This window comes from Natrix helvetica (assembly GCF_964273705.1).
Source record: "Natrix helvetica genome assembly, chromosome: W".
Lineage (NCBI taxonomy): Eukaryota > Metazoa > Chordata > Lepidosauria > Squamata > Natricidae > Natrix > Natrix helvetica.
Genome location: NC_138555.1, coordinates 42,375,499 through 42,447,361, shown reverse-complemented (window position 1 = coordinate 42,447,361; position 71,863 = coordinate 42,375,499). Strand labels below are relative to the sequence as shown.

The window sequence follows — 71,863 nt, the reverse complement described above, 5'->3', positions numbered from 1 at the left end:
CTAGGGGAGAGGAGGTTTTCCCTCAAGCGCCAAGCGGTCAACTGGAGCCACTGAGGGTCTGGGTGCTCCAGCGACCCCTGGCTGAGGGAGATCCTCTCCTGGGGGATCTTCCAGGGCCTGTCCACCGAGAGAGATTGGAGATCGGCAAACCACGGCCTCCGGGCCAGTGTGGGGTAATTAGCACCACCTCTGCCCCCCCCAGAGGATTTTTGTATGACCTTGGGAATCAGGGGCAAGGAAGGATAGGCCTGGAGTAGTCCTTGTGCCCATGGGCATCGGAGGGCGTCCACCCCCTCCACCCCCCGTGTCTGGTACCTGGAGTAGAACCTCGGGAACTGGGTGTTGGGAGGAGTGGCAAATAAGTTGACCTCCAGGCGTCTGAAGTGCGTCGCCACCTCGTCAAAGATTGCTGGCTGCAGTCCCCACTCCAAGTTGTCCGCATCGGCCCGGCTTACCCAGTCGGCTCTGATATTGTCCACCCCCACTATATGTTCCGCAGTCAACGAAAGAGGTTCCTTTCGGCCCCCTGTCCCAGTCTTTTGGCCTCCCGCCTGAGGGGCTCCAATTTGGACACCCCCCCCCCCCGTCTGCTTATGTGAGCCTTGGTGGTGATGTTGTCCGTGAGAACTAAAATATGATTGCCCCTGACCAAGCGGTGAAATTGTAACAGAGGCCAGGCAGACTGCCTTGAGCTTCAACCAGCTTATGTTGGGAGTCAGTTCCGCCTGGCTCTATTGTCCTTGCGCCCTCTGAGCCCACAGATGGGCGCCCCACCTGAACAGACTGGCATCTGTTGTTATTGTCACCTGGTCTGGCGTTCTGAAGACTTCACCCTTGGTTATTGCCGGGGATGTCCACCAGAGCAGTGAGTGGGGGACTTCTGCTGGAAGAAGGACTTTGGTCTGGGAGCAGCTCATGCGCCTTCACTGGAAAGGCAAAAGGAACCATTGGATGTCCCTGGAGAGGAAGCGAGCCTGAGGAACAATGCCAATGGTGGACACCCTGGTGTCTAGCAGTTTGGTCAGAGTGACTAGAGACACCCCACGCACCCTGACTACCTGGGAGGCTAGCTGTCTGAGAGAGAGCTGTCTTTCTGATGACAGAGAAACCGAGCTTGCTTCTGAATCTACCATTTTGTTAAGGTCCTGGTGTCTCTGACGTCTGCTGCAGGGAGTTGCTGTAATCCTGAAAGCAGATCAGACAAGAAAGATTAAAAGGGAGAGGAGCGGCCATAGCCGTTCTTAATGCCCAGGCCACTGCCTGAAACTCGTTATAGTGATGTCTGCTTCTTGACCTCAGGCTGTAGAGCCTCCTCAAGTGCCCCGGCCTATTATCAGAGGTGTGCAAGGCAGACCCCAGAGCCTCAGCGCTAGGTGGCAGAAACCCTGGACTATATCCTTGTCCTGCCACTAGAGGTGGGCACTGGGCCTGAAGTCGAAGATGCCCACTATCTATTAATCAGGTCAGGAAGGAGCTTTGGTGGGGGCCCTGCCTCTGCCTCCATGGCAAATATAAGTAAGTATGATCTTTATTGTCATTGTACTCAAATACAAAGAGCTACCCTTTCTGCTGCTATCACTGGCAGTTGCACAGTCATCTCCGAGACATGTTGCCAATTTGGCTGAGGCCTTAGCTTTGAATAAGAGGTTTTTGAATAGCAAAGGCTGGAGGAGACCAGAAAGGCTGGAAGTGGCAGATGGCATACCGTCCCCCTCAGAGGTGGTTTCCTCCCTCATTAGGCTTCCTTCAAATCCGAGGCCTGAGCATCCTGTGACTGGACAGGGAAGACAGGGGAATCCTCTGCCTGGGTGTCAACTACCTCTGGCCTACCCTGCCGCAGAGCCTTGGCCCTAATATCTGAAATTGGGTGTACACAAGGGAAAACCTAGGTCAGAAGGGGATGGTATCACCATGCCGGCAAGTCGAGGCTAGGGCTGGTCGCCATATGTGGGCTGTGCAGGGAAAGCTGCCACCCTTGGCCAGAGCCCCAAGCCCTGAAGCGGCAAAGGAGGTTCTCAGGTGGAGCTATTGGTCCAACAGTCAATTTAGGCCAATTAGTCTCCGCTGCACTCGGCGCTCTTCAAAAGGGATGGCGCAGGTGCTCACGGCTGCTTTAACAGTCCCTGTCATTACCCAATTCTTTGAGGAGCTGCGGAGTGCTCCTGTGCTAGGGGAAGCCACGATAGACCACTAGTGGCATGGAGCATAAGTGTTTGAAATAGGTCCCACTGACAAGGCCCTGTCAAATGAGAGTTAGGCTTTTAAGGCCTGAGTGGGACAGTATGCCACTTCTGAGGGGCTGAGGCAAGGCTGCCACCACCCCTGGTGGGGAATTAACAATCCAGTTCAATACTACTCACAATCCAACTTTCAGTCAATTAGAGATGTGTATATATATATATGTTGTGTACCGAGCCGGTCCACCAGTAGGTAGCGCTGCGTAGACCTTCTTTCATTGGCCCATACATCCGGAGGGAGAATCCTGGTTACCTTATTGGTTCCCCGACTGACGGCGTTTGTATAAATTGCTGTCAGCCGGGGATTGTGTATCTCGGTTTTAGTCAGTTACTGTTGCTTTTAAATAAAGATTAACGTCCAGCAGCCTTCTTGTACTTCTTTGCCTTGGAACACAAAACTGGCGACGAAGGTGAGCGAACCTGAACCTCAAACCACAAGAGCCATGGCTAATACAGTTTTCTTCGCTTCATTCCGCATTGAGGCCGAATCCTGGGAGGCGTTCATAGAATGGTTTGAATGTTTTCTTCAAGCCCATGACCTGCTGAATCTCTCGCTTGAACGTAAGAGGGGTATTTTCTTGAATTACTGTGGCCCAGAAATGTTTGCCACGGCAAGGGCACTATCTGCCCCCACCCGTTCATACCATGCCATGGGAGCTCCTCATGGCAAAACTTAAAACGCACTATGAGCCAGCGCCCTCACGTTTCGCCAGGCTACGGTGCCTTCTACCTACCGGCCAGCCCTGCTGCCTCTCCCTGCCAGGTGCCAAAATTTTCTCTCCCTGGGTGACATCGACGACTCCTGTCCGGAATGGGTCGTCGACGCTTCCTCCTCCTCCCAGTGAGAACGTGGTAAGATCCATCTCTCGCTTCAGATCGAAGGCAGTCCGTGCTCCATGGAGCTGGACACCGGATCTGCCCGTTCTATCATGTCCTGGAGCACCTTCTCTTCTCTTCTGCCCAACTTCCGAATACGTGACCTAACTCCTGCCTGCTGCCGTCTTCGAGACTACCAGGGCAACCCAATTCCGCTGCTGGGTTGTGCGACGCCTACTGTTACCTATGGTTCTTTCAATGGGTGTCTGCCACTACTAATTGTAAAAAAAAACCTGGCTTCTCTACTAGGGATGGACTGGTTCCATGCTCTGGGTCTATTTGTTTCGGGGATCCACTCCACCCGGTGTTCTTCTTCCCCTGGGGATGACCTTTCTTTCCTTCTTTCTGAATTTTCTGATGTTTTCTCTCCTTCTCTGGGCTGCTATACGGGATCTCCTATCTCCCTCAACCTTGATCCTACTGTTGCTCCTATCCGTCTCAAAGCCCGACGTCTGCCCTTTGCCTTAAGGGCAAAGGTAGACGCTGAAATTGATAAGCTTCTCGCCCAGGGAGTGCTTCAACCTGTGGACTTCTCCTCTTGGGAGACTCCTATAGTAGTTCCCTTGAAGTCCGACGGATCCGTAAGGATCTGCACGGACTTTAAGTCGACTGTCAACAAGGCCCTTCAAGCCCATCCCTATCCTGTTCCAGTTGTGCAACATGTCCTGCACACACTCGGCCAAGGCAATATTTTTGCTAAATTGGACCTTGTGCAAGCGTATCAGCAGCTCCCTGTTGGCGACGCCACGGCGCTTGCGCAAACAATCGTGACCCACCGCGGCGCTTTTAAATGCAAAAGGCTCCAGTTTGGTATTAGTGTCGCCCCTGGTATATTTCAAAGTCTCATGGAGCGATTGCTCCATGGCATCCCAGGCGTCACTCCCTACTTTGACGATGTCCTGATCGCTGCCCAGGATCGATCGAGGGAAGCCCTGAACATTGCCCCAGGGAAGCCTTTTATCAGAACTGGAGCAGGGCTTTTTGCAGCCTTATTGCAAAATAGCTTTTGTCGTTTGAATCTATCTCTGGGCTCCTAGGGTTTCCTTTGGTTTTTTTTTTTTTTTTTAGGGGAAGCGTCTGGCAAGGGGCCAGCTGCAGCTGTGGGGGCCTCTTTAGCCTCCTTCTGCCCCCTCAGAGGTGAGAGGGACTGGCTCCTTCCCCTGCCTGTGCTGCTGCTCGTGCCCCTCCCCCATGGCTTGAAATCTCCTCAGGAGGGCGATTTGCACCAGAAAGGAGCTGGCTCTGCCCCTTCCCCTGAGGTCCAAACAAACGGCTTGGGCTGCTCAGAACTCTGCCGCATTTTGTACTCTTGTGAACCCTGGGCGGGGGGGGGAATGTGCTTGGCTTTGCTTTAGCCTTTAGCTGCCTCCCCCCCCCCCCGGAAAAGGCCCCCGGAGGGGTTTCAAACCTGTTTGGAGATTCTCTTGTAGGGCTGCTGGTCATAGCTGCAGGGGCCAGATTCTGGCTTGTGTCCTCGGAGGACATGGTCCCCAAGGCGATTCGCGCCGAAATTCAAAGGGGCTTCAATCCGGGCCTGAAAGGCGGGCTTATGCTCAAAGAGCCCCCGCGCCCCTTGCTGCGGGTGGAATTAGCCTTCTGGAAGCGTTGTCTCATAAATGAGCTCTGCTCCAGGCTCCTGCTGTGCTCTGGTGAGGCTTGCAGAGGCTCAGCGCTGCAGAGGGGCTGGCGGTCCTTGCTGAGTGACCCAGGTCGCCCTAGGCTGTGTGCCGCCCCTGGGGGGCTAATGGCAACCGCTCCTAGCCCCACCAGGCTTTCTGTGAGTCTCTTTGGCAGGCTTGTGCCCTCTGCTCCTTGCTTGCCCGGCAGAATTCCTTTTCTGAGTGATACTTGTCTCACTCAGATCCCTGGGCTGCTTGCCGCCCCCAAGGGGGCTTTTGGCAAAAATTTTCCTCCGCTCAGGGAGCTCAGATACTCACTCAGGCCGTTTTGTGCTTCTTTTAAAAGGTCTCTAGTATTTTTCCTTAGGATTCTCAGGAGTTCCTGGATGGCACAAGGAGTCGGATAGAGTTCTTCGCCGATAACTGGGGTGGTACCTGGTGACCAGGTCGTGGCTTTAAGAGCTCATCTGACTCAGCCCAATCAAGAGAGGACAAGGTCAACCCATCCTGGATACTCCTCCCCCTCACTATGGAGAACAACCGCAACGATAGCATCCTCATCAGGACCACGTTCAGTGGAAAGCATGCTTGGAGGTGAGAAATCAGGCTCCACTATAAATCTACAGAACATGCAATCAACCCTAACATCAATTCAGGAGACAATGATGAAGATGCAGGAGGTAATGACAAAAAGTTTTGAAGAACTTAAGAGTGATATGGGGGAGGTGAAAGGAGAGATATGCAAACTAGATGATAAAATTGGTACAATGCAGGAAAAGATAATACAAAATGAGCAAAAAATAAAAATAGTGGAAACTAGAATGGAACAAACAGAAAAGAAACTAGATAAAACACAAAGTAAAATGATGGCGGTAAACAAAGAAACGGAAGAGGCCATTATAAATTTAGAGATGGAGAGATCAATGTTTTATCTTAGATTCCAAAATATAGTGGAAACTAAGGAGGAAGATCTTTCAAAGTTAATGGCCAAACTCCTGGCTGAACTTCTGCAAAAAAGCAAGCAGGAAGTGGAAAATGACTTGGATGATGTGTATAGGGTCCACACAAACTATGCACGCAGACATAAACTTCCAAGAGAGATACATGTAAGATTTACAAGAAAAAAGACAAGAGATGAAGTCTACAGAAAAACAAGAGAAGACTCTTTGGTTTATAAGGGAAAAGAAATCATAACATTAAAACAGATACCAAAACGGAGAAGGGAACGGAGAAGAAACTACCATTTCCTATCGACCCAACTGCTCAAATACAGAGTGATGTTTAGATGGCTTATCCCTGAGGGGATGCTAATAACCTGGCAGGAAAACAAATTCCGTATTGACTCGCTGGAAAAGGCACAGGAATTTTATGATCACTATATGATAGAAGATGAACAAGATCGTAGCGAGGAAGCAGAAAATAAGAGTCAGGAAGAACAGACATCAGAGGAAAAACTTATGGAGCAGGATATAAGGGACCGAAGGGAAACAGAACGACAGGAGAGAGAAGGAGCCAAAAAAAGAACACAAATCGAGAGAAAAACAAGGAAAGGACGAAAACCAACATACAAATAAGATGGAAGATGAAATAAAGATGATATCCTTGAACATCAATGGTATCAATTCACCGGCCAAGGGAAAACAAACATTAACAAGACTCAAAAGACAGAATATGGATATTGTCTGCCTACAGGAGGTCCATATCAAAGAAAAATATGGTAATATTCTAGAATGCCACAAATTAGGAAAGATGCATCTGGCGTTAGCACAAAATAAGAAAAGAGGAATTGTGGTATACATAAAAGTTTGGTTAAATTCGAGGAAAATATTTAGTGATAGAGAAGGCAGATTTTTAATGACAGAAATAACAACAAATCAAAAAAGAATTCTGTTGGTGACAATTTATGCTCCAAATATAAACCAAAAAGAATTCTATAATAAATTACATAAGAAAATAATTGAATCAGATTGGGAAAATGTCTGTATAATAGGCAATTTCAATGCGGTGGCAGACAACAAAATAGATTATAGGAATACAAAGAAGAAGAAAAAAGAAAAGACAACAACTACCGAGTACCTCCTTTGAAATGGTGCAAGAATTAAATTTAAGGGATGCATGGAGACAGATAAATCCCAAAAAAAGACAGTACACTTTCTTTTCCCATCCGCACAATTCATGGTCCCGAATCAATATGGCATGGATAGACCCAGAATTGATCAATAACATAGACGATATGGAGATTTCGCCAAATACATGGGCAGACCACAATCCACTAATGGTAAAATGGAAAGGTCAGAGGAAAAAATTCAGATGGATGCTAAATCAGAGAATTGTAAAAGAAAAATCATATATACAAATGATGGATAAGGAATTAGATATTTTCTTTAAGAAAAACAAGAAAGATCAAAAAACACTACAAAACCTATGGGATACCACAAAAGCCTATGTGCGGGGTATAATAATAGCATATACGGCAAGGAGAAATAAGTAAAAAAGGAAACAGCAAACACTATTACAGGAGAAGCTTAAAGAGTTGGAGACCGTGTTGCAGAAAGAACCACAAAATATTAAAATCAAAGAAGAGAGAGATTTGGTGAAACACAAAATCAATCTAACACTTCAAGAACAAATGGCAGGACTTAGAGCGATATTTCGCTGAGGACGGAATGGACCGACCGGTGCCCCATTGAGGCCATCTCGCCCTTCTTCAGGCGCCACAGAGATCTTTCTCTGGAAGGGGGCCGATGACCCCTCTTGGGCATCCGGAGGACACCACCGATCCAAGAATCTGACCAGGATCAGGACAAGTTAATAAAAATTACGCCGGCTGAGAAAGAAGACGCCTGCAGGAAAGTATCAAAAGAATTGTAGACCCACTCGGTTAGGAGTGGAAGAGAGGGCCCGATCACACCCCCCCTGAGCCCAGGATAGCATCCCTTCCAAATGGAACTGGCGTATCCTAATGAGGCTCTAGAATGTGTGGGAGGTTAAGTCATTGCAGTTCCTGAAGGCGACCGTGGTATTCCGGCACCCCAGGTCGGTGACAGTGTCTTAGAAATAGAACATGGGAAGGTGGGGAGCGTTCCTTGAACGCCTCTCCAATGCATGTTGAGGGGAAAAAAACTTTGAGAGAGTTTTAGTAAAGTCTCTGGCAGAGAAATTATCCTCAGCCCTATTGTACAAGCCTCAAGGAGGAAAGAAAAAGAAAAAGAGTCTCAACGAAACATTTAGTTCCTGTCTGTTTTAACTTGCATGGTTGTCCTTGATTATGTGTTTAAGTGTTTTTTTGTTTTGTTAAAAAGAAAGAACAAACTGTCCCATTAGGTGGGGCCAGGAGAAAGAAAACCAAAAAAGGTTATCTAAGGGAGCAGTTGAGATAAAAACTCAGATTGCCCCTAAGGGAATTTTATTGCCAGAAGCTGAGGGGGAGCTATGTAAGGTGTGGATATATGCTCCATTCTCAATGACTGATTTATATAATTGGAAAAATCAAATTCCTGCTTATAGAGAAAATCCAGATGAGATGCCTGTCCTTGTTGCATCCATTTTTCTGAACTCACCAGTCTGCTTGGGCTGACATACAAAGTCTGATGGAAATTTTATTAACCCCAGAGAAAAGAAGGCTGGTGAAGGTAACCATGAATAAGCCTTTGCAGATGGATCATGTAAAAAAATCCAGACTGGACATGGTTACTGAAGGAACCAGATTAGGAACTAGTACATTCAGCTGCAAAAAGTATTGGACCTTAGTTTTGTTAGGATTCAAACAAAAGTTAAGAATTTAGGTAAGGTCTATTAAATTCAACAGAAACAGGATGAAAATCCAGGGGAATTCCTAGAATGCATTTACCAAACCTTTAGGCAATATACCACTGTTGGAAGAAATGTCCTTCTGGGTTCGGCTCCAAGTGGGGAAAAAGACACTGGAGACATGGAGGCTGCTTGGAAAGATGGTTTTAACGGTGGACAGGACCGCATGGCTTGAGTCCTGAACAACAAAGGTGATCACATGCTTCAATGTTGGTGGAAAAGAAGAGAAGGGCAGAGAAGAGGAAGAGAAGAGAGAGAGAAAAGGGGCTTGCAGGGCTTTTTATAATCTGTTCTGTCCCACCTATCTGTTTCCTGTTCCTGTGTAAGAAATGTATTCTGATTGGTTGCCAGACTCCCATGGGCCCATGCAAGGGCAACCCTCTAGGGTGAGTTTTGAATTCAGGTTTGATTGAGTTTAGATGCCATGTGGTCAGTTGAGTAAAAGGCAATATTATCCTGCCTTAATCCCATCACAGCTGAAGAGGAGAACTCTTTATTATGTAAAGTGGACTAGCTTGGCCTTCTTAATGGCCCATTGACAAAGTGGGGATGGGCAGGAAGCTGCAGGAATTTAGTTTTTTAAAATGTGTTTCTCCCTTTTTCACATCCAGGAAAATATAATATTCTGCCTTATCAATATTTCCTAGATATTTCATTTTCCTGGGAGAGGGCTAGGTGATAACTTCCTACACCACATTAGATCCTGAGGTTGAAGAAAATAAGAGAATGGTCAATATGATCTCCAGAAGATAGGCTAAAGATGCAGAAGGATCTTGACAAACTTGAACATTGGGCACTATCTAATAAAATGAAATTCAATGGTGAAAAGAGTAAGGTTCTACATTTAGGCAACAAAAATGAAATGCACAGGTACAGTATAGGTGGTACCTTGCTCAACAGTAGTAACTGTGAAAGGGATCTTGAAGTCCTAGTGGACAACCATTTAAATATGAGCCAGCAGTGTGCAGCAGCTGCCAAACAAAGCCAACACAGTTCTAGGCTACATAAACAGAGGGATAGAATCAAGATCACGTGAAGTGTTAATACCACTTTATAATGCTTTGGTAAGGCCACACCCTCAAGGAAGATGGTATTCAAATTGCACTCTTAGAAGTAGAGAAAGTAATTTTGGAAGATAAGCCCTAAGATGTGTATTGCTTGTATCCTTGCTTTTTTGCTATTCTGTATCCTGCATGCTTATATTGTTAATCTAACAGGCTAGACTCAATTGTGGGTATTAATAGAGTCTAGAAGGGGGGAAATAAAGTAGAATAAAATATGGATTAAAATATAAGAATGAAGACATGGCATAAAAGGGACAGTTAGAAGCTTGCTTAAAGGGACAGGGAAATGTCATCAGCCTTCAATCACAACATGTTCCCGCAAATGTCCCTATGTCAAAACTCCAAAACCACAAGGTTCAATTAAAGTTCGTTAATGGCATGTAGTCCATACCTATAACAAAAGGAGAAGTAAGACCCCCATCTCCTTATAAGATTTTTTTTCCTCAAGGTAACCAATAAGAAATGAGTTAAGTGTTTCCATGTTATGCTGTCTTTGAGAATGTATAAGAATGCGTGTTTCGATAATGAAGTTCATTCAGAAATTCACAACGTTAGCCATGGGCTAACTTTTCTGAACCTGGCTGCCAAATAAACTCCTCCTGTATCCTGAGAAGTCTAAAGCCAGGCCACACTTGGAATACTGCATTCAGTTTTGCTCACCACGATGTAGAAAAGATGTGGAGACTCTAGAAAGAGTGCAGAGAAGAGCAACAAAGATGATTAGGCGACTGGAGACTAAAACATATGAAGAACGGTTGCAGGAACTGGGTATGTCTAGTTTAATAGAAAGAAGGACTAGGGGAGACATGATAGCAGTATTCCAATATCTCAGGGGTTGCCACAAAGAAGAGGGAGTCAAACTATTTTCCAAGGCACCTGAGGGTAGAACAAGAAGCAATGGGTGGAAACTAATCAAGGAGAGAAGCAACTTAGAATTGAGGAGAAATTTCCTGACAGTTAGAACAATTAATCAGTGGAACAGCTTGCCTCCAGAAGTTGTGAATGCCACAACACTGGAAGTCTTTAAGAAGATGTTGGATAGCCATTTGTCTGAAACGGTATAGGTTTCCTGCCTAAGCAGGGGGTTGGACTAGAAGACCTCCAAGGTCCCTTCCAACTCTGCTATTGTATTGTATTATAATAGAAGACCCCCTTGAAACAGGGAAAATATTAATTCAAGAAGTAGAGAAATTTGGTAAAGTTGCAGGCTTAAAAATAAATAAAAATAAAACAAAGATAATTACTAAAAATCTTACATAAAGGCAAAATGAGGAATTAGAGAGAGTATTCGAAATGCAAATAGTTAAAAAGGTAAAATAGTTTGGAATCCGGCTAACGGCTAAATGTTCTACCATAAAAGAAGACAATTATTCAAAATTATTACAACAAATAGGAAAGGACTTGGAAAATGGGGCTAAATTACAATTATCGCTGATTGGTAGAATTGCAACCATAAAAATGAGTATCCTACCAAAAATTTTATTTCTATTCTAAACTGTACCAGTAAAATTAGGGAAAATGTTTTTTGTGGAACTAAATAAAATAATTTTAAAATTTATTTGGCTGGGGAAAAAAGCTACGATAAAATTAAAATTACTACAGGACTCTAGAATTAAAAGAGGATTTGGCCTCCTAGATTGGGAGCTTTACTATCAGGCAGCAGCAGTAACATGGCTCAAAGAATGGATAGTACTTCAAAATAAAATAATATTGATGATAGAGGGCCATGATTTACAGCTGGGCTGGCATGCTTTTATCTGGGAGGGAAAGAGTAAAGCCCATAAATATTTCCAGAGGCATCAGGTGAGAGGGGCCTTACTAGAAATATGGATGAAAATCAAAAGAAACTTCTACACAAAAATTCCCAGATGGATATCAACCATGGAAGCAATTATCTACCCCAATCTAATAGATTTGAATAGGATATTGACATATAAGGAGTTATTGGATGGGCAAGGAAAACTAAAAAGAAATCAGGAGTTAAAATTACAGGGAATTGAATTAGGCTGGTGACTGTACCTACAAATTCAAACAAGATACAAAAAGGACTTAGAACAGTACGGATTTCAAAACGAACAAGAATTGGACAAAATAGTAACAGGAACAGAAGAAAAAATGAATACAAAAACATACAATTGTCTCTTAAAATTCAAAATGGAGGAGGAAACCATGAAGGAAACAATGATAATTTGGGCTAAAAACTTCGGGTATAATATTGAATTGGAGCACTGGGAAAAAGTATGGGGAAAAAATTATAAATTGACAATGTCGGCATTGTCAATTGCCCATAAGGAAAACATTTACAAAATGTTTTATAGGTGGCATTAACACCCCCACCCCCACCCCCGGCGAGATTGGCCAAAATGTTCCCAAATAGATCTCCAAACTTTTGGGAATATAACCACCAACAGGCGACCTTCTATCATATGTGGTGGACGTGTCCGAAAGCCAAAGAATTCTGGACCAAAATTCAAAAATGGTTAGAAGAAATAATAGAACAAAAAATTGACATGAACCCTGAGCAGTTTCTTCTAGGAATAATACAAAAAATATTAGTAAGGATAACCAATATTTAATTCTTCATATAATCACTGCTGCCAGAATTTCATATGCCCAAAGTTGGAACTAAAAACCATTCCATCAAATGCAGAAATCATAAAAAAGGTGTTAGAATGTTCAGAAATGGAGAAACTAACGATGGAACTAAGAGATAGAAAGGAAACAGAGTACTACAAAATATGGAACAGGTGGTATAACTGGCTTGAAAAGATGTAAAATCAATGCATAAGGAACACATAGCAAACACAATGAAAAGAGATGGCATATATTTAGAAAGCAATAGAGATGGAAATATTGTATATAGATGTATATATTGTAAAAATGAGAAAGTAAACAAAGAAGAACAAGTATAAAATAATAGAATGGAAAATGGAAAACCCAAAATCAGAAAAAAGAAATACCGATAACAGAAAGCTGTAAAAGTGTAATTGCAATTTTAATGTTTGGAAAATGTCAAATATTTTTTTTTAAAAAAAGAAAGAGTCAGTTGTCAAGCATCCGAATTTGGATCACCTGACGATGGGGATGCTGCAACGGTCATTAAGTGTGAAAAACAGTCATAAATCCTTTTTTCCAGTGCCATTGTAACTTGAATGGTCACTAGGTCAGTTACACAGTCGCTAAGTGAATCTGGCTTCCCCAAATCTCCATTGCTAAGAGAGACAGCTGTTCGGTGAGCTTTCACCCACTTTACGACCAGTCTTGCCACCATTGTTAAGTGAGTAGTTGCAGCTCTTAAGTAAGTTACATGGTCATTAAGTGAATCCGGCTTCCGCATGGACTTTGTTGGTCAGGTCACAAAAGGGGATTGCATGACTGTGGGACAATGAGACCATCATAAGTAAGAGTCAGTTGCCAAGCATCCGAATTTGGATCACCTGACTATTGTAACTTGAATGGTTGCTAAGTCAGTCACACAGTCGCTAAGTGAATCTGGCTTCCCCAAATCTGTTACTAAAAGAGACAGCTGTTCAGTGAGCTTTCACCCACTTTACGGGAGTTCATGGCTTCGGGAGTTCGGGAGTTCATGGCTTCGGGAGTTCGGGAGTTCATGGCTTCCATGACAGCCATGGACCTGACTCAAATGATTCAGGGCCCGACACACGAGGGAGGTCACACCTTGGACCTCGTTTTTGTCTCTCGCCAGTGGTTGAGTGATCTGGGAGGAGTAAATTTAACCATCACTCCTCTATCATGGTCAGATCACTCACTCCTCCGACTTGACTTCCCTGGTGCTACCCCTCGCTGCGGGGAGGTGGAACCGGAAAACACTAGATGGTTCCGCCCCAGGCGCTTGATGGAACCAGACAGGTTCCAGACGGAGCTTGGGCCACCTCCTGCAGCCCTGACCCGCCCTCGGGTAGAGGACCTGGTGGCCGCGTGGAATAATGCGACTACCGGGGCCTTGAACCGGGTGGCGCCTTTGCGGCCTCTCCGGCGGCAACGATCCACCCTGGCTCCTTGGTTCACCGAGGAGCTAAGGGTGATGAAGCGCCGCAAGAGATGCCTAGAGAGTCGTTGGAGATCCTCCTGATCCAAATTGGACCGAGCACAGGTACGAGCCCATTTAAGGACGTACCTAGTGGCATTGAGAACGGCCAAACGTCGATATTGTGCCGCTCTCATTGCATCCGCAGAGAACCGCCCTGCCGCCCTGTTTCAGGTGTCCCGCTCCCTTCTGTTTCAGAGGCCGCGGGAGGCCCCTCTACAGGGTAGAGCAGAGGAGTTTGGGAAATATCTGCTGGATAAAGTCGCTCAAATCCGGAAGGATTGGGTCCCCTTCAGTGGCCCAGTCGAGACGCCAGTGGCGAGTCTTGAGAAACCTTTTTGGGAGGAGTTTGACTTGGTTGCCATCGAGGATTTGGACAGATTGCGTGGACGACTGCGACCTACCACATGTTTGCTGGACCCGTGTCCCTCCTGGCTTGTACTGGCTTCCTGGGAGGTTACACGCGACTGGCTCCTGGGCCTAGTGAACGCTTCGTTGGGTGAGGGGTCTCTCCCGGCCGCCTTGAAAGAGGCGGTGGTGAGACCCTTGCTCAAGAAGCCTTCCCTGGACCCTACGGAGCTGGCCAATTATCGTCCTGTCTCCAACCTTCCCTTTTTGGCGAAGGTTGTAGAGAGTGTGGTGGCTTCTCAGTTCCCACGTCATCTGGAGGAGAATGATTATCTAGACCCGCGCCAGTCCGGCTTTCGCCCTGGGCACAGCACTGAGACGGCCTTGGTCGCGTTGGTAGATGATCTCTGGAGGGCCAGAGATAGGGGTTGCTCCTCTATCCTGGTCCTATTAGACCTCTCGGCGGCTTTTGATACCATCGACCATGGTATCCTGTTGCACCGACTGGAGGGGTTGGGGGTCCGGGGCACCGTTTTGCGGTGGTTCGGCTCCTACCTCTCCGGCCGGACGCAACGTGTGTTGGCAGGGGAGCAGAGGTCGACCCTAAGCTCCCTTACTTGTGGGGTGCCACAGGGGTCGGTCCTCTCGCCGCTCCTGTTCAACACATACATGAAGCCGCTGGGTGAGATCATCCGTGGTTTCGGGGTGGGATATCATCTGTACGCTGATGATACTCAGCTGTACATTTCCACCCCGAACCACCCCAACGAGGCCATCGAAGTGATGTCCCGGTGTGTGGAAGCCGTACGGGTCTGGATGGATGACAACCGACTCAGGCTCAACCCTTCCAAGACGGAGTGGCTGTGGGTTCCGGCCCCCCGGTTCAACCAGATAATTCCATCTCTGGCCATTGGGGGCATTCAACTTGCCCCCGTGGAGCGGGCGCGCAATTTGGGCGTCCTCCTGGATGCCAGGCTGTCCATGGATGAACATGTGACAGCCGTGGCCAGGGGGGCGTTCCACCAGGTTCGCCTGGTGCGCCAATTGCGCCCCCTATTGGACCGGGACGCCTTACGCACAGTCACCCATGCGCTGGTGACGTCTCGCCTGGACTACTGTAACGCTCTCTACATGGGGCTTCCCTTGAAATGCACTCGGAGACTGCAGTTGGTCCAGAATGCGGCCGCGCGGGTGATTATGGGGAGTACCAAGTACTCCCATGTGACACCTCTCCTGCGCGAGCTGCACTGGCTTCCTGTGGTCTATCGAGTGCGTTTCAAGGTTTTGATTACGATCTTTAAAGCGCTCCATGGCTCAGGACCTAGTTACCTGCGGGATCGTATTCTGCCCCATACATCCCTACGACCCATCCGCTCGCACAGAGAGGGACTTCTCCAGGTGCCGTCTACCAGACAGTGCCATGGGGCAGCGCCTAGGAGCAGAGCCTTCTCTGTGGCGGGCCCAGCCCTGTGGAATGACCTCCCCCCGGATATTAGGACTACTACTGACCTCCGCTCCTTCCGTGTCAAGCTCAAGACCCACCTTTTCCAAATAGCTGGCCTGGCTCGACCATAACTTCGTAACGCTCCTGATGGGTTTTTTAATTTGGTAATTTTATTAGGGGATTTTAAATTGTATTTTTAACTGTCTTTCACTTAAGTCCATCCTCCTCCATGCACATATGTATATGTCTCTGTTCTCTTGTATATATGTTTGTCTTATGTGTATTTTTTATCTGTTTGATTGTACGCCGCCCCGAGTCCTTCGGGAGAGGGTTGCGGCTAATCAAATAAAATTATTATTATTATTATTATTATTTACGACCTTTCTTACCACCGCTGTTAAGTGGATCGTTGTTTAAGTCAGTCAGACGATGGTTAAGCAAAGCTGGCTCCCACATTGACTTTTCTTGTCAGACGGTTGCAAAAGAGAGATCATGTCACGTGACCCCAGGACGCTGTGACCATCATAAATGTGAGTCAGTTGCTATGCATCCAACTGTAAATCATGTGACCATTGGGATACTGCAATGGTCATGAGTGTGAAAAATGTCAACAGTGGCATTGCAACTTTGAATGGTCACTATATGATATGCTCATAAGTTGAGGACTACCTGTACTGTTTTCCAATTTGACAGCAATCCTTGACTTACAACCGTTGCAGTTTGGGGGAGGGGGATCCCGTGTTTATCTATATATATAAAAGCAAAATACCACTCACGCATCATCACAAAATCTCCAGAACCATAAAGCCTACAAACTTCAAATTTGCCACGTATGTTCCTCTTGGCTTCTAGGTGCTCACTAAGAAAAGATTTTTCAAAATGACCATCAGAGCATTAGTATTTCCTCTATTATTATTAATACGCTCTGATGCTAAGGAGTTCTAGTCCCCCTCCCCACCTGAAAAGAAATATGTTCCAAATGCAAAACACAAGCAGAGGAGATTCAGTTTCAGTTTAACTTTCACAGCAGGAAGGAGCTGTCAGCGTTCCAAATATCATGCAGAATTAAATCAGAGTCCAAGGCAGAGCTATCCTTAAAGTTCCAATTTAATAAGACAGACATGTTGGTACATCTGTGGAAACCCAAATCTGAAAGCTTCCTAGGTTTCCACCCAGTTGAAAGTTCATGATCTTGTCCCCACACCCACAAGTTCATCACATGGTCCAATCTTTCTCTGCCACGCTGGCATTTCCACGCATCTAGTTCTGGTCAGATGCAGAGGTGCGGAGACAAAGAATGACCTTAATTTCTAGAAAGGAATTTTTCATTTTGAAAACAAACACATTCTACTCCTTACTATTCCCCCCTCCCAATTCCCCACTAATGAACAGCATAGTAAAGAAAGAGAGAGAGTGTGTGGCAGGCCAAAGATCTTAAAAGGAAATATAACTGCAGGCCTGACAGCAGCTTTACTACAGAACAGTTGAGCTAAGCCCCGCAAAGACTGTGTGCTCTCTCCACTTCTCTTCTCTCTATATACCAATGACTGCATCTCAAACGATCCATCTGTTAAACTACTGAAGTTTGCAGGTGATACAACAGTGATTGGTCTCATTCGAGACAATGATGAAACCGCATACAGACGGGAGGTTGAACAACTAGCCTCATGGTGTGACCGGAACAAACTGGAACTGAACCAGTGACGTGCAGTCAGGGGAGGCAGAGCCTCACCGCTCTCATCATGAAAAGAAAAAAAAATCTTCTCTTTTCTCTTTCATCTCTTTCTTGCGCGTACAAGCAAAATACCCCAGGATCACAGTGGCGGGGACAGCAACTCCTTCCGCTGCGCTGCGGAGAAGAGCCACAGGAAGGAGGAGAATGGGACTACGTGTGTTGATACGCAATACCGTATACAGATAGCTGTTTAGTTTATAAGTGTTTACTATTATGGAGAAGATGGCACACGCACCATCAGCAAATTTATCACTGATAACCTGGTTGGATGGAACAAACTATGTTTCCTGGTCAATGAAGTGCAGCTTACTCCTGCGTACTGAGGGATTGTGGGTTGCTGTACAGAATCCACCGGACGTGACTTCTTGGGATCCAGATGACGAGGATGATGCCAAGAAGATAGCAGAGTTTCAAAGATGCAACGAACGAGCATTGTGTATAATTGGTCTAACACTGACTGACCAACAGTTAGTTCATATTCGTGGGGAGAATTCTGCAGCAAGATGTTGGGAGAATTTGAAGAAGATATATGTACGTGACACTGTAGGTGCACATATACATCTTACCCGCAAACTGTTTAGGGCACGTCTTCTGAAGGGTGGAGATATGTTAGCTCATTTAAACTTTATAAAAGGAGTTTTCCAAGAGCTACATGAAAAAGAACTTATTTTCTCAGAGTTACATCAAATTTACATCATTCTGTCATCACTAGATGAGAGTTATGATGATTTTGTATCGTCCCTCGAGGTCCTAACCCGAAATGAACTAACATTGACTTACATAACTGCACGTCTGTTGGAAGAGTCGAGAAGAAGGTTGGAAAGAGAGCAACTGCGAGTGAAACCACCACAACATGAAGAGTCACCTTCAACTGCCTATAGTGTTAGAGAATGTTTTTCTTGTGGGGCAAAGGGGCATATAGCTAGATTCTGTAAACATGCAAAACAACAGAATACTAGAAAGGCTAAGAAAAATGCTAATGTCAACTTAAGTATGTCTCCTTTGACTATCTCTAGAAATGCAACAATAAGCCATGATTCATGGGTTGTTGATAGTGGAGCATCACAGTGCATGACTAGAAATAAGAATTGTTTTATAAAAATGTCTGCCAGCAAGCAACATGTATCTTTGGCAAATGGATGGAGGGTGAAAGCATCTGGTGAAGGTATGGCAAGGTGTTCATTTGTAAATGAGCATTTATCCATGTTGTATATACCTAAACTGAAATTTAATTTGTTATCAGTAAGAGCTCTAGTTAACATTGGCTATGTAGTAACCTTTAGGGGAGATAACTGTATCATAGAAAAAGAAGGTAATGGGATTACTGCAAAATTAACAAATGGTTTATATATAACTGATGACCATACTGCTAATTCAGTGTATGACAATGTGAAGCCACATGATGAATGCATACATCTGCTACATAGGCGTATGGGGCACATTAATTTCAAAATGCTGCAACAAACTGTAAAGTCAGAGGGAGTGAAATTAAAACCTTGCAGTAAGTATTTAAATTGTAATGTATGTAGTAAGGAAAACAGCAGGGTTACTCCAGCAAACAGACTTAATGGGTTTAAAACTAAGGAACTTTTGGAAGTTGTTTTTGCTGATCTAATTGGACCTATAAAACCCAGTTTGGGAGGGGCCTGTTATGTTTTGAGCATCATGGATCATTACTCAAGATATGGTTTCTGCTATTTAATGAAAGACAAGATGGAAACATTTCAACAATTTTTTAATTGGCTGAGTTTTGCAGAAAGAAAGATAAAAGCCAATGTTATTACTGTAGTTACTGATAATGGGATGGAGCTTACAAATTATAAGTTCCAAACTATGTTAAAAACAGCTGGTATTGAGCATAAACGTTCTGCTCCTTATAGACCTCAACATAATTTGTTTGTAGAATGAAGGGGGCAAACGTTACAAGCCATGACTAGAACCATATTAGCCGATTCAGGATTGCCTGAAACATTATGGGGTGAAGCCATGATGTGTGCTAATCATTTACTGAACAACGTTCTAAATACTTCTACTGGAGAGGTACCATTTACTCGTTGGCATGGTAGGAAACCTGATTTGAGCTACTTGCTACTTTGAGTTCCTAGCATGGGTGCATATTCCAGCACAGATCAGATTAAAGGGACAACATAGAGCTAGGAAATTATTTTTTGTTGGTTATAACTCAAACCATAGATCTTATAGGTTCTGGGAACTAGGGACAATTAAGATCTATCACAGCGCAAATGCGAAGTTTTTAGAGCATGTTGGTTGGGATAAACTGGAAATAAACAACGATGTAGTGATTGAAACCCAGGTTTTTCCTAGTGGTAAAACAGAGAAAACAGATATAAAAATTAAGGAGGAAGTGCAAAGTCAGGAGGAGTTAGAAGAACGGGAACAGACGCAACAAGAGAGTCCAATAGTGAGCCCTGAATTACCCAGAAGGTCAACCCGTGTAACGCGGCCACCTGATAGGTATCAGGCATCTGTTGCATGTCAAGTAGATAAAGTTCCTGCAACGTATAATGAACTATCAATGTATTCTAAAGAGGAGCAAATAGTTTGGAAAACAGCAATGAACAGAGAACTGAAATATTTACAAGATCTGGAGGTATATGAGAATGTGAGATTACCACCAGGTGAAAAGGCGATAGGGTGTAAATGGATTTATAAGATTAAAACAAGTGCAGATGGGACAGTTACCCATAAAGCTAGATTGGTAGCACAAGGTTTCAACCAGTGAGCAACTGATTATGATGAAGTGTTTGCACCAAGTTTAAAAGCCATAACATTGCGTGCATTAGTTTGGGCAGCTAAGCATGGATATGTAATAAATCATTTAGATGTTGAAACAGCATATCTTCATGCACCATTGCAACACACTATTTATTTAAAGAAACCTGAAGGATTAAACACTGATAGCAACATTGATTGTTGGTAATTTAAAAAGAGCCTGTATGGTTTAAAACAGACTACGAGTGGAATCAATGCATAGTGAAGGAATTAGCAAGGATAGGGTTTAAAGCTGGTTTAGCTGATCCTTGTTTATTTAAGATAGAAAGTGATGGTATGACTTCATTATTGTTATTGTTTACAGACGATATAGTGTTGATTACTAAAACAGAGCAGAAGGCCACTGAAATTATTAAACTATTGAAAAAGAGGTTTAAAATAAAACATCTTGGTGAAATAAAGAAATATCTTGGATTGAAGATAGATAAGACTAGGGGAGGATATAAAATATCACAGGCTGATAAGATCAATCAGTTACTTAGGAATTACAAAATGGAACTGTGTAAACTTGCTAAAACTCCTATGAGTCAGGAATTTAGCAATGATAACAAAAGCCCAGTTTTTGATAAGAATATTTATCAATCCCTAATTGGTAGTTTATCTTATCTTAGCAATTGGTCTAGACCAGATATTTCATACAGCGTTAATCAATTGGCAAGGTTTAATGCCGAACCCACTGAACGGCATTGGCAAGCAGCAAAACGTGTATTAAAGTATCTGAAACAGACAATACACTATACATTATACTTAGAGCCTAAGGATGAATTGTTATTAACCGCATACGCTGCTGCAAGTTTTGCAACTGAAGTTTCCACGCGTAAATCTACATCAGGTATCACGATATTCTTAGGAAAGGCATTGGTTGGATGGCGGTCTATTCGTCAAAAGCATATAAGTTTATCAACAATGGAGACTGAATTTTCATGTTTATCTTTGTTATGTACCAATTTAATTTGTTACAAGCAACTACTGATAGCTATGGGAATTAATGTTTGTGAGCCTATTGTTGTATACGAGGACAACCAAGCAGCGATCCAAATGGCAACAAATATTGCTGTAAAGACAAGGACAAAGCATACTGACTTAAGATATATGAATGTACGGCAAAGTGTTAGTTGTAAAATGATTACACTAGAATATTGTATGTCTGAAGAGAATGTTGCTGATCATTTTACCAAAGCACAAGGTACGGTCAAACATAAACAATGTTGTGATGTTTATGGATTGAGAATGTGAAGTTGTGTGTAAATACATTGACAACCCAAGAGGGGAGAATGTTAGGGATGTAACCCTAGGCTTGGCTTGGCAATGTATATAAGCTATGATTACTTTACTGTTACTTTAAATGCTTAAGAGATGTAATTGGTTTGTTACCTCAAGCAGTCATAAGAGGGAGCCAAAACGACTGTTAGCTCTCTGTTTTGTTAGACGCTGGTCGGTGTATTGTGAGGTATTGTGGTTTGCTACTGTTAGCTATATTTTGTGTGTTCGACTGACTATTTTGATAACTGAACTACTGAACCGTGTATGACTTGGACTGTTAACCGGACTCTGAATACCTCTATATTTCTACATAGTAAACTACTATATTTCTATACTATTCAGTGTCTCTGTATGCTGGTTTGTGCGTGTTCTTCCATATCACTCTCATTACGCTTCTCTGCATACTCGCTCTCCTAACGGGGAGCTTAATTACTTAACAGGTATTACGCAAGGAAGAAAGGCTAGGCTTGCCACACCACATAACAGCAGAAATAACATCTGTTTTGGCTATTTCCCTGACCACACCTGACTTGTTCATATAGAAACAGCAGTCTTCTCCCAGGAATACACACAAACCACCTTTCTCAGCTGTCAGGAGGTCTATGGCAGTGATGGCGAACCTTTTTTGGCTCGTGTGCCACAAGTGGGGGGAGCGCAGGGGGGTCGAGTGCGGGCGTGCCGCACCCATAATGCAACGCGTGACCCCCCCAGTGTGCATGCGCGCACAATGCGCGACCCCTCCCATTTTTACATGTTTTTTTTGCCCTCCCCAGGCTCCAGGGGCTTTATAGGAGCCTGGGGAGGGCGAAAAGAGCCTCCCCCGACCCCCCGGAGGCCCTCTGGAGGCTTCAGGGACTGCCCGGAGGCTTCCCTGAAGCCTTCGGAGTGCTTAAAACCACCCTCTGAGCAAACCGGAAGTGACTTCCGGGTTGCTCGGAGGGTCGTTTTAAGCGCTCCGAAGGCATCAGGGAAGCCTCGGACCGTCCCTGAAGCCTTCGGAACGCTTAAAACGACCCTCCGAGCAACTCGGAAGTCACTTCCGGTTTGCTCGGAGGGTGGTTTTAAGCGTTCCGAAGGCATCAGGGAAGCCTCGGACGGTCCCTGAAGCCTCCGGGGGGGGGGGCGGGGGAGGCTCTTTTCATCCTCCCCAGGCTCCTATAAAGCCTCTGGAGCCTGGGGAAGGCGAAAAATAGCTTTTAAAAAGGTGAACTCAGCTGGCCAGCGCTCGCATGCGCGCTGGCCAGCTGACAGGGCAGCGCCTCGCGTGCCATAGGTTCGCCATCACGGGTCTATGGCATGCCGGTTTTGCAAAACCACTGCTGCCAAGGAATCTATTCAATCCTGGACCTCAACCAAGGTTCCAGCAATTTGATTCAGGCTTTGTTGAAATTCCTCAGATAATTGCTTAGACTGTATTGTAGAGTGTCTGTCTAGGGCTAAGGTATAATTCTGATGTACATTGCTCTTCAGCCAGTGTCCCTACAGGAATGCCAGGTTCCTGATAACGTTTGATGCACAAGGAGGGTGACCCTATAATTTCCACACCCACGGCTATGGGGCCAACAATGGGGAGACGGCTCATCCCCAGCCTTTGAGTGCATTGTACAAGTCACCTTGCAACTTGGCTTCTGCAGCTTTGGTTCCCCATCTACCACTCTTTTCAAGGACTATTGTGGCCTTGGTCTTTTCCCAAAGATCTGGCTCAACTGGAACAGCATGGTAAGATGAAGGGCCAGCAGATAAACACAACTAGCATTTTTGACCTAGGGCAGGGTCAGACTGATTAATTAGGCTTTAACCCAACTCCAGTATTCTTAACATATAGTTCCCTTTTCTCAATTGTTGCAGGGGCCCGTTCTCCCTATGTTCTACCCCATTTCTTACAGGGATTGTCAGATGGTTGACCTTAGGTATTGGGGTTGGTTTACGGTTCTGTCCCCATGCATAGACGATGCGCTGTTGGCAGGAGCAGACCTGTTCCACACCCTGTGACCTGATTCTGCCCTGTTCTTTGGGATTCTCAACATCCTTGGATCTTCCCTCAAGGGCAAGGGGGGTTACTCGGGCATTCTCACAACATTGGGAACTACTATTCAGGATGTTATCACTTAGCAGGCCCTTTGCCAATAACAGCCAAAGCCACAAAAAGCTCATAACTGTCCCTTATACAGAACCTTTCCAAACACAATTCTTTTAACCTACAGAATCACTTCATTAGGGAGAAGGTGGGGGTTATATATAATTTAGGGAAGGGCAATATCAGTTTTGGGTGATCTACAAAACCAAGTCTTATTTGCTAAATATATTGCCCACAATCCCAAGACTCCTATTATGCTACAGAGGACCCACTCCCACGGTTCCTCAAACATAAGTGCCATCAGAAGATTCATACTGCTCTTTGTCAATGATTTTAGCCTCAGCACCTGTCTTTCTCGGGAGGGGGCAATTCCCGAAGAATGAATATCCAATACAACAAATCACAATAAGGGCAAACACACTCACTAAAGCAATAGATAGTGCAGTTATGGCTATGAATGCTCGACTTTCCATACCCTGACAGGTGCCCAGATTTTCTAATACATCTTATATCTAATAAATGGAATGTTGTCTTCCTCCTCCAAATCTTCGGCCATACGTAGAGGAGTCAGCTTCCAGGGGTGACACCCAGTAAGGCCTCTTCTGCCCCGTATGTAGTTTGTCCGTTGCTGGTAGGACAGATATAGGGGCGCTTCTTCAAGCGTACCACTAGAGGACGGGCTTCGTCCTGGTCTGCCTCACAGTACTCCTCAGCAGCTGGCTTAACTCGTGTCCAGTGAATCCAAGACTTGGATTCTAACACTTTTACTGCAGGTGGAGAACACATTGTTAGGGGCATCTCCGTTGGGAGACAGAAAATAGCGCAGCGGAATGTACAGCTAGAGAGAAAGAACATTGCTAGTAGAAAAATACACGAATAGAGTTTCAGACACTGCTAGTAAAAAACAAGTAGCTTTACTACTAATAATTGCTTCACAAGCAAGTGATAGTAGATATATGTCCAAACACAATTCAAAGAACAAACAATTGCTTACAGTTGCAGTTCATGTTCCAGTCATCAAGCGAGCAAGTAGTTATCGAACATATGACAAGCAGAGAGAGTGAGCTCTCCTGACTCCCTCTTATTGTAAAGTTAATTACAGCTGATAAGTACATTCACCCATTTAAAGCAACAACGACCATTTGTTATTGTATATAGATATATGTTGCCTACCCAACACTAGTATACTCCCAACAATGTCATTTGAAACTTTGCTGACAGAAGTAGAATTTGAATCAACTGGCACAAACTGGTGATGATCTCTTGTGCCAGCTATTGTGCTGCTAACTTTCCATCTTTCTTCTTGCAGCATCCTGCTTTCTTCGATTTCTTCCTTTGGAACGTATATATATTTAATTCTGTGAATGTTTCTGTTGCGAAAGCTGAACAGATCTGTTGGCGTCAGTATTTGGTTGGTTGATGGTCGCTGGAGGCTGGGTCGAGCAGCCAAATGTTTAGTTGTGCCGCCAACTCCATTGCATTGTGATTTGGTGAAATTTGGTGAAACCAAATCACATGGTGAAACATTCACAGAATTAAATATATATACGTTCCAAAGGAAGAAATCGAAGAAAGCAGGATGCTGCAAGAAGATGGAAAGTTTCACCATGTGATTTGGTTTCACCAACTCCATCGCATAGTGATTTGCAACAATCATCTGGTTGTTGCAGGGGTGGTAGATTGTGCACACACACGCAGTGCGAGTCAGGCATGCATGCGAACAGAACTCGCATGCGCGCAATCAGCCAACTGGTAGTGAAGGTAAGTGCAACCCACCACTGTCTGTGTCCCCTTCTTTTAAAACCCTTGTTGGAAGTAAGACATCTTATTTTCCATGTTACCTTACAATATTAAGTCATTAGCTATAAATAAATATCTACATGTATGTGGCAGAAGTTCTGGAGAACCGGTAGTGGAATTTTTGAGTAGTTTGGAGAACAGATAAACACCACCTCTGAATGACCCTGCTCCCATCTGTTCACTGCCTCTCGAGGCCCAGCTAATCGGGAAGGAATGGGGATTTTGCAGTATCCTTCCCCTGCCCCGCCCACCAAACCCCACCCACAGAACCGGTAGTAAAAAAATTGAATCCCACCACTGGTAAGTGCACACCTATGCAATTCCTTCTGGTGCGATAACTCAAAGAGCCAAGGTCGCTCCGCCTCCCCCACTTGCGTCTAAGAAGGAAGCGGAAGTGACGTCCTGTGTTTTAGTAGTGGAGAGCCGAAAAGAGGGAGGGTTAAACCTGAGGCCCCGGAGCCGGTGGGTGCCGCAGAGCAGCTGCTACTGTTTCCGCCGTCGCTGCCCCGACCCTCCAGGTACGCGGTGAGTTTTTTTGTTTTAATCGCGGAGCCATCCTCTCCATCTCCCTTCGCCCCTGGTGACGGGCCTGCCGTGTGGGGGTGGGGGAGCGAGGAAAGGAGGCAGCGTGGCCATTCCGCGCCGGTCAAGCGATGCCTCGTGGTCGGGGCAGCTAAAAGGCTCCGTGGCTGGCGCTCCAACAGGGCTGCCATGTCGAAGAGGGGCATGCTCTTCCCCCATGAGTGCATGGAAAGGGCAGGCTGCTTTTCCAAAACTCGGGCGAGGAGCCCTGCTTGTGGTGGGGACTCGGGGGAGGGAGGTCCGTTTCATTGCACAGAGGCAGGACGGTGGCGGGGAGGTTTCACCTATGGGTATCACCTGGGGAAGTTAGAGGTGGGGGTGGATATTTTGGGGGCGGGGGTTCCAATGGTAAAGGAGGGGAGGGGTCCTTATGCTCCTCCCCCCATCCTATTTGTTCTGTTAAAATTCGAGTGAAGCAACAACCTGGCCCACATGGGGTGGGAAAATTGGGTTGAGGTGCCTTCTGACGCCTTGGTTGAGCTTCCAGCTTCACTGGTGGTGGTGGTGGGGAGGTCTTGGGATATCACACCCAATTTTACTTTCTCTTTTCTTGCCCTCCTTTTGATAAGGCACCTTAAAAGTTCATGTGACTTTTCTCCACCGAGGATGTATGAACTTTGCAGTGAGGTTTGCTTCTTCCTCTCTTTAATTTCTGCTGTCTTTAAGTATGTTGAATTGCTGTTTTGTTTGTGCCAGGGTTAGGAATGGATGGCAGTTGCATATTTGTCTTGAGAGCACCAGGTTTAGGAAGGCTGTGAACCAGTGGTTAGGGTTTCAAAAAAATTTAGAACCTCTTCTGTAGGTGTGGCCTGTTTTATGACAGTGGCTCGGCGGTCATGTGACCGGGTGGGAGTTGCTTGGTGGTCATGTGACCTGGCGGGCATGGCCAACTTGGAAAATGTGGTGAAACTCACTTAACAACGCTCTTGCTTAGCAACCAAAATTTTGGGCTCAATTGTGGTCATAAGTTCTCTTTCTTTCTTCCTTTCTCTTTCCTTCTTTCTCTCTCTTTCTATCTTTGTCTCTCTCTTTTTTTTCTCTCCCTTCATTCCTTCCTTTCTTGTGTGTACCTCTCCCACTTTCTTTTTCTCTCTTCCCTCCTTCCTTCCTTCTTTCTTATCTCTCTCTCTCCAACTTACTTTCTTTCTCATTCTTTCTTTCTCTCTCTCTCATACACACACACACACCATTTCCCTCATGTCTGCCACTGACAGCTCTCAAAGAGAAGGAAGGATTCCTGCCTTGGGAAGGGGTTGGACTAGATTACCTCCATGTTCCCTTATATGCTCCTAGGTCTACTGTACACATATATGTTCTGCTCTGTGCCAGTTGAAACTGTTTTGCGTTTGCGTGTGAGGGGATATTCTTTTCCAATTTTTAATTTTTTAATAATTTAATTAATTAAAACACACTCTAAAATATTTAGATAGCAAATGTAAGAACACTTTAACCATACAGTAAACAAAGGACTAAAAATTGAAATATGAATTTGCAGAGCAATTTCTCTCTCTAGATATAAAGCTAAGTCTTTCTTCAAAAACATCTAACACAAACTAATGTTCTTTTAAGGAGTGTTAAGAATTCCCTTGAATAGGTATTTTCAGGGTAGGTAGCTGGCTACCACAGACAACCAAAACAAATCCTTCCCATGATCAAGGTCATACATGGGTCAACCATTCATAGAATATAGCAAGCCCTCTTAAAGGCAGGAAGTGGTTGATATCTGGTTTCCCTGTCTTATCATTCCTTAAGGAAAAATATATTTCCCTTTTTCTTTTCCTCAAATAAAAGAGAAATCTGGAAGTATAAAATTCTTGTAAACATGCATTTTTTGATATACACCTGTAACAATATAATAGCATAATGGAAAAAACTGTGGGAATTAATTTTTTATAGCAGTCAAACCTCTCATGACCTATTTATCCAAATAGATATAATATTAATAAAATAATGTGCTTTAATTTATGGATAGTGGGAGGGAAATAGTAATCTTACTCTTCATGGCAATGTAATGTCTATTATCAATCTAAATATATATTTGGTTATACCAAGTAGACAAATAAAAATAACCTCCTGCTAGTTCTCATATTCCTGGTGACAATGAGCCAACTGAATGATTTACAGCTTATTTTGAAAAGAGTCTCAAGTCTCCTCAGAACTGGGCACCCCGTTTTCCATCTTTTGAAAATATTCCACTTATAGTGGAAAAAAAGTGCAACAAAGAGGTCAAACAGAAGGGAAGGCCTTAACTCATATTGTGAAACTAAACACACACACACACACACACACACACACACACACACACACAAATATTTTCTATACTTTATTGAAAGTGAATATTAAATTGAGTTGTAATATTTTTTAGAACTGTTTTCTTTTAATTAAACATTAAAATGGTAGAGTTAACTCTAATTTAATTTTCATTTGATTGTTAGAAACCACCTTGAGTATTCTGACGAGGTAGGGCAGAGTATAAATAAAAATGAATAAATAATCCTGGCTCCTACCAGCTAAAACATATTTTGGTATTGTTTAAGTGATGAAAAACATGAATAGTTTTAAATAAATGAATAAATTACTTTTTTAAAAGGCAGGTTTTCACACACTGAAATTGGGAATGTTTGTGGCTCCAAGTCTCTCAATCTTCTTCCCCGCCTCGGTTCTGCGGGTGAGAGGTGCTGCTGCTGAGATGGCGCGAGTCGGGGCGCTGCCCGCCGAACAGTGCAACCCACAGCTAGCCCAGGAGCAGTAGCCGCCGCCGTCGCCAGCCGCCCCACACCGCCATTGCTTGCTACCACTCAGGCCGGAGGAGATAGCGTAGCCGAAGCAAATGTGGGGGACTTTCTCGCACACCTTCGGAGAAAGAAAGAAGGCGTCCGAGAAATCCCCCCCCCCCACTGCCCAAACGTGTGAATGAAGGAGGCTGCAGGCTTATTTGCTTAGGCTACGCTATCTCCTTCCGTTCTCTGCTGCCCGAACGAGTGAAGTAGGGAGACAGAGAACGGAAGGAGATAGTATAGCCGAAGGCAAAGGAGCCTGCAGCCTCCTTAATTCACATGTTCAGGCAGGGGGGGGGGGGGAATTTCTTGCATGCCTTTTTTCTTTCTCCAAAAACAGAGCTCTGGAGTCCATTTTCACTGGGACAGTGTTCCAGCCACCACAGGCACCCCCCCCCCCCCGAGTGATGTCAAGCTGGCCCTGACCATCTGGCCACGCCCCCCCAAGGTCAAACAACCCTGATGTGGCCCTCAATGAAATCGAGTTTGACACCCCTGCTGTAGATTAAAAGATACCCATAATTGAGAGTATTCCTGTAGTTTAATACGAATTGTTTTGGGCGGTGAGGAATTTATTTAGCTTCCCCTTTGCTTTCATCAATATTACAATCTTTATTAAGAATATACAGGTAGTCCTCGATTTACAACCTTTCATTTACTGACCAAAGTTACACCAGCACTGAAAAAAATGACTTATGACAGTTTTTCACACTTAAAACTGTTGCAGCATCCCCATGGTCACATGATCAAAATTCAGATGCAACTGACTCACATTTATGAGGGTTGCAGTGTCCCAGGGTCATGTGATCACCTTTTGTGACCTGACAAGCAAAGTTAATGGGGAAGCCAGATTCACTTAACTGTGGCAAGAAAGATCATAAAATGGGGCAAAATTTAACTGTCTCGCTTAGCAGCAGAAATTTTGGGCTCAGTTGTGGTTGTAAGTTGAGGACTAATTGTATTTTTAACATTGCTTGGTTGTAGTTTGCTCTGGTCTGGAATCCTTTTGAAGAAGAATCTGTGTGCTCATAGAAAGTCTGTGTGCAAATATATGTATACATGTGTTTGTCCACACATGTAACAGCCGGAGCGTGTTTGTGGTAGCGCCTCCTGGTTTTTATTTAATTTTATCTATTTTTAGTACCCCCATTGGATCCTTTTTTATTTAAGTAATATTTTTTGGCGGAAATAACAGCGTAGACCATACACAGACAAAAGTTTTTGTTGCTGCCGGGGACTAAAAAGGCATGCGAAAAAGAAACGCCATGGCACCAGCCCGGGATCTCTCCTTCCAGTGAAAACAGCAAAACAACCAAGAATTGAGGAGCACTTTGTTGGCAAGAGATCTGTAAGTAAAACTAACCTCCCCTCCATTTCCAACAATCTTGAGAGATTAGAACGGGACTTGCAAAGAGATTTGGCAAAACAGCAGCTATTAGACTTTCCCGATCTGGTGGCGGGGGGTGGGGGGGCAACAAACTGAAAGCCAGCTGTTCTCACAAACAACTAGTCCAATTACATCCTGTATGGAGTCTTGAGTTAAAGGCTAAAAAAGTAAAGAACAAGAAAATTCAGAGTACGGAGTGTTTACCTTGGGAAAATTCAACAGAGCTCATGGCAAAGCAATGCCTTATCACAGCGTAAATGGTAGTTTCAATATTTGAACAACTAATAGCCATTCAACATGATTTAGAGACATTGAAAAAAGATATAACGGTTTTTCTTCAAGCACAATATCGAGCCCCAGGCACCCCCACTAAAGTTCTTACAGCAGACTTGGGTAACTCTCATACGCAGGATAAGGAAGAGGAAAAAGAGCAAAGAGCCAGAGAAACAGTTAAAGAATCAGATAAAAAGTGGCAGTCCACTCAGAAAAACAGTCCTCCAGACAAGACAATGAGAGGGAGATGTATTAATGGAGAAGTCTCACTGGAAGTCAGGAAAGCATCTCTCCCCCCCCCCCCCACCAAAATTACAACAATCACATCGCTCACTACAAACACAACAGATTGCTCTTAGAATCCATATGAACAGACTTAATTATGGACGTTGGAATACCAAAAGTGCAATACTAAATTCCCTAAGCCAGCTTCTTCACTGCCGCAGGGGGCAGATTGATCTCCGTGCTGTGGAGTGGCTCCCTGAGGCCCCAAATTGGAAGCAGATTCTCCTGTCTTTCAAACAGCCCACCATACCGCAGATTCTATTTAAGATGAAGGCACATTTAGCCTCCTTTCAAATCTTTCCCATCAGAGTCTTCTGTGAGGAAGGGGTTACACCCTTAATTGTTAACATGCGAGCTCCCAAGGTGGCTGTCTCTTCCTCATTTTCAACCTTGGGAAAGGGAGAGAAAGAAAGTGGGAGTCAGCCAGCCTTGTCCGGTGATGAGGTACTTAACAGCACAGAAACTGCCCTCATTAATGCTTTTGGCGCTCTGCCAAGGAAAGAACAAGATAACATTCAAGTTAGAAAATTTAAAGAAATCCTTGTTGGTCACAATGGACACAGCAGAGCCGCTTATAGATCTGGTCTCCCCAATAATTGAGCCTCTCACTTCTGCCCCAGAGGACAAGAATGTGCATGAATGTGAGATCATGGAAAATAGAAGCCAAGATCCAAAGGGGCCATTAGAGGTCCCACTAGAGAAGGAGATGCTATCATCCTTATGTGAATATCCCATGACACCTTCAGCACCAAACCAAGAAACAGAGAGACGACCCACGTCAGAGCCACCATCTCAAAGAATGAAGTATGACCTAATAACTCCTTGCCCTACACCCAGAGAAGAGGCATCGGAATGGCAAGCTCTGTTAGCTGGTGTTAAAACCTCTTACTCTGAACAAGTTCCTCAGGAGTCTACACAGGACTTAGATGGGACTCCCCTACTTTTAGAGAAGGCCAATTCTGTGCGTGACGACACCTCAATCCATTGCAACAACCTGACAACTTCCCTTTGTATAAATCCAGTTTCCTGATGAGCTGCAAAAGATGACCCACTTTCCCTTATAACCTGGAATATAGCAGGCTGGTCTGTTCCATCAAAAGACCAACTCTTTTTTTCAGAAAGAATACGAATGACAGAATTATTGATAGAATCGAGTATGGAGGGAAAACGGTATATCAACAAGATTTGATTTAAAAATCATTTCTGGACTATTATGCTAAGTTATATGTACAGGATAATATACAGAACAAGTCAGTAGATGATTTTTTGGAAGGAAAAAGTGTTACTAAAATACCCGTGCTTCAAAAGGCAAATTTGGAACGTCTGATAACTGCTGATGAGATTACTTTAGCTATAAATCAACTTAAACTAGCTAAGGCTCCAGGGACTGATGGCTTGACTGCAATGTACTATAAAACTTTACAACTGGAAATGATTGAATATCTTACACAACTATTTTGTAATATACAGCAAGGAGGTAAAATACCCTCCTCATGGAAAGCGGCTTTTATATCATTGATACCCAAAGACAAAGAGGGCCCTAAGAAACCAGAGGATTACAGACCGATATCTCTTCTGAACACAGATTATAAAATATTTGCTAAGGTACTAGCCAACAGATTGATGCCGGTTATCCAAGAGGTTATTCATCATGATCAAGCAGGATTTATTGAAGGCAGACACATGAAGGAGAATGTAAGGCAACTCATAGTTTTAATTGACTATCTTGATAAGAATAAGCAGATCTCTGCAGTGCTGGTCTTCTTGGATGCAGAGAAGGCCTTCGATCGAGTGAATTGGAATTTTCTAACCAAGACTTTGGAAAAGATGGATATGGGACCACGATTTCGGCACGCGATTGGAGCAATCTATCAGCAACAAAATGCACAACTTATTATTAATGGAAATTTGTCAACAACTCTCGAGATACAAAAAGGTACAAGACAAGGTTGCCCATTATCTCCATTGTTATTTATTTTAACCTTGGAAGTCTTGTTGAATGCAATTCGGGACTCAAAATCCTTAGATGGCATAGCTATCAGGCAAAAGGAATATAGAACTAGAGCATTTGCCGATGATCTGGTTGTTACCCTCTCACATCCTTTGAACTCAATAATCCAGATGAAAAATATCATAGCAGAATTTGGCATGGTGTCCGGGTTTAGACTAAATCAAAACAAAATGAAAATGATGGTTAAAAACATGACAGAGACTCAAAGAAAGAGACTTGCAAGTTTAGCAGGTTTTGAAATAGTCTCCAAGGTCAAATATTTAGGAATACTAATCGCAGAATCAAATACAAAACTTTTCCTAAATAATTATGAAGTGTTGTGGCAAAAGATACAGAAAGATCTTCAAGTGTGGAAAAAGTTACAATTATCTTTGCTTGGAAGGATTTCAGCAATTAAAATGAACATTCTACCTAGATTCATCTTTTTATTCCAGATGATACCGGTGCTTAAATCAGATAAAACTTTATTAATACGGCAAGCAGTATTAAATAAATTTGTTTGGAAGGAGAAAAAACCGAGAGTAAAGATGAAGATTATGCAAGATACTTGTGAAAGAGGTGGCCTTAGACTCCCAAACCTCTGATTATATTATGAAGCTGCGGTATTAACGCATGTAGCAGATTGCTTTGGGAAAACAAAAACGGAACTGTTGAATATAATTATTTATAATAATAACAATAATTTATTAAATTTCTAGACCGCCCCCTCTCCCCGGAGGGACTCGGGGCGGTGTACAGGAATAAATTTAAAAACATACAAACAATCATATACATAGCTAAAAATCAAATTAAACAACCCCTGTACGAATTTATAAAATTTTAAAAACATTAAAAACAGACCCTAAAACCAATCCTAAAAATTTAGAAATAAAACTGAGGTGGGAAAGATGGAATTAGGCCAAGCCGGCTAGCTGGAATAGGTGGGTTTTAAGTTTCTGACGGAAGGAGCGGAGATCCGTAGTCATTCTAATGTCGGGGGGAAGGTAATTCCAGAGGGTCAGGCCCATCACAGAGAAGGCCCTTCCCCTAGGCGTCGCCCACTGGCACAGCCTAGTGGACGGCACCCGGAGGAGTCCCTCTCTGTGTGAGCGAATCGGCCGAAGGGGTGTATGGGGCAGGATACGATCCCGCAAATAACTAGGTCCTGTGCCATGGAGCGCCTTAAAAATGATGGTCAACACCTTGAAACGCACCCGAAAAGCCACAGGCAGCCAGTGTAGCCCGCGCAGGAGAGGTGTTACGTGGGAGTAGCCAGAGACTCCCGAGACTGCCCGCGCGGCCGCATTCTGAACCAGCTGCAGCCTTCGGGTGCATCTCAAGGGGAGCCCCACGTAGAGAGCGTTACAGTAGTCTAGCCGGGACGTCACCAGCGCATGAGTGACTGTGCGAAGGGCGCTCCGGTCCAATAGGGGACGCAATTGGCGCACCAGGCGAACCTGGTGGAATGCCCCCCTGGCCACGGCTGTCACATGGTCATCCATGGACAGCCGGGTATCCAGAAGTACGCCCAAATTGCGTACCCGATCCACGGGGGCCAGACGTTCGCTGCCAATGGCCAGTGATGGAGTAAGCTGGTTGAACCAGGGCACCGGTAGCCACAGCCACTCAGTCTTGGACGGGTTGAGCTTGAGTCTGTTACTTCCCATCCAGATCCGTAAGGCTTCCAGACACCGGGACATCACTTCGATAGCATCGTTGGGGTGGTTTGGGGTAGAGATGTACAGCTGGGTATCATCCGCGTACAGATGGTAATCTACCCCAAACCCACGAATTATCTCGGCCAGCGGCTTCATATATGTATTGAACAGGAGAGGCGAGAGGACCGACCCTTGTGGCACCCCACAAGAGAGCGGCCTCGAGGTTGACCTCTGCCCCCCTGCCAATACAAATTGCACTCGGCCAGAGAGGTAGGAGGAGAACCACCGCAAAACGGTGCCCCTCACCCCCAGCCCCTCCAATCGATGCAATAGGATACCATGGTTGATGGTATCGAAAGCCGCCGAGAGGTCTAATAGGACCAGGATGGAGGAACAACCCCCATCTCTGGCCCTCCAGAGATCATCCACCAATGCGACCAATGCCGTCTCCGTGCTGTGGCCGGGCCGGAACCGGACTGGCACGGGTCCAGATAATCATTTTCCTCCAAGTGGCACGGAAACTGTTGTGCCACCACACTCTCTACAACCTTCGCCAGAAAGCAAAGTTTGGAGACGGGACAGTAGTTGGCTAACAGAGCTGGGTCCAGGGAAGGCTTCTTGAGTAGGGGCCTCACCACCGCCTCTTTCAGGGCGGCCGGCAGAGACCCCTCACTCAAGGAAGTGTTGACTAACTCCTGGAGCCAGCCTCGTGTGACCTCCCAGGATGCCAGTACAAGCCAGGAGGGACACGGGTCCAATAAACATGTGGTGGCTCGCAGTCGCCTACGCAACCTGTCCATATCTTCGGAAGTAACAGAGTCAAACTCCTCCCAGAATGGGACCTCAGGACCTGCCTCCGACGTCGCTTCGAATCTGAGCGATTTTGTCCTGCAGATACTCCCCAAATTCCTCTGCTCTTCCCTGCAGAGGAGCTTCCCGCGGCCTCTGTTGGAGGAGGGAGCAGGTCACCCCAAACAGGGCGGCAGGGCGGTTATCTGCGGACGCAATAAGAGTGGCACAATACTGACGCTTGGCCACGCACTGTCCGAAGATGTCTCCGTGGTCATGTGGCCGGCATGACTAAATGCCGAAGGCACACGGAACGCTGTTCCCTTCCCACCAAAGGTGGTTCCTATTTTTTTACTTGCATTTTTACGTGCTTTTGAACTGCTAGGTTGGCAGAAGCTGGGACAAGTAACGGGAGCTCACTCCTTTACACGGCGCTAGGGATTCAAACTGCCGAGCTGCCGACTTTTCTGATTGACAAGCTCAGCCACTGAGCCACCGCGTCCCCTTCAGAAGAGGTGATACATGGGCAAATCAGTTGGGAAGGCAGGGTCATGTTACGGGTCCCATCAATTCAAGATTGCACTCGGCCTACGAAAGACGGCATCCTTGGTGGTGGCCCCTTCTCTATGGAACATCATTCTCTGTGGGATTCAGTTGCTCTCCACCCTGTTGCTTTTCCGGAAGGCCCTAAAAATGTGGTTTAGTTAGCGGGTCAGTGGACCCCCCCCCCCAAATGGACACAAAGCCTATCAACTGGCTGGTTTCTGTTGTTACTGCCACGGTGTGTGTGTGTGTGTACGTACGTACGTACGTACGTACACATTTATGGGTTTTTATTCTATGGTCAATGTTGTAAGCCATTAGCAGTCACCTATGCGGGAGTTGGGTGGCTATATGTTTGTTTGATAAATAAAAATAAACACAAGGCTGAACTGCTCCAGGCTCTGGTGCCTGCAAGGGGGCAGCCCAAGGGCACTTTGCAGAGGGCCTTGGTCACTCTCTTCCCAAGGAGCTATGGCTCCAGAATTCAGTTACAGGGACATCCTTCTAGGATTAAAACTCCCTGTCCAGTCATGATCCAATACTCGATTCTCTCTCTCTCATCAACATCCTTTTCTCACTTACTCCTTTTTTCCTTAACACACACACACATTTATCCCCATCTCCAATCAGCAATATTCCCCACTAAGTGGCCCATCATACCATATCTGCTTTACCCCGCTGTTGTGGCCCCCAGCAGAGCTGGCAGCAGATTCAGAAAGTGAGGAGGTTGGGGAGGAACATGGGCCAATCCTGGAGTCTGGGGAAGGCTCTGATGAGGGCTCTGTCGGAGGCAGAGAGGGGGCCAGAGCCGTATGCCAGTTATAACTACCTTCAGAGTCAGACATCAGTGAGGCAGACAAACAGCTGGAGCCTGTTCCCAGTGTGTGCATGCACAGAGCTGCCAGAGGAAAGGAACGGCTAAAGAACAGGGGTCAACTTGGGAGTAAAGCCACAGATGGACAATGAATGGCCCCTCCCAGAGGAAATAAAAGAGCGAAATGTTGACTGACAACTCCCCCCCCCCCCCCCTTGAAACAGGCAATAGATCACAAGCTGGGCTCTTATGGGCTCTCACCGGTATTCTTAATGTCCCTAGGCCTTGACCAAGCAAAGCAAGTAGTAATCAATAGAATGAAGGACATGGCGTTACAAGAAGAACTAAATAGGTTGCCTCCCCATAGAAGGGACAGAATCAAACAGGGTGTGTGGGAATCGGCAAGATACCTAAATGATCTGATTTTCCCAAAACAAAGAATAGCTTTCTTCAGAGCCAGATTTAACATTCTCCCCTCAGCACTCCTCCAGGGCAGAGAACTCCAATAGCAGAACGGGTATGTATATGTGGTAAAGGAGAAGTTGAAGATATCTCACATGTTTTATTGTACTGTGAGCTATACAGAGGTCATAGGTCTGCATATATTCTCCCCTTACTAGAGAGATTGCCAGGGAGGGCACACAATTTTTATGTAGGCTTTCTCCTCCAGGACTCAAACCCATCTACCATGCATGCAAAATTCTGTGTTGCTGCAATATCCACAAGAAAAAACTTGGTTACAGAATTATAGCTGTCATCTTGTACCAATTATTTGGACATATCTCTAACAATTTCTGGACCATTGTATTTACTCCCATACTTATCGGCTTTTCACCCACGTAAACCAGGGAGTGACCCGAACAGTTTGAGAGCATGTATGTTATCCACTTTTAATATCAGTACTTTTTTTTTTTTCTTAAAATTTTTATTGGTTTTAAAAAATTTTACAAAGGAAAAAGGGTAAAAGGTTATGGAACATTTGGACAGCTACATCGTGCGGGGGGGGGGGAAGCCCCCCTGGGTCTCGCAACTTTTACAAAAAGGAAAAATAGAAAACTATAAACATTTACTTAGATATTAGCAGTTTTAAGTTTAACCAAATCATCAGTATGTTTCAATCATTTTACTTTTGTCACTTCCTTAAGAATACATTGTAACAACATTTGGAATAGTGTTTCAATTCACTTTTGTGATCTGAGTCTTCTTGTTGTCTCCTCTCCCCCCCCCCCCTGGCAGAGCCTCAGCCCCTCCCTGCTTTGTATCTTGTGTAGGATCCCCCACATCACGTAATAGAGCAGTATGTTTTTTCATGAAAGCCTCTGCTTCCGCAACTGTGTTAATTCTAATTCTACTGCCCTCCCAAAAAATCAACATGCCTTCTGGTAACAGCCATTTGAACCAGATCCCATTCTTATATAATTTTTTTGCTAAGAAGGTATATTTCCTTCTCTTATCTCTTACTTTCTTTGGGATCTGCTTAAGAATGGCTATTTCTTTATCCTTATATTTTAGTGATCCTCCCCTTTGAGCTCCTAGAACAGGGGTGGCGAACAAGTTCGACAAAAAGAGCCAAAATTTTAAACTGTGAGAGTCAGAGAGCCACACCACGCAGTGACCTGCCAAAACAGACCCGGAAGCAATGTTCCCTCTAATTTTTTTTCGATGTGAGCAGAAAAGTATAGTGTTTGAGCGGCACATTTTCATGCCTGAGCACCCGAATTTTTTTCACAGATGTCACCTAAGACAACAACGAAATCAGTATTATTTGAAACTCAAAGTTATGTTTCTTCAAGGTACCCGCTTAATTCAAAGTGTTATATAATATCAGTATCACTTAACAACGCTCCTGCTTAGCAACCAAAATGTTGGCTCAGAAACTCTGGCATTTGAAGCACGCAACTCTTAAAGCTGTCAAGTTACAAGACCCTTGCACCCCTAACCCTTTAGGGAAAAAAAACCCCAGGGGTCTTCAAACCTGACAGCTTTAACACTTGTGGACTTCAACTCCCAGAATTCCTCCTCCAGTCATGTTGCAGCGACGTCATCTGCGTGGATCTGCTCCATCTTTGCTTTCTTCATTGTGGGCAGGGCTTCTGCTGAAGATGCCGACGAGTACGAGTTGCCACCAGAATAACTGCTGCTACCTCCTCCTCCTCCTCCTCCTCCTCCTCCTCCTCCTCCTCCTCCTCCTCCAACAGAATCACCAGATTTGCTCCTGAGCTCAGCGCTGGGTTACCTCTGCCCCCTCCCCCTCCTCCGTGCTTTTGAGGAACCATGAGGCTTTTTTTCCCCTGCTCCCCCCCCCCCGCCTTCCTACTGGCTCCTGCAGCCTCATGGCTCCTCAAAAGCACGGCGGAGGAGGAGGAGGGGGCAGGGGTAACCCAGCGCTGACTGAGCTCAGCTGCTCCGAGCGGAGGGGAGGCGCCGCTGCCACGCGCGGAGATGCCGGCTGGAGCTTTGGCGGCTTCATCTCAGCCGCAGCGCCGGGCAGCAAATCTGGCAGTGCTGCCTGTTAGAGGAGGATGAGGAGGAGGTGGCAGCAGTTCTTCCGGTGGCGGTGGGGGCTTTGGGGCTTCACAACTAGCCTCAGTCGCCCCGTGCTCCTCAAAGCAAGTCTGGGGAAGTCCTTTGCAGGCGGCCCGTTCTAGCTGCCTGCAAAGGACCTCCCCAGCTTCCGAAAGGGAGCGCGTGATCCGAGCCACAGTATACTAAATAATGATAAGAGGCAAAGAGCCTCATTTATTTTGGCCGGGAGCCGCATGCGGCTCGCGAGCCGCGTGTTCGCCACCCCTGTCCTAGAACCTCATCTCTTGTAGTTTTTCTAAGAAATTTAACATGAACTTCCCTTGGGACATTATGTGTTCTTGCATAGGCTGAGTTAATCCTATAGATCAAGTCAATATCCCACCCAAGCTGTTGTTTATCTCTATTAATATATTCTGCTAACATTGTGGTCATAATCTCTTTAAGATCTTCATTTTCAACTTCTGGTAAATTTTGAAACCTAAGAAAAAAAGACATCCTTTCAAATTCCGTTTTTATCATGTGATTCTCAAATTCTATATTCCCCCTTTGGATTGCCTCCAGGCCACTCCTCATCCCAACCGCACCCTCCTCCAGTACACCTGTCCGCTGTTCGTTCTGTATTGTTTTTTGTTGTGTCTCTCTGCGCTGATCATTTAAGTCCTGCAACTGTTTTTTCATTTCATCCTGTCCCTTTAAGAGGGCCCGAAGCATCTGCTGAGTAGAGAAATCCTTTGAACTCTCTTCAGGGGCTTTAGGTTGTAGAAAAGACCCCAACTGTGACTGGTGGGCAATGGGGCTGGACGTACAAGATGTTGGGGCCGACGAGGCCTTTCCAGGTGGTAATTTTTTTGGATCCATCATGAAGCTCGGAGATAGTTGTTGTTCTATACAGGGAATGGTGTCCGTAGGAAAGCACAGACGGTAGAGGCCACCAAACAGGTAAGTCCAAAGGAGAATAAGTTGTTTAATTCAAGACCAAAGCAGATGGGTGGATCAAAACATTCCAAATCCAGGGGAAAAGTTTGTTTGAAGAGGCTCCTGGAGATCTCTGGGGTAGAAATTAAATCAAGGCAAACAAAGTCTTTCAAGGGAGGAGTCTCATGCTCACAGACAAAGAAGAAAGAGGAAGTGAGCCATCTTGGCTCAGCCAGCACCGGTGGTTAGGAAACAGCAAAATCAGAATTCCCATAGATAGCTTAGAGAAGAATCAGTTCACCATCCTTTCTCTCACAGTTGTAGTCAAAAGAGAATGTCAGTACTTTTTTAATATATTGTAAAAAGTAATGTCTATTGCTAGTCTTTGACCATAATAAAGATGATGTTATTATTATTATTATTAGACATTTCCTATTTTTACAGGGAGGGGTGATGGCTGAAATTAGTGACCTTGACCGTCAGATTGAACATCTGCGGTGCTGTGAACTCATCAAGGAGAGTGAGGTCAAAGCCCTCTGTGCAAAGGCCAGGCAAGTATTTGTAGCCTTGTGAGCAGTAACTGCTTTTATACTACAGCATGCAGCTGATGATGTGAAAGGCAATTCCAGATGACACAGCTCCCTTTTTCTTCTAACAGAGAGATCTTAGTGGAAGAAAGTAATGTCCAGAAAGTAGATTCCCCAGTAACAGTGAGTAAGGGTTTGGGGGGGGGGGGGGGGGATGCCTCATAATACCTTAGACTGGTGTGGTGACATCAGCAGTCAGACAAGCTTTAATATTTTTTTTATCCTTGGTGCATTTTTTCCCAGGTCTGTGGGGATATCCATGGCCAGTTTTATGACCTTAAAGAGCTATTCAGGGTGAGTGCTGAAACCAACTAGTTCAATGGACTGTGACGTTAATGCTATTATACATCTTGGCACTAATGATCTATCCCAGAAAGATGTACTTTCTGTGCAGAATGATTTCCAGAACTTGGGGTATGAACTTAATAGTATAGGTTGTAGGCTTATCTTTTCAGAGGTTTTACCTGTATATAAGGAACAAAAAGGGAAGGGCCAGCGTGTAGCAGAGTTTAATGTTTGGCTAAAGGAGTGGTGTAAAAGGGAAGGCTTTGGTTTTATTAGTCATGAAGCCTGTAGCTGGTCCAATGAAAAACTGTACAAAAGAGATGGGTTGCACCCATCCAAGAAAGGAACTGAGTTACTTGGCATTAAATTCACAGATTTTCTTGATAAACATTTAAACTGAAGAGCGGGGACAGAGAATTAATAGATACAGAACATCTCTGTCCCCAGCAAACTAAAATTCATAGGGTTATAAATGCATGTAACATAGATGTGTGTGTGGGTAAGATTATCACTCCTGCTGTCAAGCAAAACCAAGCATGTAATAGTGATTGTCATACCATGTGCATGAATCACACAAGTGGCAAGAAAATAGGGGCAGTCAGGCATAATACAGGTTATGTAGACAGTAAACACAAGGTCAATCAAAATGGACTCAAATGTCTATATACCAATGCACAGAGTATGAGGAATAAACAGGGAGAATTAGAAATTCAAGTAAAAGAGGGCAGATATGATATTATTGCCATTACAGAAACTTGGTGGGATGAAACTGACAAATGGAACATACAGCTAGAAGGATTTAAATTATTTAAAAGAAATAGACCAAATAAAAGAGGAGGTGGAGTTGCACTATATATAAGAAATAACTATGTCTCTACAGAAATAGAGCACAACAATAATGAGAACTATCTTGAATGCATTTGGGTCAATATTAAAGGTTGTGGGGGAAATGACATTGCCATAGGTCTATACTACAGGCCACCCAACCAAGCAGAGGAAGAAGATGAACTTTTTGCTAGTCAGCTAACTAAGGTATGTAGGAAGCACACCACAATAGTAATGGGAGATTTTAACTACCCTGACATCAACTGGGAAACAAACTCTGCACCAAGTGGAAGATCCAACAGGTTCCTAACAAACCTAGCAGACAACTTTGTTTTCCAAAAAGTAGAGAAGGAAACAAGGGGATCAGCCATACTGGACTTAATTCTCACTAACAGAGAGGAAATGATAGAAGGTGTTGAAGCCATAGGAACCCTGGGGGCAAGTGACCATGCAATATTGGAATTCAACATTATCCAAACACAAGTAGTAGAACAAAGTCAAACTAGAGTCTTGGACTTTAAGAAAGCTAATTTCAATAAACTTAGAGAGAGCTTGGGAAAAATTCCATGGATGAGAATCCTCGAGGGGAAAACAACTCAAGAAGCTTGGGAAATTTTGAAAAATGAGATTAGAAAAGCCCAGTCTAACACAATACCAATGAAGAAGAAAAACAACAGCTCCCAAAAGAAACCAGCATGGCTGCATAAACAACTATCTGACAAACTGAAAGACAAAAAAAGTAAGTATAAAAAATGGAAGGAGGGGGACATAACTAAGGCAGAATATCAGCAAATAGCCCGAGCCTGTAAAGATGAAGTGAGGAAAGCTAAGGCTCACAATGAAGAAAGGCTTGCCACAAAAGTAAAAATTAACAAAAAAAGCTTCTTCCAACATGTTAAAAACAAGAAAAAAGTTAAGGAAACAATTGGTCCATTGCTAGGAGAAAGTGGCAAGAAGGTGACAAGCAACAGGGAGAAAGCAGAACTATTTAACTCATGTTTTGCATCTGTCTTTACACAAAGGGATAAAACAGTCCAACCTATCAAAAGCAGCACCACAAAATTAGGAACACAAATTGAAATAGGGAAGAAAATGGTAAGTGAGCACCTGTCTACCCTAGATGAGTTCAAATCACCAGGACCGGATGGATTACACCCCAGAGTTCTGAAGGAACTAGCAGACGAGATCTCAGAACCACTGAATTATATCTTTCAGAGATCCTGGAACACCGGGGAACTACCAGAGGACTGGAAAAGAGCTGATGTGGTTCCCATCTTCAAAAAAGGGAAAAAATTAGATCCAGGAAACTACAGACCTATCAGCCTAACCTCAATACCAGGAAAGATTCTGGAAAAAATAATCAAGCAACGAATTTGCAAACACCTAGAAGCAAACAAAGTAATAGCCAAAAGCCAACATGGATTTGTCAAAAACAGATCATGCCAGACTAATCTTATTGCATTCTTTGATAATGTGACAAAATTAGTGGACCAGAGGAATGCCGTTGATATAGTTTACTTGGACTTCAGTAAGGCTTTTGATAAGGTAGACCATAACCTACTACTAGATAAAGTAGAAGAATGTGGGTTAGACAGCATCACCACCAGATGGATTGGTAACTGGCTGACCAACCGCACTCAACGTGTAGTTCTCAATGGAACTGCATCTACATGGAGGGAAGTATGCAGTGGAGTACCCCAAGGCTCTGTTTTAGGCCCAGTACTCTTCAACATCTTCATCAATGATTTGGATGAGGGAATAAATGGGGAACTCATCAAATTTGCAGATGATACCAAGCTGGCAGGAATAGCCAACACTCCAGAAGATAGGCTTAAGATACAGAAGGATCTTGACAAACTTGAACATTGGGCACTATCTAATAAAATGAAATTCAATGGTGAAAAGAGTAAGGTTCTACATTTAGGCAACAAAAACGGAATGCACAGGTACAGTATAGGTGATACCTTACTCAGTAGTAGTAACTGTGAAAGGGATCTTGGAGTCCTAGTGGACAACCATTTAAATATGAGCCAGCAGTGTGCAGCAGCTGCCAAAAAAGCCAACACAGTTCTAGGCTGCATCAACAGAGGGATAGAATCAAGATCACGTGAAGTGTTAATACCACTTTATAATGCCTTGGTAAGGCCACACTTGGAATACTGCATTCAGTTCTGGTCGCCACGATGTAAAAAAGATGTGGAGACTCTAGAAAGAGTGCAGAGAAGAGCAACAAAGATGATTAGGGGACTGGAGACTAAAACATATGAAGAACGGTTGCAGGAACTGGGTATGTTTAGCTTAAGAGAAAGAAGGACTAGGGGAGACATGATAGCATTATTCCAATATCTCAGAGGTTGCCACAAAGAAGAGGGAGTCAAACTATTCTCCAAAGCACCTGAGGGTAGAACAAGAAGCAATGGGTGGAAACTAATCAAGGAGAGAAGCAACTTAGAACTGAGGAGAAATTTCCTGACAGTGAGAACAATTAATCAGTGGAACAGCTTGCCTCCAGAAGTTGTGAATGCCCCAACACTGGAAGTCTTTAAGAAGATGTTGGATAGCTATTTGTCTGAAACGGTATAGGGTTTCCTGCCTAGGCAGGGGGTTGGACTAGAAGACCTCCAAGGTCCCTTCCAACTCTACTATTGTATTGTATTAATGCTGCCTTCTGCTGCTTTTTGCTTGCTTTCTGTACATTCCCTAATTTTATGGGTAACCTTTTCATGTGTTCTGTGTCTTCATGCGTCAGGTGGGTGGCGATGTACCTGAGACCAACTATCTTTTCATGGGAGACTTTGTTGATCGAGGCTTCTATAGCGTTGAAACATTCCTGCTGCTGCTGGCACTCAAAGTAAGGAAAGCCCTGATAACATTGATTTTTTTTTTCTTATTTAAAAGTCAGCATGTGCTGGCAGTGATGCCAGTTTGGCTAATACCTTTTTAAATCTGAAGGATAAGCTAAATGGATCAACTTCTTTTTACAGGTCCGTTACCCAGACAGAATCACCCTTATCCGTGGCAATCACGAAAGCAGGCAGATCACCCAGGTATATGGGTTTTATGATGAGTGCTTGAGAAAATATGGCTCTGTCACTGTGTGGCGCTACTGCACTGAGATTTTTGACTACCTCAGCCTCTCTGCCATTATTGATGGCAAGGTGAGTATGCAAGTATAATTCTTGAATCATGATGAATTATGGATCTGAAGGAGATCAGATTGATTTGAAAAATTGGGGGAGGGACAACTTATTTTACTTGCCAAGACATGTAATTATGGGATAATCACTGGTGGCATGGAGCTGATTCAAAATGAATGTCTTCTTTTAATTCAAATCGAGCACTTGGTTGTTTTTAATCAAATGCATAACTGAATATCAGAGACTGTAAAGGGGTAGGAGGGGCACATAGAGATTATGTCTCTAGGGTAAGGTGATCAGAGAAAAATAGTGACAGTTTAAAGATGGAGGGAGGTTCATGATATATACTGTATAAGTGTGTTTTTTCTGTTCAGATTTTCTGTGTCCATGGTGGCTTATCCCCATCCATCCAGACGCTGGACCAGATCCGAACAATAGATCGCAAACAAGAGGTCCCTCATGATGGCCCCATGTGTGATCTTCTATGGTCTGACCCTGAAGGTACAACTATGAGTCTTCCTTTTACTGTGTGTGTGAATATTATCTTGATAGTAGATACTGTAATGGCTGATGTTGTGTACAGGTTTGGTGGAATCTGATAGGAATAGGACATGCCAAAAGTAGTGTTGAAGAGTATTGTACCTCTAATACTGATTCAAAATTATACTAGGAGCAAAAGAGCTAGTTAGTGTTACTGCATACCCTGATGAAACTGATATACCTGTTCTTTACAAGATGTTGAATAGAGACCACAGTAGATTATTTTATTTTAGGAAATTTATATTGCCGCCTATTCGCACATGGCGACTCAAGGTGGCTTACAAGAATATAAAAACCTCATATAAAAACAAAACTAATACAACAGAATCATATAATAAATTAATAAAATAATATAATAAACCCCTGCCCTGGCGACAACACATAACATGAGCCATTTAATCAGCTCCATCCCACTCTGGCTTCCCCAGGCCCATTGGCAGAACCAGAGTGTTAGAGTGGGGGCCGTTCTGATCTCTGGGGGAATGATGTTCCAGAGAGAGGGACCCAACACAGAGAAGGCCCTTCTGGGTCCCACCAGGTGTATCTCCCTCGGGGATGGGACCCACAACATTCCTTGCCTCCCCGCTCTGGTGGGTTGGGTAGATGCGACTGGCAATAGATGCTCCCTCAGATACCCTGGTCCCAAGCCATGAAGGGCTTTAAAGGTGACAACCAGCACCTTGAATTGCACCCAGAAGCAAATTGGCAACCAATTCAGCTCCCGCAGGAGAGGTGATACATGTACACACCGAGGTCTGCACAAAACCATGCGGGCCACTGCATTTTGCACCAACTGGAGCTTCTGAATGCTCTTCAAGGGCAGTCCCATGTAGAGCACATTGCAATAGCCAAGACGGGAAGTGACTGGCATGAGTGAGCGTGAGTAGGGATTGTTGGTCCAGGAAAGGGCATAACTGGCGTACAACCCACAGCTGCGCAAAGGCCCTCCTGGTCATGACTGCCACCTGCTCTTTGAGCAGGAGTCACAAGTCCAGGAAAACCCCCAGATTACGCACAGGGTCTGTGGTAGTGCCGCCCCATCCAAGACCAAAGGTGGCAATTCTCCCTGGGCCAAAGAACCCCAAACCCAGTGTTCTGACCCAGGCTTCCTTAGAAAGCAAAAGCAAAGTCTTAGTCCCAACAAAACCGCTCTTATTTAAACAACTGCGAATTCCTTTCATTCACAGTCAGCACAGCTTATCAGTCTTTCAAAGGAATGTTTATCCATATGCACCTTATCCTGTTAGGAGCGCTGCCAGTTAATTAGTGTCCAAACACAGAGCAAAGCAAAACTTGGCATAGAGTTTCTCACAAACAGAACTTTCCAGACAGATGAACGAATTGTTTCCTGCAACAGCCCACTCCCCGTTCGTTCCTCCTTTGTTTCCTATGGGAGGGGCTATTCACCTCCTAGGTGTGACTTTCCTCTTGAGTCGACCCTGCTTTCTTAGTTGTTCTTGTCTTTCAGCAGCTCTGCCCATGCGTGCACTGGGAATAGGCTCCAGCTGTTCTTCTGCCTTGCTGCTGTCTAGCTCCCTCTCTGCCGCCAACGCAGAGCCCTCATGTGAGCTTTCCTCAACCCTCAGGACTGGCCCCTGTTCCTCCCCAACCTCCTCACTGTCCGAGTCTACTGCCAGCTCTGCAGGCCGCCAGCGGACCACAACACCCAGAGCCACTCTGTCTTGCCATGGTTTAGTTTCAACTTGTTGCTCCCCATCCAGCCCCTAACAGCCTCCAGGCACTGCGAGAGGGAGGGCACGGCATTGCTTAACTCACCATGGATTGAGACATACAGCTGAGTTTCATCAGCATATTGATGATACCTCAGTCCATGGTGACGGATGATCTGACTCAGCAGCTTCATATAAATGTTGAACAGGAGCGGAGAGAGTACCGAGCCCTGCAGAACCCCACAAAGCAGTGGGCGAGGGCTGGATCACTCCCCTCCTATCAATACTGACTGAGAGCATCCGCAGAGGAGGTGAACCACGATAGCACAGGGCCTCCCACTCCCATCCCCTGAAGCCGCTCCAGAAGAATACCATGGTTGATTGTATCGAAAGCCGCCGAGAGTCAAATAGAGCAAGGATAAATGCACTACCCCCATCCCGCTCCCACCAGAGATCATCCAAAATTGCGACCAATGCCGTTTCTGTCCCAAATCCAGGCCTGAATCCTGACTGCTAGGGGTCAAGATAATCCGTTTCATCCAGAAACCTCTGGAGCTGCCACGCAACCACCTTCCCCCAAAAAGGAAGATTGGAAACAGGTTGGAGGTAGGCCTTGAGGTAGGCCTTAATAGCAGCTCTTACCCGTGCTCGATCGAGTTCATCTCTTCCGCGCAGCAGCGCTCTAGACGTCTCCTCATGCATTTCATCCCTCTCAGTTCCTCTGTATACCACGGAGGGCAGAAAGGTCTACGGGTGAGCAGAGGTCTCATGGATGCAGTCCTATCCAGAGGCTCAGTCACCTTCCTATGACTAAGTGACTTAAGAGCTCAGCTGGACTGTGCAGTAGATCTCCAGTTATAACTCCCAGCTCCTTCTGGAACCCATCAGGGTCTATTAGTCGACGGGGACGGACCAATCTAATCGGTCCTGCCTCCCTGCATGGGGGTATAGCTCTTGAGAAACTCATTGCCACCAGACTGTGAACTGACCAAGGACAGGTCCACCAATTCCAGGTCACAAAGGCACTGCTCCGACAAAAACACCAAATTGGGTGTGTGACCACTATTCCTAGTCAGGCCCTGGATGACCTGGGACAGGCCCATGGAAGTCATGGTTTCCATGAAATCTCTGGCTACCTCTGACCCCACCCCCAGCGATGGCAAGTTGAAGTCCACCAGAACTATAAGCCTGGGGAATTCCACTGCCAGCTCCATGGCGAGGTCCAGGAGCCCGGGTAAGGAAGCTGCCATGCAGCAGGGAGGCTGGTACAGCAGCAGCAATCCCACCTGATCCCTTGAGCCCAACCTAAGAAAAAGGATCTCACAGTCAGGACTTGTGGAGCAGTGCCCCTGGAGGCTGCTAGAGATTCTCTGATAACAGCCACACGCTCTCCCCGGCCCTGAGGTCTAGACTGGTGCCATGCTCGATAACCCATTGGGCACATTATATTCCAAGCACATTGTGATAAAGGTGACTTGACTTGATAGCTTTATTGATTAGCCTATAGGCCAGTGATGGCGAACCTATGGCACGGGTGTCACAGGTGGCACGTGGAGCCATATTTGCTGGAACGCTAGCAGTTAGCTCTGGCGCACATGTGCGCACTGGCCAGCTGATTTTCAGACTTCCAGAAGGCTGGGGGAGGCCATTTTTCTTCCTCCTCATGCTTCAGGAAAGCCTCCGGAGGCTGGGGAGGGTGAAAAACAGCCCCAACAAGCCAACTGGAAGTTCGGGAATCTGCCCCAATCAGTCCCATGTATGCAGATCTCAACCGAACCATTTTGTTTAAGTACTGTGCTGTGTTAAATGTTATTTTCCGGTTCTAGCCGCACATAAGGTAAGTTGTTTTGATATGGGGATCCCAATGGGTCATTCGTTTGGTATATAGACCAAGGTACCTGTCTCTCACCCCCTTATACAAGCAACAATCAAATAGGATGTGAGGCAGGTCTTCTACCTCTGCCACTCCGCAAATGCAGAGACACTCATTGTAGGGTATAGAATGGAATCTCCCATATCTGACCATTGTGTCAAGCTGTTCGAATCTCACTCACTCGCGTAAATATCTCCCTAAGATGTTTTGACAGTTGTAACTTCAAATAGCTGTCTACTTGAAAAGTATGTTTGTATTTACTCAGCCATTTCAAGTTACCCACCTTACTAAGGATAGCTATATCATTTTGTGCTTCTATATCCTTAATTCTTTGGGCAGCTCTTTTTTTGAGTTGTTCTCCTGTTATGCAAGAGAGAGGAAGGCCACAGCTTCTTACAAATTTTTTTAGTTTGGTGATCCAGGAGATTTCTGATTGTAATTTTATTTGCTCTAGTAGACATAACTTGGGGAGTCTATCAGTCTCCATTTCACTGACTTTGCACCAGTAAGTTATATGCTCTAATTTTGGATAGTGCATGAATTGTATGAATTCCCAATTCAGCTCTAACTGCTGCAGCAGATGTTCTTAGATCTACACCCAGAATACATCTCAAGTGCTGGGACTGTGTTTGTTCTGGGACTGTGGTTGAGTATAGACCCCAAACCTCTGCTGCATATAAGAGCATAGGGGTAACCTTAGCTTTTTTTTTTTTTTGAAAAATTGTTATTGGTTTTTACAAATGTTTTAAGGAAAAGGGGGTAAATAGGTATAAAAAATTTTGACAGCTACATCATGCAGGAGGTGGTAATCCCCCCAAATCTCGCAACTTTTACAAAGAAAAATAGGAAAACATCAACATTTGAATAAACATTGGCAGCTTTTAATTTTACATTAAATCATCAGTATATTCAATCATTTTTTGTATCACTTCCAACAATTACATTATAACAACAATTGCAATAATGTTTTAGCTCATTTTTGTGACCTGAGTCTTCTCAGTGTTGCATCCTCCCCCCTGTCTGCTGGCAGAGCCTCGGCCCCTCCCTCCTTCATATCTTGTGTACTGTCCCCTGTTTCGTCTAGGAGGGCATTGTGTTTTTTAATGAAAGCCTCTTCCTCCACAACTGTGTTAATTCTAATTCTGCTGCCCTCCCAGAAAATCAGCATACCTTCTGGCAATAACCATCTAAACCAGACTCCTTTATTATATAATTTCTTTGCTAAAGAGGAATATTTCTTCCTCTTATCTCTTACTTTCTTCGGAATCTGTTTAAGAAGGGTTATTTCTTTGTCTTTATATCTTAGTAGTTCCCCCCTTTGAGCTCCTAGGATAATAATAATAATAATCATCATCATCATCATCATCATCATCATCATCATCATCATCTTTAATTTATAAACCGCACCCTTTCCTAAACAGGACTCGCGGCGGTGTACAGTCATATTAAAACAGTATGAATACAAAATATAGATATACTTAAATATACAAATAGGTAAACGGAGGAGGTAGGATATGGACTGTACAATATTTAAATTAAAATACAAATAAACATTAAAATTACCCTTAAAAACTACCCAATAAGATGTTTGCCAGGAGGTTAAAATGGGACTATAAATCAGTTAAGCCAGCTAATTGGAACAGGTGGGTCTTAAGCTTCTGTCAGAAGGAGCGGAGGTCGGTAGTAGTTCTAATATCAGGGGGGAGGTCATTCCAGAGGGTTGGGCCCATCACAGAGAAGGCTCTACTCCTGGGCGCCGCCCGTTGACACTGCTTAGTGGACGGCACCTGGAGGAGTCCCTCCCTGTGAGAGCGGATTGGTCACAGGGATGTATGAGGTGAGATGCGATCCCGCAGGTAACTAGGTCCCGTGCCATGGAGCGCTTTGAAGATAGTAACCAACACCTTGAAACGCACCCGAAAAACCACAGGCAGCCAGTGCAGCTCGCGCAGGAGTGGTGTTATATGGGAGTATCTTGTCCTCCCCATGATGGCCCGCGTGGCCGCATTCTGAACTAGCTGTAGTCTTCGGGTGCATCTCAAGGGGACCTCATCTCTTGTGGTCTTTCTAAGAAATTTAACATGGATTTCCCTTGGAACATTGTGTGTTCTAGCATATGCTGAATTGATCCTATAAATCAGATCAATATCCCACCATAGCTGTTGTTTATCTCTTTTAATGTATTCTGCTAAGATTGTAGTCATAATCTCCTTAAGATCTTCATTCTCCGTTTCTGGCAAGTTTTGGAATCTAAGGAAAAAAGACATCCTTTCAAATTCCATATTTATCATATGGTTTTCAAATTCTATATTCCCCTTATGAATTGTCTTAACCTCCTCCCTCATCCCAGCCGTGCCCTCCTCCAGTACACCTATTCTCTGTTTATTTTGTGTAGCTTGTTGTTGCGTTTCTCTGAGCTGGTCATTTAGTTCTGTCAGTTGTTTTTTCAATTCATCTTGTCCCTTTAAAAGAGTTTGAAGCATTTGGTGAACAAATAAATCCTTTGGACTCTCTTCGGGAGGTTTAGGTTGTAGAAATGACATCAGTTGTGTCTGTTGAGTGATCGAGCTGGACGTAGAGGATGTCGGGGCTGAGGATGCCTTACCAGGCGGTAATTTTTTAGGGCCCATTATGAAACTCAGAGATAGCTATAAGTCTGTACAAAGAAATGGCCTCTGTGGAAAAGCACAACCGGGAGAGATCGCAAGGCAGGCAAGCCCAGAAGAGAATGTTAGTCTTCCTGTGCAGCTCCAAGCCAAATAATTTAATCAAATATTCCAAATCCAAGGGAAATACGTGGTAGGAGAGGCTCCTGGAGGTCTCTGGGGTGTGAAATAGTACAAAGCCAGAAAATATTTCAAGACGGGAACTTCATTCGTAAAGGCAAGGAAGAAGGAGGAAGTTGGCCATCTTGGCTCAGCCTTCACAGGAGGTCAGAAAGCAACAAGTCAAAAGTTCCCATAAATAGTTTACAAGAATCAACTCAGCCATCCTTTCTCTCGCAATTGTAGTAAAAAGTCATTCTCCCATTACTTAAAGGAAGTGAAAGTAGGTTTTTAACTCTCTCTCTCTCTCCTCCGAGAGAGAGAGATATTACGAATGCCGCTTTTCCAAGATGGGGTGGAACCCCCCCCTCCAATCTTAACACTTCCAAAGATTGAAACAAAGTTTTGAAAAGACTGCTGTTCATCAATTGGATAGATTAGCAAGAGATTTGGGGAGACTTCCCACCTCACCGCACTTCAGCTGTAGCCTTCAATTAGTTGTTTCCTTCCAGGCTCCGCTCGGCGAAGACGCGTGGCGACATGACAGCGCCGCCGCACCCCCCCCCACACTTCCCAGCTCCTGGGGCGAAGCTGGAGACCCCCCCGCGGCCGCCACCGATCCAGGGGCTCCCAACAAGCTGCCCTGCGTCAGGGAGCCCCTACAAGGCCCCCTGTGCTCCCAAAGGGAGCCCACCGAAAAGACGAGTAGCGGATGCGCATGTCCGTCGCCTTCGGGGACCGGAAGTTGTCTCTCGGTAACCTTAGCTTTATAAACCTTAATTAATGGGGCTAGGGAGCCTGGGTAACTATGGTTCTTTAGTTTAAGCCAGTGGTAGTCAACCTTTTTCTACCTACCGCCCACTAATGGATCTTTCTTGATAGAAAAATTTCCTTACCGCCCACCAGTTTTGTCCTTCGACTTCTCCTCCTCCTCCTTTCCCCACAACCCCACTCCCTTCTAGCAGTGATGATGTTACCTAGTTTGGTAATGAAATGTCTGTAAGAAAACCACCAAGCTCAGAAAGCAGCAAGGATCCCACTATCCCCCACCTCCTCTTTCTCCCTTTCTTTCTCCTTTTTGTCTTTTCTGCTCCTTCCCCCCCCCCCACAAGCTCAGAAAGCAGCAAGGATCCCACTATCCCCCACCTCCTCTTTCTCCCTTTCTTTCTCCTTTTTGTCTTTTCTGCTCCTTCCCCCACCCCCCACAAGCTCAGAAAGCAGCAAGGATCCCACTATCCCCCACCTCCTCTTTCTCCCTTTCTTTCTCCTTTTTGTCTTTTCTGCTCCTCCCCCCCCCCAAGCTCAGAAAGCAGCAAGGATCCCACTATCCCCCACCTCCTCTTTCTCCCTTTCTCCTTTTTGTCTTTTCTGCTCCTTCCCCCCCCCCAAGCTCAGAAAGCAGCAAGGATCCCACTATCCCCCACCTCCTCTTTCTCCCTTTCATTCTCCTTTTTGTCTTTTCTGCTCCTTCCCCCCCCCCCCCAAGCTCAGAAAGCAGCAAGGATCCCACTATCCCCCACCTCCTCTTTCTCCCTTTCATTCTCCTTTTTGTCTTTTCTGCTCCTTCCCCCCCACACCCCACCCCACCCCCTTCTAGCACTTCACCAGCTCAGGCGCGACCGGAGAAGTTTCTCTTCTCAGAAATGTCTTCAGTGGAGCGGTGGCAGCCTGGCAGGCTGAGCCTGCGTCCCTTTCAGGAGCTTCACTGAGGAAACTTCTCCGGTCGCGCCTGAGCTGGTGAAGCGCAGGCAAGCGCCGTCCCATCGCCAGGGAAACAGTGAGTGAGGTGAATCACGTGGTTGCTCAGATCACACGGGCGCAGCCCGAGAAGACATTTCTGAGAAGAGAAACTTCTCCGGTCAGGCTGCGCCCGTGTGATCTGAGCAACCACGTGATTCACCTCACTCACTGTTTCCCTGGCGATGGGACGGCGCTTGCCTGCACTCCACCAGCTCAGGCGCGACCGGAGAAGTTTCCTCCCCTTCCTCTTCCCACGTGTTTGCTTGTGCACGCGCTTGCACTCGCCTGCCCACTCGCACAAAAGGAGGTTTTAACCTCTGAAATCCCTAATGCACGCATTCTCGCACGCGTTAGTTCAAAAGGAGGTTTTAACCTCCGAAATCCCCACCGCCCACCTGGAATCCCAAAACGCCCACTAGTGGGCGGTAGGGACCAGGTTGACGACCCATGGTTTAAGCAGTAAATTCAAATGGCCTTTTGCTCTAAATGTACTCCATTGATGATGACAAGCCCAAGATCCAGTCTTGGAAAAAGTTATACCTAAATATACAAAGGTGTTAACCTGGTCAATTGGTTCACCATCTAATTGCCACCTATGTCTCTGATGGTGTTTTCCAAAACACCATTATTTTTTATTTAGATTTACCAATGATTAGGGAGTTATCCTGGCAATAAGAGCGGAATCTTCTTAATAGCCTACATAATCCTACTTGTGAATATGATAATAGAATCATATCATCAGCAAAATGCAAGATGTTACAGTAAGTATTTAGGATCATCGGCATGTGTACCATGGGAACCTTCATTAACCCTGGCAAGTCATTGATATATAAACTAAATAATAATGGGACCAGGATATACCTTTGCCTTACCCCTTTATTGGTGTGACTCCTGTTAGTCAGAGCCCCATTAATCCCATACCGCACCCTCAAACAGGTACTTGTGTAAAGGGCTTTAAAGCCAGCAGTCTAGGTTCTATTTTAAGAGATGTCAGTTTACTCCATAGTACTTCTCTGTTTACCATATCAAATGCTGCTGTAAGGTCTATAAAAGCAGCAAACAGGGGTCTCCTCTTATAGGCATATTTGGCAATTAGATGGTTCAAGACAAATCAATCAATCAATCAATCAAACTTTTATTTATAAACCGCGCCCTTTCCTAAGCAGGACTCGGGGCGGTGTACAGTCATTATTAAAAACCATATACATATCAAAATAGAATACATATACATAAACATAGACATAGACGGAGGAGGTAGAAAATATACTGTACCATATTTAATTAAAATACAAATAAGATTAAAATTCCCTTAAAAATTCCACAATAAGATGTTTGCCAGAAGGTGAAAGATGGAGCTATAAATCGGCTAAGCCAGCTAATTAGAACAGGTGGGTCTTAAGCTTCTGTCGGAAGGAGTGGAGGTCGTTAATAGTTCTAATATCGGGGGGGAGGTCATTCCAGAGGGTTGGGCCCATCACAGAGAAGGCTCTAATCCTAGGCGCCACCCGTTGGCACTGCTTGGCGGATGGCAGCCTTTGACCAAGCTTTGCAGGTGCCTGCCGTGGACGCTCCAGTAGCAGCCTTGGCCTCCGCTTCCTCCGTAATAACAGGAGACATCTCCAGCTGTCTCAAGGCAGAGGACAGCAGAGCGGAGCTGGTCATGCGGAGGACCTTCCAGGCCGCCTCATGGGCCATCAAGGCGGTGGCGACCGCATCCTTTTTTAATAGATCGACCATTTTGTGGCTGGAGCAGATCCGGGATAGGACGCCTGCTTCAGATGTAAGGCTCCAGCAGGACATCACAAAGTTGCTGGCGGCGACCCAGTTCTCAGCCGATGCAACCCTGGATGCAGTAAAGTATGCCTCCAGATGCCTTTTATGGCTTCGTCATTGGCAGGCCGACTTCCGGGCGAAGTGGCCCCTGGCGGAGGCGGATTACGCAGGAGACAAGCTCTTCGGACCCGCTTTGGACCCCATCCTCGTCGAGGATAAAAATAAGAGAAAGGTCTTCCCGTCCACCACCAGACGCGCAGACCACCGAGCGGCGCCATACCCCAGGAGAGCCTCATACCGACCACCGGAGCAGGACAACCAGACACAAAGGTACTCAGCTTCCAGCTACTCCAGACAGGGAGACAGGCAGTTCTCCAGGGAGAGGTTCAGACCCCAGCAGGCCGGTAAGCGGCCCTTTCAATAATAATAATAATATATTTATTTCTTAGCCGCACCCTCTCCCGAAGGACTCAGGGCGGCGTACAACGAAACATTCGAAATAAATATGTAAACAAAACAAACATATAACAAAGGTACACTAAAACATACATACATACATAAGGAGGAGATCGATTGATAAAAACAATTAAAATACTGTATTTAAAACCCCTAGAAATTAAATATAATATAATTAAATATAATTAAAATACCCAGTTAAAAACCCGTCAAGGGGGGGGGCGGCCGCTCTTTCCGCAGGGGTAAGTGATTCGGGCTCGAATCTACCCATCGGCGGTCGCCTCTCTTTTTCACAGACCACTGAGAAGGCATCACCTCGGATGCCTGGGTTCTTCAAACCATCGGAGCGGGACTCCATCTGGAGTTCCGCTCCCTTCCACCCAGTAGATTCCTCACCTTTCCCTCCTCCAAGAACCCGGCCAAGCGCGCCCTCATGCGCGAGGCCATCCGGCACCTCCTGGACATTAGAGCCATAGAGCCGGTTCCGGAGGAGGAGAAGGGATCAGGGTTCTACTCACACCTTTTCCTAGTCCCCAAAGGTACAGGGGGGTGGAGAGCCATCCTAGACCTCAAGCTCTTGAACTCCAGAATTGTCTACCGCATGTTCAAGATGGCCTCCCTCAAATCCATTCTGGAGGGGGTCAGGCAGGGGGATTTCCTATCTTCCATCGACCTCACGGAGGCCTACCTTCACATTATGATTGCCCCTGATCATCACAGGTTTCTTAGGTTCTCCCACCAGGGAGACCACTACCAGTACAGGGCTCTTCCCTTCGGGCTGGCATCAGCCCCCAGAACCTTCACCAAGGTAATGGCCGCGGCCTACCTCCCTTCCCTCCCGGTCCGTCTCCACTGTTACTTAGATGACATCCTAGTCCTAGCCCCCTCCGCTCCCCGCGCAGAGAAGGATCTTGCTATCACCATCAGTACCTTGTCTTCCTTGGGGTTCTCAATCAACCTCGAGATGAGCCATCTGACACCCTCCACCAGCCTCCAGCATTTGGGAACCATTATAGATTCGGTGGAAGGTAGGGTCTTCCTGTCCCAGGAACGCAGGGACAGCATCGTGGAACTAGTCCAGGAGATTCGCAGGCTTAGATCTGTTCCGGTAGCTCTCCTCTCCAGGCTCCTCGGGAAGCTCATATCCTGCATCGGGATCGCCCCTTGGACTCGTCTCCACGCCAGAGACCTGCAGTGGTTCCTTCTTCCCCACCAGAGGAACGGAACAGCCGACGCAAACTTCAAGGTCCTAGTGACCCCTCAGGTACTGCTCTCCCTCCGCTGGTGGAGGTCCTCCTCCCTGGCGAAGGGGTCTCTTTTCAGGGAACCGGACAGGCTGGTCCTCACCACGGATGCAAGTCTGTTCGGCTGGGGGGCCCATCTTCAGTCCCAGTTGGCCCAGGGCCGGTGGACACCGACGGACCTGCGAAAGAACATCAACTGGCTGGAGCTCAGGGCAATCCACCTAGCCCTTCGCCGGTTCAAACCGACGGTTGTGGGACAACACATCTTGGTACTGACGGACAACGTGGTGGCAAAGGCACATGTGAACAAGCAGGGAGGTACCCACTCCGTGGCTCTTCGCAACGAAGCAAAGCCCCTGGGGTGCTGGGCAGAGCGGAACCTCCTGTTGATCCGAGCGGAGCACATCTCCGGAGTGGAGAACCAGCAGGCGGACTGGCTCAGCAGGGAGACAGTAGACCACGGGGAGTGGCAACTTCATCCCAGCATCTTCGCGCAGATCAGCCAGAGGTTCGGTCAGCCAATGGTAGACCTCTTCGCCTCTCCATCGAACGCACAGGTTCCGGATTTCATATCCCGGTTTCCTTCCTGGGGGGCGGTGGACGCCGGCGCACTACGCTGCAGGTGGCCAGCAGGCCTTCTGTACGCTTTTCCCCCGCTCCCTCTCATACCAGGGGTCGTGAGGAAGCTAGTGACAGAGAGGGCAGAGATCATCCTAGTAGCCCCGCACTGGCCATGACGACCCTGGTTCGCGGACCTGGTGGAGCTGTCGGTCCTCCCTCCTTGGCGGATTCCACAGGGGAGGGTAGAGCTGCGCCAGGGGAGTCTGATCCACCCAGACCCGGAGTGGCTCAATCTGACCGCCTGGCGCTTGAGCGGGAACAATTGAGGGTGTCCCAGATCTCTTCCAGAGTCATCAGCACCCTGGAGGCTTCCAGAAGGAGATCGACCACCCGCATTTACGACGTGACGTGGGCTGCCTTCTCCAGCTGGTGCCAAGCCAGGCAGGTAGAACCTTCATCAGCCTCCGTACCCCAGGTACTGGACTTCCTCCAGGACGGCTTGGATAAAGGTTTGGCGCACAACACCCTACACAGGCAGGTCTCGGCTCTAGCTACCATCCTCAAGGGGGAGGGCTCCCAGTACCTTTCCCAGGTTCCAGTCATCAAAAGATTCCTCAAGGGGGTGGCCAACCTCCGGCCTCCGGTAGTCCACCGGTTCCCCTCTTGGGATCTCCCCACGGTCCTCCAGGCCCTCCTGGAGCTGCCCTTCGAGCCCCTCAGGGAGGTCAGCCTTCAACTTCTCACCCTCAAGGTGACCTTCCTCGTGGCGATCACCTCGGCCAGGAGGGTCTCTGAGATTAACGCCTTGTCATCTAGGGCAGACCTCTGCACCTTTTACAATAACAGGGTTGTTCTCAGGCTTGACCCAGCCTTCATGCCCAAGGTCAATTCCCCCTTTCACAGGGGGCAGGAGGTCATTCTCCCGGACTTCTGCCCTCACCCATCCTCCGAGAGGGAGAAGTCCTGGCACCGACTAGACGTTAGAAGGGCCCTGCGCATCTATCTCAAGCGCACAGCCCCCTTCAGACAGTCGGAGGCTCTTTTTGTCTCCTTCCACACTTCAACCAAGGGCACCAAGGTCTCACCTACCACCATCAGCAGGTGGATCAGGTTGGCCATCTCCAAGGTCTACGAGGCCCGAGGGCTACCTGTACCGCAGGGAATTACCGCACACTCCACCAGGAGTGCGGCTACTTCAGCGGCCTGGGCCACCCAGGCTCCCATCGAGGACATCTGCCGAGCTGCAGCCTGGTCCTCTCCGTCACCCTTCATCAAGCATTACCGGCTAGATACCTATGCCTCGGCCGAGGCATCCTTCGGGAGGCGGGTCCTTCAGGGTGTCCTGGGCACTCAGGAGACTCAGGCCCAATAATCCCTCCCATGGACATCTAGCTTTGGTATGTCCCATACAGTGACTCCTCCCACACCCCACCTCGGAGACTGTCAGTTGGTCCTACCTGAACTGCAGGGTGGTGTGGAAGCAGTCACTTCCTACCCATCAGGCTCCAGCGCCGGGCCTGAGTAAGCAACCACAGACCATCCAAGGTTCAGGAAGGGAAGCTGCAGTTGGTTTTTTCTTCTCTTTCCTTCCAGGTCCTTCTTCCGAATCATCGGTTGATCTGGGGAGTCACCAGGAGGAGCAGAGGGAGTGTCCTCAGATTACCTCAGTCTCCAGGCAATTGGGCCGTAACAATACCCATACAGTGACTGCTCCCACACCACCCTCGAGACATGCAGTTCAGGTAGGACCAACTGACAGTTTCTGCAAAGGCAGACACACACACAAACACACACACTGCTACAGGACGATCCAAAGAGGGGAGGTGGATGCTGCAGAAAAGGCAGCCTTCCACCCGGGCCCACGTTCCTCTCGTGCCAGCTCCGCGGGGCTTCGGGCTCCAAAGCAGCCCACTGGCTTCCCACCCAGCCACCTGCCTGCTCCTCGGCTGCGGCCCTGCTTTCCGCCGCCGAAGAAGCGAAGCAAGAGGCAGAAGCCAATTTAGCCCCTCAGGCGGGGAGCAGGCCACGGCCGAGTCTCCTTCCCCCTGGAACGCCTGACTCCACAGGCCGAGTTTCCGGAGTAGCGCCAGCAGTCGGTTCCTTCTCTTTGAGAGCCACCTTGCAAAATGTCAGAAAATTCCCCATTTTGCAAGGCGGCTCTCAAAGAGAAGGAAGCGGGCGCAGGGCTTCTTCAGAGGAGCCGAGGCCAGAGCTGTGTTGAACCCCCCTCCAGTCTTGGCTCCTCTGAAGAAGCGCTGTGGCCGCTTCGTTCTCTTTGAGAGCCACCTTGCAAAATGTCAGAAAATTCCCCATTTAGCAAGGCAGCTCTCAAAGAGAACGAAGCCAGGCAAGCTGGGTGCCCCAAAAGCACCTGGAGCAGCCCATGTGCACCTGAGCGTGACGCAGTGGTGGTTGTGAAGCCTTGGGGCTCCCAGGTGGCCTTAGTTTTAGGTTGCTTCTCTCTTTGTTCAGTTTCCATCCATTGCTTCTTGTTTTGCCTTTTGGTGCTTTGGAAAATACATTGTCCCCCCTTCTTTCTGGCAGCCCCTTAAAAGAAGGAGAATAGTAATAAGGATATACTAAATAATACTAGGCTAAATGGTGTTTTTGTATACTTGCATTTATAAACATTTGTTTCCTTCAATATATATATATGATATATGATGCCCTTTGTACTTGTATTTGTTTCCTGTAACACATATATGTTATGCCTTTTGTTATGTCTATTATGTCCTTTGGAGTTGTAACACAAATATGCCACATTAGACCCTTATATTTGTATTTCCTGCAGCTAAGGAAAAAATGCTGTTATTGGGGTCTGTAATGTACCTGGCATTTGTCAAAACATATGTCTCACCTTTGATCAGAGTCTCCCACTTCTGCCTAAGAACATATCTCACCTTTGATCTGTTGCCTTCACAACAGGGGGCCAAATGGCCAATCATGAGAAGAAAGGAAAGAGATAGGCTGATAAGGTATATTCTATCCTTTTGCAGGAATACACAAGTTGAAAAAAGGTGAACATGTTTACAGAACTATAGATACGTTGAGGCTGGGTGTGACAAGGAATGGCTGAGAGGGGAGGGGCCAGGCAAAGCACCCCTTGATTTGAGTGACATTGAGTTGGCCATGCCCTCCAAGTCACATGACCACCAAGCCATGCCCACAAAATAAGCCATGCCCACAGAACCGGCAGTAAAAAAAATTTGAAACCCACCCCTGGTTTGGAGGAATATACACATTTACCAGTATTCGCTCGAACTTTTCATATTCAAATTTGATAGCTAGGAAGTATGAATATTTATCTTCATTATATAGTTTCTCCCCCTGCCATTGCAACTCTTGCTTTATAATAATACATAGCCCACCAGAGGGTCTCCCTTTGTTTTTTGGGCTGGGGTGGCCCATCCCTGAAAGCCTGGCAGTTGTACTGGTTCATCCACTTTGGTTAACCAGGTTTCTTGAAAGGCTATTACATCAAACCTAGGGAGAAAGCTCATTAGTCCACTATCAACCAATCTATAGATGTAGATTTATGTCTGTTTTTGAAGGGGCGTAACTGAGGATTCATCTTGTGAGAAGATGATGTGGGAAATTTAAGTCAAATGAGGATGGAAGCTGGATTATATACTTAGAGTTTGTTGGGTTAGGGGGCACTGTGTGATGAGGACCTTTTGTCTTTCAGCTGTTTCTCAGAGCCTGGGTGGGTCAGTCAGTGCAGTTACCCCACTGTCAGCCTGTGTGACACTACCTTTTTTTCATTATTGAGCTAAAGGCAGATTGTTGGTTAAATATATTGTCACAAGGTTGAGCAATTAGTGGAGCCAAATTAAATAGAGGCTTTGCTGTAGATTGAGTTGCTGTCAGAGCCTCTTTTTGATCATCCAATCTTTGAATAATATTAACTTGCTCAGGTTCTGGCAATGCACTGAATAGGTCAATCAGCATTACTTCCGGCATATCCTCAGCAGTTTCTGCAGCTGTGGGTAACACAGTTTGTATATCACGCCTTTGCCTTCTCAGGGTCAATTCAGCTGCAACGGCTTCAGGCTTAGCAGCGTTGGAGCCTGGATTTAAAGCAACAGTTCCCTCTTGGTGATGCTGTTTCAGGAGTGGGCACACTTTGTCTGAGCAAAAGACCCATATTGGAAATATTGAAAAGGTGCTCAGAAAGGGCTTCATTCTAAAGAGCATAGAGGGAATTGTGGGCTGCTTGAATGATAGGAGAATTCTCATACGGTGCTTTCTTGCTGGCAGCCACTCTGCATGTTAGTAGATCTATCAGAGTGAATTCACAGCAGAGCAGCTGGCTCAAGGACAGCCTAACTGCTTCTCTATTACTCCAATGCCCTCTATTCACTCTGTTGTTGTATATTTGCAAAGTAACCTTGTTAGTCTGCAGACTGTAGTTATACTGGTCATCTCTTAGGCCTTTGCCTGATTGAGTGTTTTCTTTATGAGTGTTCACTTTTTTGGAAGGAAGACAAGGTCATTCTCTAGTTTCATTTTCTGAATTAGCCATCCCATAGCTATCTGTGGTTGTCCTCCCAAGTCCTGCAGTATTTGGGTGGCTCCTAACAAACTTTGCAAAAGATTCTTTCAGGCTGTCAGGCATGCCTCCCTCAATAACCAAGAAAGAAAACTCCTAACTCCATTGTTCGTGGAATTAAAATACTTTTACTGGTTATGAAAAGATAGCAGCGAAAGTAAAGCAAGATCTGAGCCAGGAAGGCGCGAACAAATACATATCAAATGATAACCCAGCCCCCTCCCTCCAACGACCCCACCCCAGTGTCCAATCTGCAACTCCCTTAGGTGTCATGTGGGGTGCATCTCCAAAAGGCATCATCAGGTTGGTATGCAGTACAGTTGGCCTTGACCAAGTCCAAACACCGCCCACTAGCATGCGCAGAAGATGGTGAGAAGAAAACTCCCTTTTCCATTCACTTCTGTACCATTTATTCCCATCCCAAACACCATGCCCCCACCCTCTCCGTTTCTTATGGCAGACGATAGTAAGTAAGCGAAGCAGAGGCTGACATAGGCAGTCAACCTTATTTATGAGAGTTGATAAACGTTCATAGATTTGAGTTTACAGTTTGAGCTGTAAGCAAACATTGTCTAGAGAGGAAATCTCACATTTCCCCCCTTTAAATTTATTACATCTCCCTCCTGTGCAAGGAAGGCTGCTGCTGAGTTCCAGGGAGGGGAACCATTCTCCGAGAGAGAAGAGGACAGTTCTACATGCTGTTTTGCTTTCGAGTTCAGTTTGTAAGTTCCATTCCAATGAGTCACATAAATTAAATTTATCTGATAAGGCGTCTGCTGATGAGTTACTTATTGGAACAGACTGTCTGTTTGCAGTACAATCTTCCATTTTCTGCTGCTTCAATGGCTTGGATGAACTCTCTGCTGCAGAGTGCTGTCTCTTTCTCCTTTTCCCCATTCTTAAAAATCCTGGCTTGTAGTATTGTTAAACTGTATCTAAAACAAATGGTAGCTACACTATATGTGCTTTTGTAAAAATCCGGTATAGATTAAAAATGAGTTTAAAAATATAAAAACACTTATATATATATTAAAAAAAGAAAAACCTAATTTACTTTTGGAAGAGCTCTTTACAGCCATTGATGCCTGTCCTCCATCTTAGCTCCATCTTACCATTTTTAGTCTTGTGATAAAGGTAAAGGTTTCACCTGCTCAAGTCATGTCTAACTCTAGGGCATGGTGCTCATCTCTTGTTTCTCGGCCAAGGAATCCAGTGTTGCTGAAGACAATTTCCGTGGTCATGTGGCCAGCATGACTATATGTCGAGGTGCACAGAACGCTGTTACCTTCCCACCAAAGTAGTACCTATTTATCTACTTGCGTTTGCATGCTTTCAAACTGCTACATTCTCCATAGTGAGGGGGAGGAGTATCCAGACTGGGTTAACCTTGTCCTCTCATTGATTGGACTGAGTCAGATAAGCTCTTTGGGCACGCCCACTGGTCACCAGGTGCTACCCAGTTATCGACTCAGTCCACTCACTGGACGGTTGACCATTCTGGATCTCCAGCAATTTAATTGAATTTAAAGGAAAAAAGACTTGGACCTGCGAAATTTGCCTCCCAGCACCGCGCTTTAGCCTCCCAGCTGCAAAAAGGACTGCCACAAGCCCTCTGGGGCAGCACGCTGCCCTGGCCACTGAGTGAGACCGGAGTCACTCAGTGAGGACCTTTGCCGGGCAAGCAAGGAAGAGGGCAGAAGCCTCCTGGAGGCAAGCCCTGCCGCGGAGGTTCTAAAAGTGCAGGAGCGCTCCGCCGCTGCCCTCAGGGTTGAGCTGCGAACCGCGGCTTTTCCAAGCGCCGCAGAGTGCCTGCACTACCTCCACGTGGCCAGACAATCGCAGGGAAGCTAAAGAAGAAATCCCTGGCCACAGCAGCGTCGGAAGGAGGCAGGAGGCAGGAATCCAGTGGCAAGGGCGCGCGGCAGCTCCAGAGAGCCTCAGCAGCTCGGTGAGCACTTTTAAAAGTCGCACCCTTTCTTCCAAGTCACGCGGCGCCATTTTGAAGCTGGGAGGACCCACGTGGTCCAAGATGGTGGCGCCCAGCAGCTCCGAGGAGGAAGGAAGCCAGACAGCTTCAAACCCAGCCAGCAGCCCCATCGGAGGGGCAGAGGAGCATTCAACCAGGTCAGTGCCCCCCCCAGAGACTGCCCATAGGAGGGGGGGAGGAAAGGCTAAATCCAAACAGAAGCACCTCTCCCCCAGGGCAGATCCAAAGGAAGGGGGTGGGGGTCAGAAGCCTTCCAAGCCTCCTTCCAAGTATGAGAGGCGAAGGCATAAGACCTTGGAAAGGCTCTGCAAGAAGGCAAGAGCACCCCAGGCATGGGCACAGAGGGGAAGACTCCAGGGACTCCCACCCTCATTGGAGCCATAGAGGGGAACCTAACCATGCAAGCTAGGATCCCTATAGACATCTCTGGCCTTTGGGGCTCTGCTCGGGGGGGGGGGGGGGAAGCCCCCTCCCTTTCTGCAGTGGGAGCAGCCCTGCCCACAAGACCTCCAGGCCTGGGCGCTCCTCTGGCACAGGGAGGCATGGGCCAGCCCCCTCCCATAGGGGCACCCAGTTTCCAAGAGATGATGATGAGGGCCTTTCAGCAATGCATGGCAGCGGCATGCCTACAACCACAGCCACAGCCCCTTCCCCTCCCAGGGCTCCTGACTACCTGGATGCCCAGGAGGAAGACCTTCCCAGTTCCTCAGGCTCATCCCAGGAGGACAGCGACCTGGAAAGTGAGGAGGGAGAGATCCGAGAGAGCAAGCTGTCTGATGATGAAGGCATGCCGCCTCCGAAGCCTACATTCACCGGGTTGTTTCAGCCTTCGTTGTTCAAATCTCTGCTCTTCAAGGCCAAGACAGCAGCCAAGCTGGGCAACAAAGTTACAGAGGCTCCACCTCAACGCCAGGGCTTCTCAGCGGAGAACATTTTTGATGAGCAGGCCATTGAGGCCAACACGATTCCTACGCCCAAGGCCTTCCTCGACCTGGTCAAGCGCCAGTGGGCATCCCCCACTTCTGGCCCTTCACCTTTATCCACAGAGAGGGTCTTCTTTAACGTAGACCAAGAGATGGCACAGACGCTGGCACAACCCTCCATCGACGCTCCGGTCGTGGCTCTGCACACGACTACCACTCTACCCGGGGAACCAGAGGATGCTCTAAAGTTGGAGGACAGGAAGGCGGACCTCACCTTGCAGAGGGGTCATCAGGCGGCCGCTTGGGTGGTGAAAGCAGCCACCACAGCCTCCTTCATCAACAGAACATCCTTGCTGTGGCTGCAGGAACTACAGCAAGGGACCCCCATAACAGATGTCCGATCCCATCAGGACATCAACAAGCTGGTGGTGGCCATCCAGTTTTCGTCGGATGCCACCCTAGCTTCAGCCAGGTTTGCCTCCAGGGCAATCGCTTCTTCGGTGGCTTCCCGCAGACTGCTGTGGCTACGACATTGGCAGGCAGACGTCCGTCACATGTGGTGACTGGCAGCCCCCTTCACAGGGGACGCCCTCTTCGGACCAGCACTGGAGCCATTCTTGATCGAGAACAAGGACAGAGGAAGGTCCTTCCCACCGCCCCGAAAAGGGCAGCTTCAGGACAGCACCGTACCCCAGACGCTCCTACTCCCGGGGTCAAGACTCTGGCTCCTTCTTTCGGGGTCATTACCAGGGGGGATACTCTGCCAGGCAGACATACCCAGACAGGCAACAGAGAGGCAGGCAGCAGAAGCAGCCCTTTCGAGGGGGCGGAGGAGGCAGAGGGGGGCGCTCCTTCCACAAAAACTAAGTCTAGGTCCAGCTCTCCGCCCATTGGGGGGTGCTTGGCATACTTCGTTGACCGATAAGTGGGTGCAGAACACCATCAGGCATGGCCTTTCGCTAGAGTTTCTTTCCAACCCACCGAGTTTCTTCCGGATATGTCCAGTCTCTAACAACCTGACCCGGAGGTTGCTGATGCAGGAGGCCATCCAACACCTGTTGGAGATTAGGGCCATTCAGCCTGTGCCTCCAGAGCAGCAGGGTCAGGGGCACTACTCCATCCTTTTTGTCATTCCCAAGGCTTCGGGGGGCTGGAGAGCGATCCTGGATCTAAAGTGCCTGAACCGCTCTATTCGATATAGGAGGTTCAAGATGCACTCTCTGCACTCTATATTGGAAGGGATTAGGCAGGGGGACTTTCTAACATCCATAGACCTCACGGAGGCCTACCTGCACATTCCCATTGCCAGGGAACACCGTAGGTATCTCAGGTACTGCTAACTGGGACACCACTTTCAGTACCGGGCTCTGCCCTTTGGGTTGTCTTCGGCCCCTAGGGTATTCACTAAGGTCATGGCGGCTCTGGCAGCACACCTGAGACAGGTACCTGTACGTATCCAATGTTATCTAGATGACCTGTTAATACAGTCATCTTCCTTTGAGGGCCCTAAGGGACTTAGATATCACCATGACAGTCCTGAAAGACCACGGGTTTTCGGTGAACATGGCCAAGAGCCACCTCCACCCCTCCACTAGCCTGATCCACCTAGGGGCCCTAATAGATACCCAGGCAAGCACGGTCTATCTGTCAACAGAAAGACAGATAGCCCTCAGACAGTTAGCCACCTTGGTAGTCAGGGAGCGTAGGGTATCCTTAGTCATCCTTTCCAAACTGCTGGGTACCCTGGTCTCAGCCATCAGCATCGTCCCATGGGCGCGCCTCCACACCAGAGTTCTCCAATGGTTTCTTTTGCCTTTCCAGCGGAGGCGCATGAGCTGCTCACAGTCCAAGGTACTTCTTCCAGCGGAAGTCACCCGCTCCCTGTCTTGGTGGAAGTCCCCGGCGATCACAAAGGGCGAGACCTTTTGGACACCAGACCGCATAACGGTAACAACGGACGCCAGCCTGAGTGGGTGGGGCGCCCATCTGCAGGCTCAGATGGCGCAAGGACATTGGACTCAGGTGGAGGGGACTCACAGCATAAACTGGCTGGAGCTCAGGGCGTTCCGCCTGGCCCTCTTACACTTCCATCGCTCAGTCAGGGGCCTTCACATATTAGTCCTCACAGACAATATCACCACCAAGGCCCACATAAACAGCCGGAGGGGGACCAGATCGAGGGCTCTCATGCAGGAGGCCAGGCGTCTGGGGCTGTGGGCCGAAAGGAACCTCCGGTCTCTGAGGGCAGAGCACATAGCGGGGGTGGACAACACCAGAGCCGACTGGCTCAGCCGGGCCGAGGTGGACAACACAGTGGAGACTACGGCCGGCGATCTTCGAAGAGGTGGCAAAGCGCTTCGGACACCCGGAGGTTGACCTGTTTGCCACTCCGCTCAACGCCCAGCTCCCGAGGTTCTTCTCCAGGTACCGGACACGGGGGGCGGACGCTCTCCGGTGCCCCTGGCCCCAGGGTCTACTGTATGCCTTCCCGCCCTTACCCCTGATCCCCAGGGTCATATGGAAGGTCCTGCAGGAGAGGGCGGAAGTGGTTCTGTTGGCCCCCCCACTGGCCCCGCAGGCCGTGGTTTGCAGATCTCCAGTCTCTGTCAGTGGAGAGACCCTGGAGAATCCCCCAGGAGAAGATATCCCTCAGCCAGGGGTCTCTGGAGCATCCAGACCCCCAATGGCTCCTGTTGACCGCTTGGCACTTGAGCGGAGCATCCTGAGGAAAGACCTATTCTCCCCCAGGGTGATGCAGACCATCCAGGCAGCCCGCAGGCCCTCCACGGAGTGCATTTATGGTGCCACATGGCGTGCGTTTTCCTCATGGTGTAGCTCCCGGGGGCTCGATCCGATCCAGGTCACGGTGCCACAGGTTCTGGACTTTCTCCAGGAGGGTCTGGACAGGGGGTTGGCTCCCAACACGATCAGGAGACATGTTTCAGCCATTTCATTAGTTCTCCTGTGTGGCAGGAACCGCAGTTTGACTCACCACCCCATGGTCAGACAATTCCTAAAGGGGGCTTCCAACCTCAAACTGCCCACGGTACACAGGTACCCGTCCTGTGACTTACACAGGGTTTTGGACGCTCTCACAGGCGCTCCGTTTGAGCCTTTACGAACAGTTTCTCTTGAGTTCCTGACTCTTAAGGTGGCCTTCCTGGTGGCCATCACCTCCACCAGGAGGATATCCGAACTGCAAGCGCTGTCCACCAGAGAGGATCTCTGCGTGTTCCACCAGGGCAGAGTGGTGTTGCGGTTGGATCCGTCCTTCATCCCCAAGGTGTGCACCAGCTTCCATCGAGTGCAGGAACTGATCTTGCCCAACTTCTGTCCAGACCCTTCTCACCCGTTAGAGAAGAAGTGGCACACGCTGGACGTAAGGAGGGCTCTGAGGATCTACCTCAGGAGAACCAGGCCAAGCAGGAAATCCGAAGCCCAGTTTGTCTCCTTCCAGCCGGGAACTCTGGGAAACAAGGTAACCACCACCACCTTAGGCAGGTGGTTGCGAAACTGTATTGCCACTGCCTACCAGTCACAGGGCCTGCCTACGGCAGTTCGTATCACAGCTCATTCTACATGGAGCGCAGCCACTTTTACGGCCTGGGCCACACAGGCCTCCTTGGGCGAAATCTGCAGGGCAGCCACATGGGCTTCCCCCTCTTCCTTCGTAAGGAACTATAAATTGGAGTCCTTTGCCTCGGCAGAGGCCTCTTTCGGCCGCAGGGTATTACAGGCGGTCCACAGGGCGGGGACCACGCCTCACCAGGCGTGAGTTGGGGGCATGGTGCCTCAGGGGTCTCCCTCCCTAGGGACGTGTAACATTTGGTACGTCCCAGTCTGGATACTCCTCCCCCTCACTATGGAGAAAGGGCATTGGTACTTACCTGATACGCCTCTTCTCATAGTGGTGGAGGAGTATCCAGCCCCTCCCTGACAGTGTTATGTTGATAAAGTGTTATGTTGGTTGTTTACAAGGTTTTTTGATGTTTAAACCAATAAAAGCTAATAACTGGAAAAAGAGTCTGGAGTGAATGGTGCAACGAGTCGGATAGAGTTCTTTGCCGATAACTGGGTAGCACCTGGTGACCAGTGGGCGTGCCCAAAGAGCTTATCTGACTCAGTCCAATCAATGAGAGGACAAGGTTAACCCAGTCTGGATACTCCTCCCCCACTATGAGAAGAGGCGTATCAGGTAAGTACCAACACCCTTTTGCAGGAGCTTAGGGCAGGAATGGGAGATCACCCCATCATGTGGCGCTCAGGTCTCAAACCCAGGCTGTCAGCTGACAAGCTCAGCATCTATAACTGCTGAGCCATCGTGCCCCTACATTGCAGAAGACGTATATAATAAATCTTCCATGGATTTGCAGTCATCAGCAAATCAAAAATCAGCAAATGGTAAAACTCTTCCACTAAAGATAGTGAGATGTTTTGTATCTCTACTTCCATTTCTTTCCCACTCCCAGAATTATTGTTTTAGAACATTTTTAAAAGGGAAAACGACTACCCTTGTATGGTGGAATATATGAGTGGTGGTATGAGGGGTTCTACAGTGTCTCCTTGTCAGCTGATTGGCTTTCTTCTATTAGTTTGCAAGCCCAGGTGTTTCCTTTTCCTAGCATTTGCCTGCCATTTGGTTTCCTTGTGTGGACATTCTCCTCTTTTGCTATTCTAGACACTACAGGCTGGGGGGTCAGTCCTCGAGGTGCTGGCTATTTATTTGGCAGTGATGTGGTGGCACAGTTCAACGCAGCAAATGATATTGACATGATTTGCCGGGCACATCAGCTGGTCATGGAGGGATACAAATGGCATTTCAACGAGACAGTTCTTACAGTGTGGTCAGCCCCCAACTATTGCTACCGGTGAGAAACTGCAAGAGTATGCCTGTGAATAGGAAGAATTGTGGGATGGGGAGAGGGAGATTGAAATCAGCCGAGTGTGTTGTCCAGGGATGTGTGGCATTGATGAAACCTGAAGCACACAAATTTGACCCCTTTTCTCTCTTCCAACTACAGCTGTGGGAATGTTGCAGCCATCTTGGAACTGGATGAACACCTTCAAAAGGAATTTATCATCTTTGAAGCAGCCCCTCAAGAAACCCGAGGCATCCCATCTAAGAAGCCTGTTGCGGACTACTTCCTGTGAATGCTGCTCCTCCCTCTTCCCCCTTGAGCAGCTTCTGTTTCCTATTCTGGATGGAGTGGTCAGCTTCTCTTTCAGCCTTTGGCAGGGGTTCAGCTCTCTTCTTTCCTTCTTTCCCTTACCCTGGCCCCCTTGCCCAATAAATTCTCAGTTCTGGACCCCTTAGACTGAATTAACCATCTTTTCCCAACATTGCTGATTCCTGGGCAATCCCTAGGATTACCATCATTGGTATGTTCCCCCTCCCCCTGGGGGGAAAACACTTTTTAGGATTTGTCAGCTCTTTCCATGAAAAGAAGTATCAGCCCAGGAACAAAGAAAAGTTGTAGTTCTTTAAAGATATGGGAATTGTACCATAATCAAATCTGGAGGACACTAATTTAGAGAAGGCTGTTCTAGAAGAACTGGAAATTATTGCTTAGAGAATATATGTTACAAAGAACTGGATTTCTTTGAAAGAAGTAAGGAGAAGCCAGATTGATCAAAGAATATATGATCTTGTTAGGGGAGCTTATTATCTGGTTTAATTCTCCCCCTCCAGCTGGGTTACTTAGATGCTTTTTTTCTTTTTTCTCTTGTCAGCTGGCCTTGGAACTCCATGGTTTTGATGCCACTCTGAAAGATTTAAGCAAACAACAGGAAGTGCTTCAAACTTTTGCTGTTTTAGGTTGCTGGAAGACCTACAGTGTTGAGGGTTTTTGGCACTTCAGTCTGTAATTTGCTTCAGTTATATGGAATAGATTGAGCTAATATAGGAAGTCCTTCCTTTGTCTGCCATCGCTCCGGATTCCCACTCTGCTCCGTAAAAACTATACAGCCAGTGGAAGACAAGACTGTCCCCAGCATACCATACCCAAAAAATCCTGATCTTGCAAAAATATTTTTTTGTGGTCATGGGGTGGGGGGTCCAAATGCCCTCTGGAATCTATTCAGCTTTGGTGAATGGATTTATTAAATATTTTATAGGCAGATCTGGTTCTCTTCTCCCTGACTATGGAGATTGGGACCACATCATGCTAATGAATTTGACCAATGGAACATGTTTTCTCTTTTCTCCCTCTGATCTTCTGCCCCTGTGGGGATGAGGTAGCCACACCTGTAATTCCACAGGCTGACATCTTCCCCTTCCCTTCTTTACCTTTATTCCTGTGAAGGAATGTGCAGTCCAGGTATCTATTTAGAGTTGGAAGGGGGAATTTCCTGCCATCTCCCATGATCTGTCTCTTGCTCTAATTTTGTTTTAATTTTGTTTTTCCTATTTACAACTTTTAGATAAAAAACAATAAAATTAAGAAACATTGAGTATCTTGTACATTGTGTTTTTGTATTGCCACATCATTTATGAATGAGTGCTACAGAAATATCTGCAAATATGTCTTTTCTTATGATAGTTAATTTCCTAATTAATTTGGTAGTGGCAGAGAAAGGAAGATGATTTTAATACATTACTGTGGTTCCAGAGGAAAATAAGAGAATTTGCATCCTCTCATCAAGCCAAATGGGCTCTGCCAGCTATGGGAATTGGTTTTTAACATCTGATAAAAACACATTAAAAAAAAAACATAAGTTGCTAGTTCCTATAGTGCTGCCACACCACATGTACCACTCCAATACTGACAAGATGACATGTGCAGACATATGTAAAATCATGTATGTTTGTAAGATGTTTTCAAAGGAATCGCGGAAGCATAACTACCACTTAGGATATTGAATAGAAATTTTCTACTTGGGAAATAATTGAAAAAGAAAGTTTGAATATGAGCATCTCAACTTCCTTATATTCACTGGGGGAAATACAGCCCATTGCAGCCTTTTGGGATTTAATTGTAAACTATGCGGATATAATCAAACTCTACTTCCTTAAATGAAAGAGGAAAACACCATGAAATTTTGCAAGCAGAAGCAAATCAAATGCAGGTATCCAGGTTGTACAGGGGTTAAATCACTGATGGCTGTGAGTCAGGGGAGCCAGAGTGAGGTCCATAGACACGAGGTGGGTAGGGTGCAAAACTGAACTTGAAAGGAGAGAATGAGGAAGCTTCTGGTTCTGTGCTTGCAAGGAAAGGAACCATATCCAGGCTGGCCCAGCTCGGTGGAAGCATTGCTCTGAAATCTGTTTGCTCAGGAGGAGACTTGGTAGGGCGGGG

General features: G+C 46.5%; 1 protein-coding gene across 6 annotated transcripts; it reads left to right on the top strand.

The window, feature by feature from the left end:
• Positions 1 to 25,461: 25,461 nt before the first annotated feature.
• Positions 25,462 to 71,018, top strand: LOC309400849 (serine/threonine-protein phosphatase 4 catalytic subunit-like). Of its 6 annotated transcripts, none has more exons than XM_081969550.1 (10): positions 25,462 to 25,632; positions 29,615 to 29,821; positions 40,098 to 40,204; positions 40,312 to 40,363; positions 40,484 to 40,534; positions 44,100 to 44,201; positions 44,335 to 44,508; positions 44,862 to 44,988; positions 69,247 to 69,436; positions 69,590 to 71,018. In XM_081969550.1, the coding sequence occupies exons 3-10, from the start codon at positions 40,107 to 40,109 to the stop codon at positions 69,717 to 69,719; spliced, it is 924 nt and encodes a 307-aa protein (XP_081825676.1). In that variant the 5' UTR covers positions 25,462 to 25,632; positions 29,615 to 29,821; positions 40,098 to 40,106; the 3' UTR covers positions 69,720 to 71,018. The 6 variants fall into 6 exon arrangements, with proteins under 6 accessions (XP_081825676.1, XP_081825677.1, XP_081825675.1 ...); XM_081969551.1 differs by having other exon boundaries at positions 25,462 to 25,639; positions 29,669 to 29,821; XM_081969549.1 differs by having other exon boundaries at positions 25,462 to 25,639.
• The last annotated feature ends 845 nt before the right edge of the window (positions 71,019 to 71,863 follow it).

Excerpts from the sequence above, each read along its gene's own strand:
- LOC309400849 (XM_081969552.1), top strand. The coding sequence starts at position 40,107 with ATGGCTGAAATTAGTGACCTTGACCGTCAGATTGAACATCTGCGGTGC. Across the intron at positions 44,202-44,334 it reads TGCTGCTGCTGGCACTCAAA|GTCCGTTACCCAGACAGAAT; the intron begins GTAAGGAAAGCC and ends TTCTTTTTACAG. Across the intron at positions 44,509-44,861 it reads CTGCCATTATTGATGGCAAG|ATTTTCTGTGTCCATGGTGG; the intron begins GTGAGTATGCAA and ends TTTTCTGTTCAG.